A 72089-nucleotide genomic window follows, 5' to 3' on the forward strand; every position below is an offset into this window, starting at 1 on the left:
ATTATACAACAAGATGCAAATTTATAGAGTACAACCAGGAACGACGATCATTACTTACGGTCAGGATTATCAACGTGCAGTAGGAAAAATGCCATCCCGCAAGAATAACAAGCGCACCCGCGAGACACTGCTCCTGTAGATGGACTCTGCTACATTCCAAGCTGCTGTAACGGAGACAGTAACCGCTGCTATGGAACAAATCTTTGAAAACAACCCCAATAGAAGCGGGAATAGCATTGACAAATCTAGCCAAAGGAACGGGCATGGAAACCAACAAGTGACAACCTATCAAGGAACTCCAAACCCCAAGATTAAGAGTAGGAAGCTGAGGTCTGCAAGTAAGAGAAAGGGACAACCCACTCAAGGGTTCACAAGGAAGCAACATGTTGTTGTTGTTCATGCGACCATGACCCCTATTACACCAACAACCAGGAGACCATATGATGGAAGCCTTCCAAAATGCAACCAGTGCAAATTCCATCATAATGGAGCCTACCGGGAGATGCATTGTAACAAATGCAACCGAAAGAATCACACCGCCAAATTCTGTAGAACTTATCCATACCAGAATCGTCAGCGAAATGAGAACGACAACAATCGTAACAACCCTAACAACAACACCAATGATGAGACCAGACACACCTGCTATGGGTATGGAAGAATCGGTCACTTCAGGCGCAGTTGCCCCAAGGATAACAATCAAGGTGTAGAAGGATCAAAAAGGGTCCTAACCTTGGGTCAAGGCGAAACAGTCCAAGACTCAATGGTTGTTACTGGTACGTTCCCACTTAATAACTCTTTCGCTTACCCCTTATTCAATAGTGAAGCTTAGTTAAGCTTCGTTAGTAATAAATTCGAGCACTTACTAAGAAAACAACCCCAGAGGGTAACTAATCCTTAACAGTAGAGATAGCTAATGGGAAAAACTGAATCAACCTAAGATCTTTATGTAGAGTACACCTTAACACTAAACAACCATTCATTTCAAATAAAATTTAATGCCAGTAAAAATTAGGAGTTTTGATGTGATAATTGGCATGGTAAGGTTAAGCCCCCACCGTGCTGATACTATGTGTCGCGAGAAGGCCGTTTTCCTTCACCTTCCCAATCACGAAATCCTAAAAATCTATGGTGATAAACTCGGCGCCAATCCTTGTCTTATCTCGTGCATCAAGGCACAGAAGTGCTTGCACCAGATGAACTACGTTTTCCTCACCCACGTTGTGGACTTGACCATGGAAGAAGTAAGCATACAAGGTATTACAATAGCATGCGATTTTTCTGTGTGTAATTCCCAAAGAACTTCCGGGAATACCCTAGAGAGACAGGTCAAATTTTGAATCGACTTCATACTAGGAACAACATCAATGGCCAATTCACCCTATAGGTTAGCTCCTACCGAAATTGAGAAGTCATCCAGTCAATTAAGAAATTTTTTGAGCAAAGGATCCATTCGACCAAGCTTCTCACCCTGGAGAGCTCCAGACTTGTTCTTTAAAAAGACAAATCCTTCAGAAGGTACGTCGATCTTAGGAAATTGAATAAGCTCCCTATCAAAAATCGATACCCAGTCCCTCGGATTAACAATCTATTTGACCAGCTCCAAGGAGCTAGTTACTTCTCTAAAATACATCTAAGAACTGGTTATCATCAACTTCTAGTCCAAGAAGATGGCATTCCAAAAACTGCCTTCCGAACTCGTTGCGACCATTTCAAATTCACTGTGATACCCTTCGGTCTAGCGAATACTCCCACGATATTCATGGACCCCATAAACCGATTCTTCCTAACCATTCCTAGTCATCCTTTTCATTTTTTTTCATCAATAACATACTCATCCGCTCCCGAAGCAAGAACAAAACACTGTCAACACTTACGACCAGCCTTGAAAGCATCATAGTCGGAGAATATCGCGGAGTAAGCACTGCATGGATGGATAAAACTGTCGAAGTCGAAAAACAAAGCTTACTGTTATAAGAGTTGAGTTAGGCGTTATCTGAGTGAATGTCGATAGGTTAACCCAATCTGCCCATTTCCAGGTAGTACAGAAATCAAACAAGACAAAAAGATTAGCTTGGATCTATATCGAGGAGATCGTGAAACTCCATGATTTATATCAGTATCTACTATCTCGGATCGAGATAACAGAATTTCTTCAAGACTTTGGAAACCATTTCAGAAGGCTATAGGAACATAGCTACATATAAGCGTTGCTTACCACCCTCAAACCAATAGCCAAGCGAATGAACCTTTCAACCACTCGAATACATGCTCCGAGCCTGAGTGTTTGAATTCAACAAGTCATGGGATAACCTGTTGCCTTTGATTAAATTCTCATGCAATGATAGGTATCACACGAGCATCAAGCATGTTCTTTTCGAAGCTCTTTATAGTCGTAAATGCAGATCATTCGCTAGTAGTTACATGGGAACAGAAAACTATTCGCGAGACAACAAAGAAGATAATCCAAATCAGAACTCGACTTCAAGCATCACGAGATCCACAAAGGAGCTATGCTGGCAAGCAACGTCAGCCATTAGGATGTCAAGTCAGGGATCACGTGTTATTAAAGGAATCTCCTTGGAAAGGAATGATTCGCTTTAGGAATCGAGAAAACTAAACCCACGATACATCAGACTATTCGAGATTCTTGCTCGAATTGGTCCAAAGACTTATAGGTTGCAGCTGCCTCTAGAGCTCAGCAACGTACACCCTGTGTTAAGCGTATCAAATCTGAAAAAGTGCCCATCGGGCAAAACTCTTATAATTCCTTTAGAAAGAGGTCGAAATAAACAAGAATCTCTTATTCGTCGAAGAATGTAACACCCGCGTGTCCAGGCTAGGCATTATCATTGATGTAATAGTCTAGGTTAACCCATGTAACTCTTTTTGAAGTATTAATGATAAAATATTTGAGTATTATGTGAATTATGTGTTTATTTTCTTAATTATTATAATTTAATGAATTATGAATAAAATAAGCATCAAATTTGAAGTGTGGGATAATCCCAGTATCTTCGCATAAAGATGTAGTGGTCGAAACAAGGATTCCGAAGATATAAATAATGTCGAAATCCGAGTTATAACGAAGAAGTTATGACCTATCGAAGTTTCGCGACAGAACCGACAACGCTGAATGGTGTAAGAAGTGAAGTTTACGTTAGAGCGATATTTAGACTTAGTGATCTAAATGAAAGTTGCAGAGTTCGTTAAACCGAGAGCGTGCATAAAAAGAACGCCAAAATCTGACTTCGTATGAGGAAGTTATGATTTATTGAAGTTTCGACTTAGCGATATGCTGCTCGAAATACTCAATTTGAGATCGAGCAATTTTTAGCCGAAGTAATCTAAATGAGAATCGAAGATCTCATTGTTGGTAATGAAGCGATGAAAAGTTAGGCGAGAACGGACGTCAAATGAAGAAGTTATGAATTTATAACGAAGTTTTCCTGTCCGGGCCTATTAAAAATAATTAAAAACAATATATCCAAATTAGCCGACGGAGTCTAAACAAAAGTTGTAGAGCGTAGTCTCACCTACGCGTGGATATAAAGAACGTCAAAAACGGAGTTGGTATGAAGAAGATATGAATTTTCAAAATTTATTAAATAATCAATATTAAAATTTAATTTTGAAATCCGGTATTATCCGAAAGGGTGTCACCGAGCCTACCCAATGTACGCCCAGCGTTCTGCTGTACGCCCAGTGTACAACAAAGCGTGACATCCTTCGCACTCGAGTTCTTTGGATGACACATGCAGTGACGATTTCAGAGGCTTACGCCCTGCGTACAGGCGTACGCCCAACATACGTGCGAGGCTCCGCCTCCTATAAATAGGATGCGAGGGCAGCCGACTCATTTTCTCTTTTTCTCTCTTCTTTCTCCCGTTTTACCTCGATTTGCATGCTAGAAGTACCCCGAAGCCCCGGTAATATTCCCGAGTCCCGAAGCAAGTTTCGAAGCCCCGAAGATCCTGAGAAGTGGGATTCCCGAGCCGAAGCTCTGCCCGTGAGGAGTCTGGTTTTTGTGAAGATCTTCCAGATCTGCTGAGGATTACTACTTTTGCAAGCCGTAGTGCTGTCCGATCATCTTCTGATCAAGTGAGTGTGTAGTTACTTTTTTCTAACGCACAATTATGAAGTATTTTATACGAAATACGTGTTATGTGTATATTTTGTTGTTATGTGTGTGAATGTATATTCACTTTCTTCTATCTTATAGATCTGATTATTTCTCTATGAACTACGTGTTATGTGTGTGTGCCTCATGTTTTATGTGGAAAATGTATTGATTCAGCATGCTATACGAGTTTTGAAACTATGTATAAAAAAGTATGTTTTATCTACTAATACGTTGGGTAGAACATGGGTAGATAGTTGGTGTGTAATAAACGGATGAGAGGCCTCGATGTTGTTTTCATCCAGTCATCTAGCGGAATTTAGATGACCACCAAGGGCTTTTCTAGACAGTCCAGTGGAACGCAAGCAGGCTCATAACCTGTAGGTGTTAATGAACTTGGATGTTGATTCACTGTATTCCATCCCCCTCATGGTTGCCTTATTTGACATACATTGCCGGGAAACCCCAGAATGCATGGGTTGTCGCCCCGATGAAATATTCTAAGACTAGGTCCCTTGTGTTAGTTGTTTTAGGGACATAAAGTGAGAATAACGGGAATGGGTAATTGGGTTATTGTTGATTGGTGGAATTAAATATAATTATTTATTGTGGGTTGAAAACCCTATATGCTTACCAGGCTCTGAAGCCTGAGTCACTCAGTTTTATTTGTATTACAGGAAGTGGCGCAAGGGCATTAGATGGATGAACCATCAAGTTGTTTTGTTTACGAGTCTTTATATGTATATATTTGTGAATGACTTGTAATGTTATCGTTTATGCTTTATGGTCTGTATCGGAACATGACATCCCGAGTTTTGATTATATAATGAAAATACATTTCTTTTATGAAATGCTTTGGTAAATATTATTTTATCACATTTTGTTTTTGGGAACAAATTACACAACTGTTTCAAATCAAAAGGATTTAGTCTGAAATTATTTTAGAAGCATAAAGGAAAATCGGTCTTTTCTGGCCGAGATTTTGGGGATGTCACAATTGGTATCAGAGCATTAGATTAAGCGAACTAGGAATTTGTAGGATTTCTAGACTTAAACTTAGAATGCTAAGTGGAATTTTGAGATGTGTGTCTGTTATATTTTAGATATGAGCACTAGTTTATTTTAGGAAAGTTGCCTAAAATGCTTTATGTGCTAAATGTTATATGTTGCCATATATGATATTATTTATTCGGATCTATGGTATGTTGCCGACCGGATCTAGAAACTTTATGTGTGTAGGATTCTAAGCGTACGTCTACGATATTAGAACTAGCATGTAAATGTTTCGGAGTGATAAGGATGATTTGAATATCTATCATGAATGAGGATCTAATTTCACCTTATTCGGTGTGTAGATCAACAATGGTGAGAACAAGAAGTGGAGTTGGGAATGCTGATGAAAACAGGAATCACCCACCAGTGATTGAACAAATACCTATCGTAACAGCAACACCTGAGCCAATAACTATGGCTGGTGTGCAAATGATGATTCAAACAATGTTGGATCGTCAGATGGATGAAACTAGGCGGTTGCTTCAACAGAATCATGAAGAACTGTTAATTCGTGTGGAAGAGCCCGAATTAAATGAAGGGCACTCGGAAGGTGGAAACATCAGTGGGTCTGTTGGTCAAGCCAACCCACCGATAGTTAGGCAAGACAACCATGATGAAAGTGTTGGATAAGATGTCTAAGTCCATAACTTATTTGGTATATACTTGACCCGACCGACATGGTCCATTTGGGTTGCATCTCATCCAAACTATTATGGATAATTTTATGAGAGTTATACATATATGTTTATTAATATATTATGAGTTATAATATATTAATATGAAGTTACGTTATTTAATTAGTTTTAGTCTTAAATTAATTATGAATTAATTTAGAGATTAAAAGGAAGACTAATTAAATTATGGGCTATTTGTTTTATATAGTGTGGGCTAATACTCATTTGTTAATGGGCTAGGCTTATGTGGAAGTCCATGGATGATCCATGGAGCTTTTAACCCATGGATCCTTGGAAATGGAAAAGACATGGGTTATTAGGGTTTCACCCTAACCATGCACACTATATAAGCATGCTTATGGAGCATGAAATGGAGCCTAAGAGAAAACTAGTGAACTAGTGTGTGTGTGCATGTGTGTGGCCGATTTTATACAAGGTGTATACTCTCTCAAAGTTTTTCCAAGAGTTTGTGGTGTTTGTGATTCCATTTGAGGCATTCACACTATTGGTGCTTGGCCCTCAAACTCCTTAGAACCAAACTCACCAAAAGGTATGTAATCTCTTCTAACTCTTTTATGTTGAAATGTTCCCCATGCCATGTTAGATAGGTTATAAACCTTGGAAAATTATTATTTTGCATGTATTTAGACAAACATAGATCCAAGGTTTATTAGGGTTGCATGCACACTTAGGAAGTGTTAGATTGCTCAAAACCCAACAGTGGTATCAGAGCCTAGGCTTGGTTGTTTGATACTTGATGCAAAATAGTGAAAAAGGTCGAAATCGTTGCTGTCTGCATGGTGGACTCGACGAGTCCAAGGCAAACTTCAACCTACTCGATGAGTCAGTTCATGCACTCGACGAGTAGGATCGAAAAAGTGCAGATTCTCGACTTTTGCTGCTGGAAATGGACTAGAAACATTACCCTAAATTGTTTTGGTGTTATAAAACTTATTTTAGTTGGTGTAATGGTTGTTTTAATCCATTTACAATAGCATATATCAAAATTCCATGATTTTATGTGTTCATATAATTCTTGAATTTTTGATGATCATGTTCATGTTCTTATGAATTTAGAAATGATAGGAATTATTTGTTGAATTGTTTAGGATTAATTCTTTATCATTTATGTGTTTTAATGGAGTCCATAATTTATCCTCAAGTTATGGATTACCAAAGGTCACTTTCATTTAACACACACTTAAAACACATAAGTTACATGAAAATGAAGAGTCTTCATTTTTTATGAACCTTTAATTCATAAGTTATGAAATGAAGAGTTTTGCAAAGTTACAAAACTTGCCCTCAAGTTTTGGAATTTGTAAAGTTTCACACACTTTAATAAACTTTAATTCCAAACCTTAGAGTTTTAGTAGTATAAAAATTCAACCCTTATACTATTTATAACATTAATGCTTAATTATTATATATATGTATAAGAATAAGTCGTTTTACCGTTAGTAGGCCTCATTCATGAAGCCGGTCTATAAGGTGGGTATAAGGTTGTTTCCTATAAAATGGCGACTTAATGGGTGTATACTCTCACCCACCGCTTGCTTGATCGGTGGTGGGTCGTTAGCCAAACGGGTATAACAATGACTTTAAATCCTTATTAAAAGTATAATGAATATTATAAAATAACTAAACTCTTTTAATTCCCAATCTTAGTTATTTTAGGAAAATGTGAACATTGTGCTAGTCCATGGAATTCACACTTTGTACCTTACCAAGTCGTTGGTGGAGCGTGTGTGGTTAACCGGCACACTAACTAGGACTAGTAAGGATCACGAAGGGTGACTTAATGTCTGTCATAGATCAATGGAGCGTGTGTGGTTAACCGGCACTTTGATTAGGTGATAATATTAAGAGTACCAAGTGAATTAGCATGGTTATTCACACCTTGTTTTGTGATCCTCGGCATCCCAGTCACAAAACTTGAAGGGCACAATCGAGATTGAAACATGCCATTGAAAAGTTCAATGAATCTCAAAAGAATCTAGGAATTTCAAATCCAATTAAACCTAATAAATCATTTCGTTTTCATGGTGGAAATTGGTGAATCGTTATTCACCTACCTTTCAAATATATTATTACCTAGATTACGGCATCCCTCTTCTAAGTGTAATATATTGTGATTGGATCCTAGCCTTAATATTACATTTGGGTGTCTTATTAAGGATCCTAAATATCTAATCTAAACTTACTTTCTTCTTTCAGATGTATTCCAACACTAATGCTTCAGGCTCTAACCCAACTGGTTCTTTCTCTCTCATGAATCTTTGTGGGAGGGTCATCTTTGATGGTTCCAACTTCATGGATTGGATTAGGAACATCAGGATGGTTACTCGTTACGAGGACAAGGAATATGTCCTCGATAAGTAGTTAAAAGAACTTGATGAGTCTACTGCTACTCCTGAGGAGATTGCTGAATTCAGGACTCATGAGAGAGATGCTACTAAGGTGGCATGTATCATGATGGCCACGATGACAGCCGAGCTCCAAAAGTCATATGAAGATTTCTACCCTTTTGAGATGCACCAAGACCTGATGGAAAGGTACCATCAGAGTGCTCGTCAGGAACGGTATGAAATAATCTCCTCCATAATAACTACCCGCATGAAGGATGGTGAATCCGTCACGGGCCACATGCAAAATATGCAAAGGTATGTGGACCGTTTGCTGAAGCTGAATGTTAACATCCCCGAGGAGTTGGCAATTGACATCATTTTGCACTCTTTTCCTTCTTGTTATGATCATTTTCGAATGACATATCATATGAACAAGGAGGAAGTTACCCTCAGCAAGCTTCAAGGACTCTTGAAGACCGCGGAATCCAGTCTTAAGGGTAAAGCGGTTCTTACCTTTACTACTCCTACTCCAACTTCTACCCCTGTTTTAGCTATTGGGCAAGGCAAAGGGATAAAGAGGAAGCACCCTTCGAAGGGTACCAAGGAAAAGTCTCTTGAAGGCTCCTCATCAAAGACCAAGAACTGTTCTGCCACTCCTTCTGCCATTCCCAAGGATGCTGAATGCTTTTATTGCCATGAAAAGGCACACTGGAAGCGAAACTGCCCTAAGTACTTGCAGGATCTAAAGGATGGGAAAGTGAAACCCACCTATGCAGGTATTTACACTATATTGTCTAATTACTCAACATACTCTAACTCTTGGGTGCTTGATACAGGATGTGGTATTCACATATGTTCTGATTTGCAGGGCCTAAGAAGAAGTGAGGATGTGGAGCACGGGAAGATAAACTTAATCATGGGGAATAGGAAGGCTTCACCTGTTTCCAAGATTGTAGTTTATACTTTGTTGCTTAATAATGGGTTAAAATTAGATTTGAATAAATGTGTGTACTCGTCTGAAATGGCGAGGAATATTATTTCTTTTCATGCTTTGTACAAACAAGGTTTTACCTTTTCGTTTGATAATGAATGTGGTGGTATTAATGCTTTCTTTAATAATGTGTTTTATTTTAAAGCATTACCTTGTGATGGTGTGTATGAAACTGTGTCGATTGTAGACAACTTAGGAAATAATGTGTTGTATATTGATTCTTCTACTAGCCTAGATAAAGAATCATTATGGCATTGTCGTCTTGGACATGTAAACAAGAAACGCATAGGCCAGCTCCAAAAGAGTGGAGTCTTGGAATCATTTGACCTTAAATCAGATGATAGTTGTGAATCTTGTCTACTTGGAAAAATGACAAAATCACCCTTCACTGGAACTTGTGAGAGGGGCGAAGGTTTGTTGGACCTAATACATATTGATGTATGTGGGCCATTCAAAACCGCCACAAGGGATGCTAATCGGTATTATGTGACTTTTATTGATGATTTTAGTAGATATGGGTATGTCTACTTAATCAAACATAAGTCCGAAACCTTTGAAAGGTTTAAGGAATTCAAACAGGAAGTAGAAAGTCAATTGGTCAGGAACATTAAGATGCTTCGATCCGATCGAGGTGGTGAGTATCTTAGTACCGAGTTCCTTGACTATCTTAAGGAGTGTGGGATTGTCTCACAGTTGACTCCTCCCAGGACACCACAGCTGAATGGTGTAGCTGAGAGGTGTAATCGAACCTTGTTGGACATGGTTCACTCTATGATGAGTCGAGTTTCGTTACCAATCTCTTTTTGGGGGTATGCCTTAGAGACTGCCGCCCATATCCTTAATCTAGTCCCTACAAAGAAGGTTACCAAAACACCTCATGAGATGTGGACTGGAAAGGTTCCCAATTTGGACCACATCAAAATTTGGGGTTGCGAAGCTTTCGTGAGGCGTGAAACTCATGATAAGCTTGAACCCCAAAGTGAAAGGTGTATTTTCATCGGCTACCCACAGAAATCCTTTGGTTACCTCTTGTACAGACCCAGTGAGAATGTGGTCTTTGTAGCACGAAGAGGGATCTTTCGCGAGAAAGAATTTATAAGCCAAGGAGACAGAGGGAGGCAGATTGATCTTGAAGAAATTCAAGAATCAATTGGTGAAGGAACCTCAGACACTAGCAATCAACCTGAGGAGGAAACTCCTGTTGATCCAGCTGACGAGTCTGTACCTCCGAGGCGTTCCACACGGGTTAGGAACACACCTTCGTTTTATTATGGTTTTCATATTACTACGGAAGGTGATACGTTGAATAGTGATAGTACACTAGTAAATTTGGATGAACCTAGCAGTGTTAAGGAAGCCATGGCAGGCCCGGAGTCTGCTGAATGGAAGGAGGCTATGGACAGCGAGATACAGTCCATGTATGACAATCAAGTTTGGAACTTAGTTGACAATGTACAAGGCCGTAAAACAGTCGGGTGCAAATGGATCTTCAAGAAGAAGACAGACATGGAAGGAAAAGTGCATACTTATAAGGCTCGACTGGTTGCGAAGGGTTTTACTCAAACTCAAGGTGTTGATTATGATGAAACCTTTTCGCTGGTAGCAAAGATTAAGTCTATTAGGGTTATGTTAGCCATTGCAGCATTTCATGATTATGAAATATTGCAAATGGATGTCAAAACGGTTTTCCTTAATGGAAAGTTGGCTGAGGATGTGTACATAAATCAGCCAGTGGGTTTTGTCAATGCAGAGTACCCTAATAGAGTATGCAAGCTTGAGAAATCCATTTATGGATTAAAACAAGCATCTCGTAGCTGGAATCTTTGTTTTGATGAGAAGGTAAAAGAGTTTGGCTTCTTGAGAAGCGAAGATGAGTCTTGCGTGTATGTCAGAGCTAGTGGGAGTATAGTTAGCTTCTTGGTACTGTATGTGGATGACATACTACTCATAGGAAATGACATCCCAACCTTGCAGGAGGTTAAGTCCTGCTTGGGAAGTGCTTTGCTATGAAGGACCTAGGGGAGGCTACCTATATCCTAGGGATAAGGATATTAAGAGAAAAGAGTAGAAGACTAATTGGACTTAGTCAGAGTATCTACTTGGATAAGGTGTTGAAAAGGTTCAACATGGAGAAGTCCAAGAAAGGAGATTTACCGATCCAAAGCAATACCAAACTGAGTAAGACTCAGAGTCCGAGTACAGAGACAGAGATAGCTGAGATGAGCCAATTACCATATGCTTCCGCAGTTGGCTCGATCATGTATGCCATGACTTGTACCCGTCCTGATGTGGCATTTGCTTTGAGCATGGTCAGCAGGTATCAGGGGAACCCTGGCAAGGCTCATTGGACCGTGGTAAAGAACATTCTCAAGTACCTACGGAGGACTAAGGATTGGATCCATACCCTTGGTGGCTGTGATGACTTGAGAATATTAGGGTATAGTGATGCTGGTTTTCAGACTGATAGGGATAATTTCCGCTCTGAGTCGGGCTAGATCTTTACCTTAAATGGAGGGGCAATTTCTTGGAAGAGTTCCAAGCAGGAGACGGTGGCTGATTCGACTTGTGAATCAGAGTATATAGCAGCGAGTGAAGCAGCGAAGGAGGCGATATGGCTAAAGAACTTCATCGGAGACCTTGGAGTTGTACCAACTATTAAGGAACCTATAGAGATTTTCTGTGACAACAATAGTGCGGTTACCTTAGCCAAGGAACCAAGAGATCATGGCAGCAACCGACACATTGACAGAAAATATCACTTCATAAGACACAAGATTGAAGAAGGACTCCTTGTGACAAGGAGGATATCGTCGGATGAGAATCCTGCAGATCCCCTTACGAAGGGACTGACGAGGGTTAAGCATTTTCAGCATGCGAGACGCATCGGGCTGAGGCACGATATTAGTTTTACAGATTAGATAGTTTTCCTGAAACTTGTAAAATGTAATCGACGTTTGATGATGAATAAAATTTGTGATTAATTTATGAGTAAAGTGTTACTATCATTGTCAATTATTTACTATTGTTTCAGTTTTGCATGTTTTGACTTCCAGAATAATTAATTTATTCAAACCTCCACAATCGATCTTACGTCGGAAGTAGGTATGAATCAAGATTGTCATGAATTGGGTTTGTAGATACCTTAAAGGTGTTTAGACATGGCAATGGTTACTGCAACATTCATGAGTACTCATAAGTTATGAGTATTGGTATAAACCCACGCTCACTTGTATCACTTCATGGAATTTATCTCGAGTGATCGTGAGACGATAACATCATATAAATCTTTAAACCTAGAGATATGAGTTGTTACCTATGAGTTGGTTGTGCATTGATTGCACGTAAACGCATCAGTAACTTGATGTTATAAAACGTGCCTTTGTGTACAATTCAATAAGTAGTAGAACAATCATATCAGTCGAAGTTTATCTATTCCTTCTAGAAATAGAAGCGATATCTGGGCCCCTCGATGATTTTGTGTTGACCCATGTACCAGGCCTGGTCAGAACTAAACCGATGTGTTCAGTGAAGTTCTTCGTCAAACAAATCGGAAAATCGAGAAACAACTGCTAGACAATAAGCAGGACATAGTTCCGTGTGTTTGTCCGGCTGATATCATGAGAACAGAGGATTATGTGATCACTTATCTAAAATGGCGCTTCATAGTTCGACAGAGTCTTCATTGTTCGAGGGAGTTTTCGAGAGCTACGATTGTTGGTTGGTTCCTGAAGTTATAGGCAAATATAGTTATTAGACTTATCCAAGTGGGAGTCTGTTGGATAAGGTGTCTAAGTCCATAACTTATTTGGTATATACCTGACCCGACCGGCATGGTCCATTTGGGTTGCATCTCATCCAAACTATTATGGATAATTTTATGAGAGTTATACACATATGTTTATTAATATATTATGAGTTATAATATATTAATATGAAGTCACGTTATTTAATTAGTTTTAGTCTTAAATTAATTATGAATTAATTTAGAGATTAAAAGGAAGACTAATTAAATTATGGGCTATTTGTTTTATATAGTGTGGGCTAATACTCATTTGTTAATGGGCTAGGCTTATGTGGAAGTCCATGGATGATCCATGGAGCTTTTAACCCATGGATCCTTGGAAAAGGAAAAGACATGGGTTATTAGGGTTTCACCCTAACCATGCACACTATATAAGCATGCTTATGGAGCATGAAATGGAGCCTAAGAGAAAACTAGTGAACTAGTGTGTGTGTGCATGTGTGTGGCCGATTTTATACAAGGTGTATACTCTCTCAAAGTTTTCCAAGAGTTTGTGGTGTTTGTGATTCCATTTGAGGCATTCACACTATTGGTGCTTGGCCCTCAAACTCCTTAGAACCAAACTCACCAAAAGGTATGTAATCTCTTCTAACTCTTTTATGTTGAAATGTTCCCCATGCCATGTTAGATAGGTTATAAACCTTGGAAAATTATTATTTTGCATGTATTTAGACAAACATAGATCCATGGTTTATTAGGGTTGCATGCACACTTAGGAAGTGGTAGATCGCTCAAAACCCAACAGAAAGGAATGATGGAATGGGATGCAAGTACAAGGACTTTCTAACTTGCAAACCATCGACCTACAATGGAAAGGAGGATTGGATTGGAGTTATGGATTGGCCCTTAGAAATGGAATTGGCCTTCGTGACTTGTGGCTGCAGAGGCAAGTTGCAGACTATTTATGCAGTGTGTCAATTCTGAGGTGGAGTCGCTCGTTGGTGGAACACTCTAGGGAAGACTTTAAGCCCTAACGAGCCACTACAATTGACATGGGTAGAATTCTTGGTGCAGTTCAAGCACAAGTTCTACTCGGCTCAAAATCTGTTGGAACTAGAGAACAAGTTTCTGACATTAACGAAAGGCAGCATGTCAGTTGATGAATACACTAATAACTTTACCGATAAGATGGAGTTTGCTTTGCGCATTGTTCTAGATGAGTTGACAATGGTTGACCGGCATGCAAAGGGACTCTCATGGGAGTACGCAATGCCAGTTCGTCAGGCACCTACTCTAGAGGCAGCTATTTGGGCTGCCAAGTCTGTTGAGAACATGATTAAGGTCAGAACCACCGAAAAGGTTGAGGTTGGTGAGAAGAGAAATTTTGAGGGAACATCTGGTTCCGGTAAGAAAAGCAAATTTTCGAAATCTGATTCAAAAAATTTTGGTGGAGGAAAAGGAGGCGAAGCGAAGTGGTGTGATAAGTGTAATAAAAAGCACTTTGGGAAATTTAGCAAGGATGTAACCTGCTACAAGTGTGGAAAGGTTGCGCATTTTGCCAATGAGTGTCCGAACAACAAAAGGATGTGTTTTGGTTGTAATGAAGAGGGGCATATTTTGAAAGACTGTCTGAAGAGGAAGGAGGCATCTAAGCCCAACATTCCACCAAGGCCGAAGGCGAAAGCCTTCCAAATGACACTTGAGGCTGCTAAAGATGAAGCTGATGTCGCTTCAGGTACCTTTCTCGTAAACGAATTACCTGCTCAAATTTTGTTTGATTCTGGAGCCAACTATTCCTTTATTTCACATGACTTTGGTAGAAAACTAGCTTTGCCTATTGATAGACTAGATAATGCTTTATTAGTCGAAGTTGCTAGTGGAAAGTTTATACCTGTTAGTCATCGTATGAAAAACATCTTAATCGACCTTAATGGGAATAAGTTTCACGAGGAATTATTGCCTATCGAACTTAATGGTTTCGACGTCGTTCTGGGAATGGATTGGCTTAGCGCCAATGACGCTGAGATATTGTGCAAGAAGAAGATAGTTAAAGTAAACCTGCCTGGGAAAGACTCGTTTATGGTGTATGGGGACAAACGCCGAGTAAATTCTAGAATCATTTCCTTAATGAAAGCCAGAAAGTGTTTGACCAAGGGATGTACATCATACTTAGCATTCGTGATTGATGCTAAGAAGGAAAAGAAGGTGATGCAGAGCATTCTAGTGGTGTGTGATTATCCGGAAGTATTTCCTGAAGATCTTCTTGGATTACCACCTGATAGAGAAGTGGAGTTCAGAATAAACTTGTTACCAGGGACCACGCCAATAGCAAAAGCACCTTATCGATTAGCACCAACAAAGTTGAAGGAGCTAATGATGCAACTTCAGGAGTTATTGGACAAAGGTTTCATTAGACCTAGTTCATCACCATGGGGAGCTCCGGTGTTATTCGTAAAGAGAAAAGATGGAAGTATGAGGATGTGCATCGATTACAGAGAGTTGAACAAGGCAACAATAAAGAATAGATACCTGTTGCCAAGGATTAATGACCTGTTTGATCAATTGCAAGGTTCGAGCTATTTCTCGAAGATCGATCTTAGGTCAGGATATCATCAGCTAAGAGTAAAAGAGCAAGATATCAAGAAGATTGCATTCAGAACTAGATATGGACACTACGAGTTCTTGGTTATGTCGTTTGGACTAACCAATGCTCCAGCAACATTCATGGATCTGATGAATAGGGTTTGTATTCCGTTCCTTGATAAATCTGTGATAGTGTTCATAGATGACATTCTGATTTATTCGAAAAGCCAAGAGAAGCATGGCAGACACTTGCGAGAAGTGTTAGAAGTCTTGAAGAAGGAGAAGTTGTATGCAAAGTTCTCCAAATGTGATTTTTGGATTCGAGAAGTCCAATTATTGGGTCACGTGGTCAACCAAGAAGGGATAATGGTTGATCCAGAAAAGATTGAAGCGGTGATGAAGTGGGAACAACCGAAAAGTCCCACGGAGATCCGAAGCTTCATAGGATTAGCCGGATATTACCGAAGGTTTATCCAACGCTTTTCTTCGATTGCTACTCCATTAACAACTTTGACCCACAAAGGAGCTACTTATGCTTGGAATGATAAGCGTAAAGAAGCATTCGAGAAGCTGAAGAAGAAGCTATGTGAGGCACCGATACTTTGTCTACCCGATGGAGTTGAAGACTTCGTTATTTATAGCGATGCGTCTGGTGTTGGATTGGGTTGTGTTTTGACCCAAAGAGAAAAGGTGATAGCATATACGTCTCGATAGCTGAAGGAGCATGAAAAGAATTACCCGACTCATGATTTGGAGTTGGCAGTGGTAGTTATCGCTCTGAAAATATGGAGGCATTACCTCTATGGCATGAAGTGCAAACTTTTTACTGATCATAAGTGTCTCCAATATCTCTTTAATCAGAAGGAATTGAATATGAGGCAACGATGCTGGCTAGAATTACTTAAAGATTACGACTGCGAGATACTTTACCACCCCGGTAAAGCTAATGTTGTTGCTGATGCTCTTAGTCGGAAAGTCAATCTTGAAAGGAAAAGGCCAAGAGCATTGAGAATTGAAGTTGTCTCGACCATTGTGGAAAGTATAAAGAAGGCACAAGAGGAAGCTTCTGAGAAGAATGACCAAAAGGTGGAAGGTTTGGGCAAAATGTTGGTGTTCGGTGTAAACAGTCGTGGACTGAAGGTGTTCCAAGATCGGATTTGGATACCTAAGACAGGAGGAGTCAGAGATCTTCTGATGGAAGAAGCTCACAAGACCATGTAGTCAATTCATCCCGGTAGTACTAAAATGTATAGGGACCTGAAACCCTACTACTGGTGGCCGACGATGAAGCTTGATGTTGCAAAGTATGTGGCTGAGTGTGTGACTTGTGCAAGAGTAAAGACACAACATCAGAAACCATGTGGGAGTTTAGAACCATTGCCTGTGCCAATGGGTAAGTGGGAAGACATTGCTATGGATTTTGTCACTAAACTGCCCAGAACAAAGAATGGTCACGACATGATTTGGGTGGTCGTTGATCGATTCACTAAGAGTGCGCATTTCATAGCAGCCAAGGAGAAATGGTCTATGGGAAAGCTTGCGAATTCTTACGTGAAGGAAATTGTGAGGCTTTACGGTGTTCTGTTAACGATTGTATCGGATCATGTCAGCCGTTTCACCTCAAGATTTTGGAAAAGTCTACAAGAGGAATTGGGTACCAAGTTGTGTTTAAGTACAACTTACCATCCACAAACTGATGGTCAGAGTGAAAGAACAATACAAAGACTTGAAGATATGCTGAGGGCATGTACCCTGGAATTCCTAGGTAACTAGGATCAAGATTACCTATGGTAGAATTTTCCTACAGTAATAGTTTTCACTCGAGCATTAGGATAGCACCTTATCAAGCTTTGTACGGGCAGAAGTGTCGTACGCCGTCTTGTTGGCTTGAGGCTGGGGAAAAGCAGTTTATGGGCCCCGAGATGGTCCATCAAACTGCTGAAAAATTGAAAATAATTAGAGAAAGAATGTTAGCAGCTCAAGATCATAAAAAGAGCTATGCTGACAAAAAGCGAATACCGATGACTTTTGAGGTTCGAGATTCGATTTTGCTTAAAGTCTCGCCGTGGAAGGGACTTATAAGATTTGGTAAAAGGGGAAAATTAAGTCCAAGGTTTATTGGACCGTTTAAAGTTCTTCAGAGGATTGGGAGACAAGCTTACAAGCTCGAACTACCAGAAGAGCTGAATGGGATTCATAACACTTTTCATGTGTGTTATTTGAGGAAGTTCACGGGGGAAGTTGCTAACATGATTCCACTATCGGAGTTGAGAATCGATGAGAACAAAAGGTTGATTGAAGAACCTGAGGCAATTGTTGCCCGAAAGACTAAGAAGCTTCGACGCAAGATGGTTGAATTAATGCTTGTTCGTTGGAAACATTCGAATGGGCCAAATCTCACCTGGGAAACGGAGAGTGACATGTTGAGTCGCTATCCGCATTTGTTTGATGATGTGTGATTCCGGGGACGGAATCATCCTAAGGGGGAGAGAATTTTAACGCCCACGTTTCCAGGCTACGCATTATCATTGATGTAATAGTCTAGGTTAACCCTTGTAACTCTTTTTGAAGTATTAATGATGAAATATTTGAGTAATATGTGAATTATGTGTTAATTTTCTTAATTATTATAATTTAATGAATTAAAAATAAAATAAGCATCAAATTTGAAGTGTGAGATAATCCCAATATCTTTGCATAAAGATGTAGTTGTCGAAACAAGGATTCTGAAGATATAAAGAATGCTGAAATCCGAGTTATAACGAGGAAGTTACGACCTGTCGAAGTTTCGGGACACAAGCAACAACGCTGAATGATGTAAAAAGTGAAATTTACGTTAAAGCGATATTTAGCCTTAGTGATCTAAATGAAACTCATAGAGTTCCTTAAATCGAGAGCGTGCATAAAAAGAACGCCAAAATCTGACTTTGTATGAGGAAGTTATGATTTATTGAAGTTTCGACTTACCAGTATGCAGCCCGCAATACTCGATTTGAGATCGAGCAGTTTATAGCCGAAGCAATCTAAACGAGAATTGAAGATCTTGTTGTTGGCAACGAAGCGATGAAAAGTTAGGCGAGAACGGATGTAAAACGAAAAAGTTATGAATTTATAACGAAGTTTTCCTGTCCGGGCCTATTAAAAATAAATAAAATAAAAATTTGCCAACGGAGTCTAAACGAAAGTTGTAGAGCGTAGTCTCACCTACGCTTGGATATAAAGAACGTCGAAAACGAAGTTCGTATGAAGAAGATATGAATTTTCAAAGTTTATTAAATAATTAATATTAAAATTTAATTTTAAAATCCGGTATTATCCGAAGGGGTGTCACCGAGCCTATCCGATGTACGCCCAACGTACTGCTGTACGCCCAGCGTACAGCAAAGTATGACGTCCTTTGCACTCGAGTTCTTCGGATGATGCATGCAGTGACGATTTCGGAGGCTTACGCCTCGCGTACGTGAGGCTCAGCCTCCTATAAATAGGATGCGAGGGCAGCCAACTCATTTGCTCTTTTTCTCTCTTCTCTCTCCTGTTTTACCTTGATTTGCGTGCCAGAAGTACCTCGAAGCCCGGGTAATATTCCCGAGTCCCGAAGCAAGTTTCGAAGCCCCGAAGATCCCAAGAAGTGCGATTCCCGAGCCGAAGCTCTGCCTGCGAGGAGTCCGGTTTTTGTGAAGACCTTCCAGATCTGCTGAGGATTACTACTTCTGCAAGCCGTAGTGCTGTCCGATCATCTTCTGATCAAGTGAGTGTCTAGATACTTTCTTCTAACGCATAATGATGATGTATTTTATACGAAATACATGTTATGTGTATATTTTCTTGTTATGTGTGTGAATGTATATTCACTTTCTTCTATCTTATAAATCTGATTATTTCTCTATGAACTACGTGTTATGTGTGTGTGCCTCATCTGTTATGTGGAAAATTTATTCATAGAGCATGCTATACATGTTTTGAAACTATGTATAAAAATGTATGTTTTATCTACTAATATGTTGGGTAGAATATGGGTAGATAGTTGGTGTGTAATAAACGGATGAGAGGCCTCGATGTTGTTTTGATCCAATCATCTAGTGGAATTTAGATGACGACCACGGACTTTTCTAGATAGTCCAGTGGAACGCTAGCTAGCTAAAAACCTGTAGGTGTTAATGAACTTGGGTGTTCATTGTATTCCATCCCCCTCATGGTTGCCTTATTTGAGATATATTGCCTGTAAACCCCTGAATGCATGTGTTGTCGCCCCGATGAAATATTGTAAGACTAGGTCCCTTGTGTTAGTTGTTTTAGGGGTGTAAAGTGAGAATAACGGGAATGGGTAATTTGGCTATTGTTGATTGGTGGAATTAAATATAATTATTTATTGTGGGTTGAAAACCCTATATGATCACCAGGCTACCAAGCCTGACCCACTTAGTTTATTTGTATTACATGAAGTGGCGCAAGGGCATAAGATGGATGAACCATCAAGTTGTTTTGTTTACAAGTCTGTATATGTATATATTTTTTGAATGACTTGTAATATTATCATTTATGCTTTATGGTCTGTATCGGAACATGACATCTCGAGTTTTGATTATATAATGAAAATACATTTCTTTTATGAAATGCTTTGGTAAATATTCTTTTATCACGTTTTGTTTTTGGGAACAAATTCCACAACTCTTTCAAATCAAATGGATTTACTCTGAAATTATTTTAGAAGCATAAATGAAAATCGGTCTTTTCTGACTGAGATTTTGGGGGTGTCACAAAGAACGAGTTGACGTATTGGATAAGGAAGTAAAGCGTACAAAACAATGTTGCATTCCGATTGTGAAGGTTCGATGTAACGCCAAATGTGGATCGGAATTCACATGTGAACGCGAAGACCAGATGAAGCAGAAGTACCCTCACCTATTCTCTCATTCATTAACCTATCTTTCGAAGAATTTCAGGACGAAATTCCTTCTAACGGGTGGATGATGTCACAACTGGCATTTTGCTAGAAAATTCTTTTCCCGTGTAAGCATCATCCATTGTAAAAGGCTATACTCTATTCTCATTCGAATACAATCTCATATGTTAAAATAAGGTTTGGAAACCCTAGAAATCCCGACTCAAGTTGCTTACGCACTAGGATTCTCTTTTTGGGCCTAAGGGACCAATAAATCATCAATTCGTCAATCTATAACATTTTGGGCCATTTGGGCCTAGAATGATTCATTCTACCTCCATTTGGACAATGATGGGCCATAAATGAATTAATCAGCCCAAATGGGCCATAAGCCCATTCCTTTATACCATAATGGGTCGTGAGTTATCTAATGAGCCCAATGGGCCGGAAATTTTATGTTTAGGTTCCAAAAATCATAGCTAGATATTAATGGGCTCACACTATTCCATCCCTTCTCCTCTTGGCCCATTAATCTCGGCCCAACATCAAATAAAAAAAATGAAAAATGAAATGGAAAGGAGAGGGTTGACTTTGGAGGTGCCACCTCCACATTGTCCACCATGTATCCATGTTAGATCCCCCATACTTCCATGCAAGTTACCTCTCTCCCCTCTCTTCTCTAACTCTCATCCATCTCTTTCTCACTCTAATCTATCTCTCTTCTAAAACTTAACCATTATTCTCTCAAGCACACAACACATCTCCACCCATATGTTGGGTTTTGAGCAATCTAACACTTCCTAAGTATGCATGCAACCATAATAAACCTTGGATCTATGTTTGTCTAAATACATGCAAAATAATAATTTTCCAAGGTTTATAACCTATCTAACATGGCATGGGGAACATTTCAACATAAAAGAGTTAGAAGAGATTACATAACTTTTGGTGAGTTTGGTTCTAAGGAGTTTGAGGGCCAAGCACCAATAGTGTGAATGCCTCAAATGGAATCACAAACACCACAAACTCTTGGAAAAACTTTGAGAGAGTATACACCTTGTATAAAATCGGCCACACACATGCACAGACACACTAGTTCACTAGTTTTCTCTTAGGCTCCATTTCATGCTCCATAAGCATGCTTATATAGTGTGCATGGTTAGGGTGAAACCCTAATAACCCATGTCTTTTCCTTTTCCAAGGATCCATGGGTTAAAAGCTCCATGGATCATCCATGGACTTCCACATAAGCCTAGCCCATTAACAAATGAGTATTAGCCCACACTATATAAAACAAATAGCCCATAATTTAATTAGTATTCCTTTTAATCTCTAAATTAATTCATAATTAATTTAAGACTAAAACTAATTAAATAACGTAACTTCATATTAATATATTATAACTCATAATATATTAATAAACATATGTGTATAACTCTCATAAAATTATCCATAATAGTTTGGATGAGATGCAACCCAAATGGACCATGCCGGTCGGGTCAAGTATATACCAAATAAGTTATCGACTTAGACACCTTATCTAACAGACTCCCACTTGGATAAGTCTAATAACTATATTTGCCTATAACTTCAGGAACCAACCAACAATCATAGCTCTCGAAAAATCCCTCGAACAATGAAGACTCTGTCGAACTATGAAGCGCCATTTTAGATAAGTGATCACATAATCCTCTGTTCTCATGATATCAGCCGGACAAACACATGGAACTATGTCTTGCTTATTGTCTAGCAGTTGTTTCTCGATTTTCCGATTTGTTTGACGAAGAACTTCAGTGAAGACATCGGTTTAGTTCTGACCAGGCCTGGTACATGGGTCAACACAAAATCATCGAGGGGCCCAGATATCGCTTCTATTTCTAGAAGTAACAGATAAACTTCGACTGATATGCTTGTTCTACTACTTATTGAATTGTACACAAAGGCACGTTTTATAACATCAAGTTACTGATGTGTTTACGTGCAATCAATGCACAACCAACTCATAGGTAACAACTCATATCTCTAGGTTTAAAGATTTATATGATGTTATCGTCTCACGATCACTCGAGATAAATTCCATGAAGTGATACAAGTGAGCGTGGGTTTATACCAATACTCATAACTTATGAGTACTCATGAATGTTGCAGTAACCATTGCCATGTCTAAACACCTTTAAGGCATCTACAAACCCAATTCATGACAATCTTGATTCATACCTACTTCCGACGTAAGATCGATTGTGGAGGTTTGAATAAATTAATTATTCTGGAAGTCAAAACATGCAAAACTGAAACAATAGTAAATAATTGACAATGATAGTAACACTTTACTCATAAATAAATCACAAATTTTATTCATCATCAAACGTCGATTACATTTTACAAGTTTCAGGAAAACTATATAATCTGTAAAACTAATATCGTCCCTCAGCCCGATGCGTCTCGCATGCTGAAAATGCTTAACCCTCGTCAGTCCCTTCGTAAGGGGATCTGCAGGATTCTCATCCGACGATATCCTCCTTGTCACAAGGAGTCCTTCTTCAATCTTGTGTCTTATGAAGTGATATTTTCTGTCAATGTGTCGGTTGCTGCCATGATCTCTTGGTTCCTTGGCTAAGGTAACCGCACTATTGTTGTCACAGAAAATGTCTATAGGTTCCTTAATAGTTGGTACAACTCCAAGGTCTCCGATGAAGTTCTTTAGCCATATCGCCTCCTTTGCTGCTTCACTCGCTGCTATATACTCTGATTCACAAGTCGAATCAGCCACCGTCTCCTGCTTGGAATTCTTCCAAGAAATTGCCCCTCCATTTAAGGTAAAGATCCAGCCCGACTGAGAGCGGAAATTATCCCTATCAGTCTAAAAACCAGCATCACTATACCCTAATATTCTCAAGTCATCACAGCCACCAAGGGTATGGATCCAATCCTTAGTCCTCCGTAGGTACTTGAGAATGTTCTTTACCGCGGTCCAATGAGCCTTGCCAGGGTTCCCCTGATACCTGCTGACCATGCTCAAAGCAAATGCCACATCAGGACGGGTACAAGTCATGGCATACATGATCGAGCCAACTGCGGAAGCATATGGTAATTGGCTCATCTCAGATATCTTTGTCTCTGTACTCGGACTCTGAGTCTTACTCAGTTTGGTATTGCTTTGGATCGGTAAATCTCCTTTCTTGGACTTCTCCATGTTGAACATTTTCAACACCTTATCCAAGTAGATACTCTGACTAAGTCCAATTAGTCTTCTACTCCTTTCTCTTAATATCCTTATCCCTAGGATATAGGTAGCCTCCCCTAGGTCCTTCATAGCAAAGCACTTCCCAAGCCAGGACTTAACCTCCTGTAAGGTTGGGATGTCATTTCCTATGAGTAGTATGTCATCCACATACAGTATCAAGAAGCTAACTATACTCCAACTAGCTCTAACATACACGCAAGACTCATCTTCGCTTCTCAAGAAGCCAAACTCATTTACCTTCTCATCAAAAGAAAGATTCCAGCTACGAGATGCTTGTTTTAATCCATAAATGGATTTCTCAAGCTTGCATACTCTATTAGGGTACTCTGCATTGACAAAATCCTCTGGCTGATTCATGTACACATCCTCAGCCAACTTTCCATTAAGGAAAGCGGTTTTGACATCCATTTGCCATATTTCATAATCATGAAATGCTGCAATGGCTAACATAACTCTAATAGACTTAATCTTTGCTACCGGTGAAAAGGTTTCATCATAATCAACACCTTGAGTTTGAGTAAAACCCTTCGCAACCAGTCGAGCCTTATAAGTATGCACTTTTCCTTCCATGTCTGTCTTCTTCTTGAAGATCCATTTGCACCCGACTGTTTTATGGCCTGGTACATTGTCAACCAAGTTCCAAACTTGATTGTCATACATGGACTGTATCTCGCTGTCCATAGCCTCCTTCCATTTAGCAGACTCCGAGCCTGCCATGGCTTCCTTAACACTGCTAGGTTCATCCAAATTTACTAGTGTACTATCACTAATAAACGTATCACCTTCCGTAGTAATATGAAAACCATAATAAAACGAAGGTGTCTCCTAACCCGTGTGGAACGCCTCGGAGGTACAGACTCATCAGCTGGATCAACAGGAGTTTCCTCCTCAGGTTGATTGCTAGTGTCTGAGGTTCCTTCACCAAATAATTCTTGAATTTCTTCAAGATCAATCTGCCTCCCACTGTCTCCTTGGCTTATAAATTCTTTCTCGTGAAAGATCCGTCTTCGTGCTACAAAGACCACATTCTCACTGGGTCTGTAGAAGAGGTAACCGAAGGATTTCTGTGGGTAGCCGATGAAAATACACCTTTCACTTCGGGGTTCAAGCTTATCATGAGTTTCGCGCCTCATGAAGACTTCGCAACCCCAAATTTTGATGTGGTCCAAATTGGGAACCTTCGCAGTCCACATCTCATGAGGTGTTTTGGTAACCTTCTTTGTAGGGACTAGATTAAAGATATGGGCGGCAGTCTCTAAGGCATACCCCCAAAAAGAGATTGGTAACGAAACTCAACTCATCATAGAGCGAACCATGTCCAACAAGGTTCGATTACGCCTCTCAGCTACACCATTCAGCTGTGGTGTCCTGGGAGGAGTCAATTGTGAGACAATCCCACACTCCTTAAGGTAGTCAAGGAACTCGGTACTAAGATACTCACCACCTCGATCGGATCGAAGCATCTTAATGTTCCTGCCCAATTGATTTTCTACTTTCTGTTTGAATTCCTTAAACCTTTCAAAGGTTTCAGACTTATTTTTGATTAAGTAGACATACCCATATCTACTAAAATCATCAATAAAAGTCACATAATACCGATTAGCATCCCTTGCGGCGGTTTTGAATGGCCCACATACATCAGTATGTATTAGGTCCAACAAACCTTCACCCCTCTCACAAGTTCCAGTGAAGGGTGATTTTGTCATTTTTCCAAGTAGACAAGATTCACAACTATCATCTGATTTGAGGTCAAATGATTCCAAGACTCCACTCTTTTGGAGTTGGCCTATGCGTTTCTTGTTTACATGTCCAAGACGACAATGCCACAATGATGCTTTATCTAGGCTAGTAGAAGAATCAATATACAACACATTATTTCCTAAGTTGTCCACAATCGACACAGTTTCACACACACCATCACAAGGTAATGCTTTAAAATAAAACACATTATTAAAGAAAGCATTAATACCACCACATTCATTATCAAACGAAAAGGTAAAACCTTGTTTGTACAAAGCATGAAAAGAAATAATATTCCTCGCCATTTCAGACGAGTACACACATTTATTCAAATCTAATTTTAACCCATTATTAAGCAACAAAGTATAAACTCCAATCTTGGAAACAGGTGAAGCCTTCCTATTCCCCATGATTAAGTTTATCTTCCCGTGCTCCACATCCTCACTTCTTCTTAGGCCCTGCAAATCAGAACATATGTGAATACCACATCCTGTATCACGCACCCAAGAGTTAGAATATGTTGAGTAGTTAGACAATATAGTGTAAATACCTGCATAGGTGGGTTTCACTTTCCCATCCTTTAGATCCTTCAAGTACTTAGCGCAGTTTCGCTTCCAGTGTGCCTTTTCAAGGCAATAAAAGCATTCAGCATCCTTGGGAATGGCAGAAGGAGTGACAGAACCGTTCTTAGTCTTTGATGAGGAGCCTTCAAGAGACTTTCCCTTGATACCCTTCGAAGGGGGCTTCCTCTTTTTCCCTTTGCCTTGCCCAATTGCTAAAACAGGGGTAGAAGTTGGAGTAGGAGTAGTAGAGGTAACAACCGCTTTACCCTTAAGACCAGTTTCAGCGGTCTTCAAGAGTCCTTGAAGCTTGCTGAGGGTAACTTCCTCCTTGTTCATATGATATGTCATTCGAAAATGATCATAACAAGAAGGCAAGGAGTGCAAAATGATGTCAATTGCCAACTCCTCGGGGATGTTAACATTCAGCTTCAGCAAACGGTCCACATACCTTTGCATCTTTTGCATGTGGCCCGTGACGGATTCACCATCCTTCATGCGGGTAGTTATTATGGAGGAGATTATTTCATACCGCTCCTGACGAGCACTCTGATGGTACCTTTCCATCAGGTCTTGGTGCATCTCAAAAGGGTAGAAATCTTCATACGACTTTTGGAGCTCGGCTGTCATCGTGGCCATCATGATACATGCCAACTTAGTAGCATCTCTCTCATGAGTCCTGAATTCAGCGATCTCCTCAGGAGTAGCAGTAGACTCATCAAGTTCTTTTAACTCCTTATCGAGGACATATTCCTTGTCCTCGTAACGAGTAACCATCCTGATGTTCCTAATCCAATCCATGAAGTTGGAACCATCAAAGATGACCCTCCCATAAAGATTCATGAGAGAGAAAGAACCAGTTGGGTTAGAGCCTGAAACATTAGTGTTGGAAGACATCTGAAAAGAGAGTAAGTTTAGATTAGATATTTAGGATCCTTAATAAGACACCTAAATGTAATATTAAGGCTAGGATCCAATCACAATATATTACACTTAGAAGAGGGATGCCGTAATCTAAGTAATAATATATTTGAAAGGTAGGTGAATGACGATTCACCAATTTCCACCATGAAAACGAAATGATTTATTAGGTTTAATTGGATTTGAAATTCCTAGATTCTTTTGAGATTCATTGAACTTTTCAATGGCATGTTTCAATCTCGATTGTGCCCTTCAAGTTTTGTGACTGGGATGTCGAGGATCACAAAACAAGGTGTGAATAACCATGCTAATTCACTTGGTACTCTTAATATTATCACCTAATCAATGTGCTGGTTAACCACACACTCTCCATTGATCTATGACAAACATTAAGTCACCCTTCGTGATCCTTACTAGTCCTAGTTAGTGTGCTGGTTAACCACACACGCTCCACCAACGACTTGGTAAGGTACAAAGTATGAATTCCATGGACTAGCACCATGTTCACATTTTTCCTAAAATAACTAAGATTGGGAATTAAAAGAGTTTAGTTACTTTATAATATTCATTATACTTTTAATGAGGATTTAAAGTCATTGTTCTACCCGTTCGGCTAACGACCCTCCACCGATCAAGCAAGCGGTGGGTGAGAGTATACACCCATTAAGTCTCCATTTTATAGGCAACAACCTTATACCCACCTTATAGACCGGCTTCGTAAATGAGGCCTACTAACGGTAAAACAACTTCTTCTTATACATATATATAATAATTAACCATTAATGTTATAAATAGTATAAGGGTTGAATTTTAACTATTAAAACTCTAAGGTTTGGAATTAAAGTTTATTAATGTGTGTGAAACTTTATAAATTCCAAAACTTGAGGGCAAGTTTTGTAACTTTGCAAAACTCTTCATTTCATAACTTATGAATTAAAGGTTCATAAAAATGAAGACTCTTCATTTTCATGTAACTTATGTGTTTTAAGTGTGTGTTAAATGAAAGTGACCTTTGGTAATCCATAACTTGAGGACAAATTATGGACTCCATTAAACACATAAATGATAAAGAATTGATCCTAAACAATTCAGCAAATAATTCCTATCATTTTCTAAATTCATAAGAACATGAACATGATCATCAAAAATTCAAGAATTATATGAACACATAAAATCATGGAATTTTGATATATGTTATTGAAAATGGATTAGAACAACCATTACACCAACTAAAATAAGTTTTATAACACCAAAACAGTTTAGGGTAATGTTTCTAGTCTATTTCCAGCCGCAAAAGTCGACAAACTGCACTCTTTCGATCCTACTCGTCGAGTGCAGGAACTTACTCGCCGAGTAGGTTGAAGTTTGCCTTGGACTCGTCGAGTCCCCCCAATGGACTCGGCGAGTCCACCATGCTGACAGCAACGATTTCGACTTTTTTCACTATTTTGCATCAAGTATCAAACAAGCAAGCCTAGGCTCTGATACCACTGTTGGGTTTTGAGAAATCTAACACTTCCTAAGTGTGCATGCAACCCTAATAAACCTTGGATCTATGTTTGTCTAAATACATGCAAAATAATAATTTTCCAAGGTTTATAACCTATCTAACATGGCATGGGGAACATTTCAACATAAAAGAGTTAGAAGAGGTTACATACCTTTTGGTGAGTTTGGTTCTAAGGAGTTTGAGGGCCAAGCACCAATAGTGTGAATGGCTCAAATGGAATCACAAACACCACAAACTCTTGGAAAAACTTTGAGAGAGTATACACCTTGTATAAAATCGGCCACACACATGCACACACACACACTAGTTCACTAGTTTTCTCTTAGGCTTCATTTCATGCTTCATAAGCATGCTTATATAGTGTGCATGGTTAGGGTGAAACCCTAATAACCCATGTCTTTTCCTTTTCCAAGGATCCATGGGTTAAAAGCTCCATGGATCATCCATGGACTTCCACATAAGCCTAGCCCATTAACAAATGAGTATTAGCCCACACTATATAAAACAAATAGCCCATAATTTAATTAGTATTCCTTTTAATCTCTAAATTAATTCATAATTAATTTAAGACTAAAACTAATTAAATAACGTAACTTCATATTAATATATTATAACTCATAATATATTAATAAACATATGTGTATAACACTCATAAAATTATCCATAATAGTTTGGATGAGATGCAACCCAAATGGATCATGCCGGTCGGGTCAAGTATATACCAAATAAGTTATGGACTTAGACACCTTATCCAACACCATTTCCTCTCAAGAAAAACCATGGATGCAAGGGAAATCATCAAGAACGTCATTTCAAGTTTCACATAGTGGTAAGATCTTACAAACCTAAGTAACATACTTCATCTATAACCTCATTCACTCCTCTTACCACAATGTTTTCGTGAATCATGCATCTTAGAGCCGTATAAGTTCCAATGTTCTTCAAGAAGCTTGCTAGGACCAAGATATCTTCACTTCTTCACCTAGAAACCAAGAACAACAAGAAAAGGTGAGTTCATACCCCCTATTTTCGATTGTTACATGTTTTTGGGGGAGAATACAAGTTTATTTGCGTAGATCTATGTGTATCACTTGGATCTTTATAATAAGTTTGAGAAAATTATGTTTAATCACATATATTACATATAAACTAGTAGATATGAGATTTATACACTTTAAATAGCAAAAATGAGTGTTGTGTTCTAAGATCAATTCAATCTCATAAAACAGCCCTTGATCGAAAAGTTTGGGTCCAATCTCGGACTGTTTTGTCCCTCTTAATTCAAGTATTTTTCAAAACTGTTTTACATGGATAAAGTTCAGATTTATACCTTTAAAATGACTACTCTCACGTTTTCATACGATTTTTCTACAAGTTTTGACGAATTTTACAAAACTGTCTATCATATTTGAAATATTTTCGGACCAACCTTTGAAGGTGAGAAATTTCACACTTTTTAGAAGCCATTAAAAATTATGAGAACAATTGTGAACAAAGTAGACAAAATTTCCAAACTTCCAAAATTTACGAATCCAAATTTATACTTACGATGTTTTTTCTACAAATTTTCCAACAACTAGCTTAGAAAAGCCCAAAACCAGAAAATTGTGTGTTTTCACAAAAATCAAGCCAAAAATGATATTTTTGACAAAAATGGGTTTAAAAGGTTATTTTTACCACAAACTAGTCATTAAGACAAGTTTTGAACAAAATGGAGACTAAAGTATTATTCTTACAAAATTGGGCCTTAATTGTAAACTTTTCGCTTATTGGGCCAAGAACGTCATTTTTATAAAAAGTGGACTTTTATGCTATTTAAGTGAATACCTGAACAAAAACCAACGATAAACTAACAAACAGATTAATTTGATAATTTTCTAGGTTATCGGACCTTAGTTGCCCATTTTTATGTGTGATAGATCCTGTATACTATTTATATGTTTATTGGGCCTCATTGACCCATTAACATGTAAGATGGACCTTGGATACTATTTGCGTGCTATTTGGGCCTGTAAATACCTTACATGTGAAATGGTCCTTAGTTTTCCTTTCACATATATTTCAGGCCCATGTTATATAATCTCATTGGGCCTTGAAGTGATTTCATGTTTAGCGATGCCTTAGTGGTTCACTTACATGGATCATTGTGCCTATAATGAGTTTATACTTTTTCTTCGCGTAAATTCGATTAAGGATCTAGTGAGTTTTTATCGGTTGGCACCTATTAAGTGTATGATCATAGCCTGTAGTTATAACCAGAGTCTCTTGGAGGGAAAGCGGGGATTTGTGTATAGATCTATACGGGGATGACACCCCACACCTGAGCTGTTTGCTACAGTTAGACTAGGACAGTCTAGGGTGACGAAAACCTTATTCTATTTTCCGTCGGCGTCCAACGACGCCAAGACAGGTGAAATTGTCTTTAATTAGTATGGTTATGACGGCTCGCTTAGAGGAATTAACGTTATGAAGTTTATGGAAGACCATTCTCTTTTCTCTTGGATTACTCGGAAATATACTCTTACTAGTACTCAACCTCGGGGGTTGGTATGTCAACTTTCTCTTTTACAAACAACATCAGGTTATATGGGAGTATTCTTCTTACATTCTCTTTACATGCTCTTTACATTCTCTCTACATTCTCTTTCCCCTTTTAGTCAAATAGACCATAACATACATGCATTAATACAAGATCTAACACAAACACACTAAACAGTTTTCCGAAAATATCGGATTTTCTAGTGGTTTTCAAAGTTATGTAAATCATTTTCACAAACATGCTTATGAACTCACCAACAATTTTATGTTGACCGTTTTCAAAATAACTTGTATTCTCAGGAAACCGTTGAAGCAGAATGAACGAAACAAACTAATGGATATTGTGTTATATTTTGTTTCATCATACTCTTACTATTTTGGAATATAATATTCAAATACAAAACTCGATGTAAACAATGAATGTTGTCATATTACATGTGTGATGATGATGATGTTATGTTTCAATTATATTCACTGTAATGATATTTCAAGATGAAGTCACGCGCAAACCCCTGGACGTTTCCGCCGTCTGGTTTGGGGGTGTGACAAAACATGAGGCAACGAAGATGGGTTTAGCTGCTAAACGATTATGAGTGCGAAATCAAGTACCACCCAGGCAAGGCTAATGTGGTAGCTAATGCCTTGAGTTGGAAAGAATACTTAAATCGTCGTGTGAATACTCTTTCAATAACCATTCAATCCCATATCTCCTCGCAAATCAAAGCAACTCAGTTCGAGGCCATGAAGATAGGAAACAGAACAAGCGAAGCATTACATGGAATGAAAAAGAACTTCAAAGTTATGGAGGGTGGAGCATATTATTTCATGAACCAAATTTGGATCCCCAAACTTGGGGGATTCAGAGAAGTAGTCATGAATGAAGCCCATAAGACACGATACTCCATCCATCCGGGTTCAAATAAAATGTACTTGGATATCAAGTAGCAGTATTGGTGGCCTAACATGAAGACAGAAATTGCCACTTACGAGCAAGTGCCTCAGTTGTGCTAAAGTGAAGGTAGAATATCAGAAGCCCTCAGGACTATTAAAACAACCGGTAATACGCGAGTGGAAATGGGAAAGGATTACTATGGACTTTGTGACCAAATTACCTAAGACAACAGATGGATTGGATATCATATGGGTAATAGTACATAGGTTGACAAAATCCACTCATTTCCTGGCAATAAAGGAGTCATACAAGATGGAACGATTCACGAGAATCTACATCAAAGTAATTGGGAGACTCCATGGATTACCAATATCTATCATCTCAGATCAAGATAGTAGATTCACTTCACGCTTTTGGCAATCGCTTCAGAAAGGTATGGGAACACAACTAGACATGAGCACTGCCTACCACCCACAAACCGATGGTCAAAGTTGTAACAGTCGGATTTTATCAGGTATTTTGTTTGTTGTATTTTGTTGTTTTCTGAGGGGGACTCGGCGAGTTGGAGCTCAGACTCGCCGAGTAGGGACGCGGATTTGGATGCAGGATCGCGCCCAGACTCGACGAGTCCAGGATATGGAGTTGGCGAGTCAGCGCTGTGTAATGAAACCCTAATTTCTCGGGTTTGAGACTTATTTAAAGGGCCTAATGGCCGTCAGTTGTGCTCACCAGCCCCTTGAGTGAAACCCTAATCGAGTGTGAGCATTGGAGCTAAGTAGGAGGCCATTATTGACCTTGGAGGTGCCATTGTTGCAAGGAAAGGAGAAGACCTAGCCAAGGGAAAGTAAGAAGGAGCCACTTCTGTGGGTTTGGAGTCCAGAGCATCACTTTTGTGGTAATAAATCCGAGTTACCTTCTTCTTGTTGTTGTTTATCTAGATTTAGGGTTTGTTGAACCCTTTTATGGCAAAATTTGGTGTTCATTTGGTTCCTTATGAGGTTGGAACGATAGATCTGGACCCTTAGAGGTCCAGAGTGTCCCTTTATCCAAGCTTTTTGGGAATCAATGGAGGCTTTGGATTGGAATCCTCATGCCTTGGGTCAAAAACACCATTATTGAGTTATAGGGTGTGTTATGAGCACCAAGATAAGAGCTTTACGTGCTGAATCAGTCGAGGGAGGCCAGATCTATAGTTTTTGGAAGTAGATCTGACCTTAGAAGCAAGTTGGAGTGGTTGTATGGCATGGACTCGCCGAGTCTGTTCATCCGACTCGGCGAGTAGCTTGAAGATTGCCTTGGGACTGCTCAGCGAGTGGTCCAATCGAGTCATGGGTAGACTCAATGAGTCAGGGTGAGTTGGAGAGGGATGACGAGTGGGCTGAGTCAAACCTGGACTCGCCGAGTTGTCCTTGAGACTTGGCGAGTTGAGTCGGGGTGGCACCGCGATTCATTCAGGTGAAACTCGTCGAGTAAAGGGGGGGATACTCGACGTGTAGTAAGAGGATTTCAGATGGTTGGTGAAAACGTCTAGACTCGCCGAGTCGCCATGGTACTCGCCGAGTCCGGTCAGAGTTGACCGTTGACCGTTGACCGTTGACCATAGTTGACCTGTGTTGACTCCTTATAGATAGTCAAACTTAGAGATATAAAGTGTTAATTAGAAACATATAATGTTATAGGAGGATTAGAGGTCGGAGGATCGAGCACGAGGGATTTCCAGGATTTGTGAGATACCGAGATACGCGAGGTGAGTCTTCTCACTATACTATGTTACCTTGAGTAGGTAACCTGAGTTATGTGAGAGAGTATTGTATGCTATGTATGTTATGTGTTGTACTGCATTATTTCTATGTGATTTATGTAGTACATGTTTATCAGAGCTAGAACCTAAGGGTTCACAGAGTTTGGGTGCACGGACCCACAGAGTTATAGCCTCGAGTGGCTAATATGTGTTATATGTAGTATTTTGGGGAACTCACTAAGCCTTGTGCTTACGGTGTTTGATGTTATTGTTTCAGGTACTAGTGACGACCGCGGGAAGGCGCCGACTTGATCCGTACACACACACACACTCGGAGTTTTTACATTGTGATCTTGGGATTTTGTATTAACCTATTTTGGATGATTAATATGGTTGTTTGATGAATATTAATGGAATTATGTTTTATAAGAAAATTGAAAATTTTGTTTTGAAATTTACGGTGTTACAAATTGGTATCAGAGCCTTGGTTTGAGGGATTCGGGTACACCTTCGGGAGTATTTGAACTCAAACTGAGGAATTGGAAAGATATTTTCAAAAGAAAACCTAACTTTTCTAAGAGTAAAAGATTTTCTTGAAAAAGAAACAAATTCCAGGAAGAAACGTGCCTACGATCAATCAGTGCCCGAACGGTGATTTCCCAAAATACCTTTATATTACGTGATATTAATATTGATATGATGTATCTGCATGCTAGAGTAGGCTATGTGTTGCTAATAGGACTAGAGTGGCCTAATTTGTGATGCCTTAGCCTAGGGAGGGGTGAGCTGCTATGAGATGCTGAGAGTGAGTAGGTAGCAGCAAGGGGTTTACGAGAGATCTATTAGAGAGTGGTATACGCATGATAGAGTACTTGGGAATTGGGATCCGAAGAGGAAGGTTTGGGGTGTGTACTGAGACGATGTGGACAGTAGTATTGGGCCCGTACTACTGAAAGCACCGGGGCAGTACACAGTCCAAACAAGAATCTTGGGATACCAAGAATCAAGGAGGGGTGGATTGTCAAGTATGGGAATGTTCGAGTAAATTCTAATTTATCGCATGTTGTATTTCAGAGGTTGATCATGGTGAGGACACATCATATGCTAGAGGATGCCGGAGCTAGTGATGAGGAGATTCGGCAGATCATTCATGAGGAGGTGGTTGCGGTCATCAGAGCTGAGATACCAGAGATGTTCGGGTCTATTAAGATCGTGCAGATTGAGACATTTGACGAGCGTTATGCCGCTCTTTCTGAGGCTGCTGTTGCAGAGGCTACCGCAGCGATCCGTCACTGTTTCGGGAGTTCAGCAACACCAAACCACCAGAGTTTGATGGTACACAGGATCTGATGGCAGCTATGAGGTGGATATCTAATATGGAGGGGTGCTTCTTCACTTGCTAATCCCCTGAGCATTTCAAGGTTCGGTTCGCGCTGAACCAGCTTCGTTTGGGAGCGAAGGACTGGTGGAAGTTTGTGACGGCGCATTTCACGCCTGCTGAGCTTTCGGCAATGACCTGGGAGAGGTTCACTACCATGTTCCGAGATGAGTACGTTCCCCAGGTGGAGAGGGAGCATCTGGCACAGGAGTTTCTGACCCTCAAGCAGGGTACTGAGTCAGTTACAGCGATCACGAGGGTGTTTCATGAGAGGGCGATGTTCTGCCCTGAGCATGTGTCCACTGAGCAGGCACGTATGAGCCGCTACCTGAGCATTTTGAGACGGGATATTCGGGAGTTCGCTGCGAACTCCTCGTATTGGACATTTGCTGAGCTTTAGGAAAATGCCCGGAAGAGGGAGATTGAGCTTGAGACTCAGGCCAGGGAGGAGGCGGAGTCTCTTGGGAGGGATCGGCGGCCGGCACAGCTTCAGCCGGCAGCCAAGCGGGCCAAGCCCGCTGATCCCAAACCCGGGAGCCAGAAGGGCCGCACTTGCGGGAAGTGCGGCAAGGGTCACGATGGAGTCTGTTGAGCAGGGTTTTGCTACAAATGTGGCAAGGAGGGGTATATGGCCAAGGACTGCCCCAAGGGGTTTGCAGTGTGTTTTCACTGCAACCAGACCGGACACCAGAAGGCGGAGTGTCCGCTGCTGCACGGAGCGTCTCAAGGATCTGCTCCCACCGCCATCAGAGCTACAGAGAGTCGGCTCGTGAAGGCCGAGGCACCGAGAGCTCGAGGGAGAGCCTTTCAGCTGACTGCGGAAGAGGTCCGCGCTGCACCCGACATTGTGGCTGGTACGTTTCCTTTTATATATTTATTTTTTGGTGTTGAGATATTATGCTTATATTATGCTATGCATAGGTACCTTCCTTGTGAACTCTGTGACTGCTTTAGTGTTATTTGACTCAGGTGCGAGTCGGTCTTTTGTATCTTTGGCCTTTAGTCAGCATATCAGTGTTAGTCGTGAGGTATTGAGTCGGCCTCTGCGGGTTTCCATAGCCGCCGACCGAGAAATTTTTGCCACAGAGGTCCTCCGGGGATGTGTGTTAGAGATTTTTGGGGTTGAGTTTCCGATCGATCTGGTTCCTATTGCGATGGGTGATGTCTGTGTCATAGTGGGCATGGACTGGTTGAGCCAATTCGGCGTGGTTATCGACTGCGAGCGTCAGCTGGTGACCATACGAGATCCTAGTGGGGGTGTTCTTTCGGTTTACGGCGAGGGTACACATTCTGGATCAGCCTTTTGTTCGGTCGCTAGGGCGAGGCAGTGTTTACAGCAGGGCCGTAAGGGTTTTGTGGCGTATGTGATGGATACACGAGTGATCTCCGAGAGACCGAGTTCAGTGGATGAAGTTCCGGTGGTGCGTGAGTTTCCAGATGTTTTTCCCCAAAGAGTTACCAGGTGTGCCTCCCATGAGGCAAGTGGAGTTCGGTATCAATTTGGTTCCGGGAGCCACGCCTATCGCTAAGGTGCCTTATCGCCTTGCACCTCCAGAGATGCAAGAGTTATCCTTGCAGCTTCAGGAGCTGCTGGGGAAGGGGTTTATTCGGCCGAGTAGCTCGCCATGGGGAGCACCCATTCTGTTTGTGAAGAAGAAGGACGGCTCGCATCGAATGTGTATCGATTACCGAGAATTGAATAAGTTGACGGTCAAGAACCGTTACCCGGTGCCGAGGATCGACGATTTATTCGATCAGTTGCAGGGAGCATCTTGGTTCTCCAAGATCCATTTGAGGTCGGGCTATCATCAGGTGAGAGTGCAGGATGAGGACGTCCAGAAGACAGCATTCAGGACGCGTTATGGGCATTATGAGTTTGTGGTGATGCCTTTTGGGCTCACCAATGCCCCGGCTGTGTTCGTGGACCTCATGAACAGGGTATGCAGGCCGATGTTGGATCGGTCGGTGATTGTGTTTTTCGATGATATTCTGGTATATTCGAGATCTAGAGAGCAACATGAGGAGCATTTGAGGGAGGTTCTTGGAGTTTTGAGATCGGAGAAACTTTATGCAATGTTTTCCAAGTGCGATTTCTGGTTGCGGGAGGACCAGTTTCTGGGGCACCTCGTTAATCAGAAAGGGATATTGGTCGATCCGGCCAAGGTTGACGCGGTGATGAGGTGGGAGGTGCCAAAGTCACCTTCTGAGATCAGGAGCTTCCTTGGATTGGCAGGGTACTATCGGAGGTTTATCAAGGATTTCTCCAAGATTGCAGTGCCACTCACCAGATTGACCCGGAAGGGTGTTACATTTGTATGGGATCCCGAGCAGCAGACCTCCTTTGAGATGCTTCGCCAAAGGTTGTGTGAAGCTCCGGTATTAGCTCTTCCGAAAGGGATGGAAGATTCTGTGGTATTCTGTGATGCATCGATTTTAGGGCTAGGAGCGGTGCTGATGCAGAAGGGACATGTGATAGCATATGCATCAAGGCAGTTGAAGCCTCATGAGACGAGATATCCCACACATGATTTGGAGTTGGGGGCAGTGGTGTTCGCTCTCAAGATTTGGCGGCACTACTTGTATGGGGTTCGTTGTACGATATACATGGACCATAAGAGCTTGAAGTACTTGATGGATCAGCCTAACCTAAATATGCGGCAGAGGAGGTGGTTAGATGTAGTCAAGGATTATGATTGCGAGATCTTGTATCACCCGAGTAAGGCTAATGTGGTAGTCGACGCATTGAGTCGTAGGGCGGAGAGTACTCCACTGCGAAATGTATGTTTGAGATTGACCGTGATAGCTCCAGTTCTGGACGCCATTCGTGGGGCACAGGTCGAGGCTGTGCATCCGGAAATGCAGAAGAGAGAACGGGTCGTTGGGTTGGTTTCTGAGTTTGTGTCAGATAGTCGAGGGCTTATGACTTTTCAGGGCCGGATTTGGGTACCGTTTGTGGGCGGTACGCGTACTACATTGATGGAGGAAGCTCATAGAACGAAATTTTCAATCCATCCTGGGGCTACGAAAATGTATTTGGATTTGAGGAAAGAGTATTGGTGGCCTTGTATGAAGAGGGACGTCACATGGTTTGTCGAGAGGTGTTTGACCTGTTGAAGGGTGAAGGTCGATCACCAGAGACCGCATGGTAAGTTGCAGCCATTGGAGGTTCCCGAGTGGAAGTGGGAACAGATCACTACGGACTTCATCACCAAATTGCCGAGGACTGCCAGAGGGGTTGATGCAATTTGGGTGATTGTGGATAGGTTGACGAAGAGCGCTCACTTTCTTGCCATCAGTGAGAGTTCTTCGGCGGAGAAGTTGGCGGAGGTTATGTGAGAGAAGTAGTATCTCGGCATGGGGTGCCGATCTCGATTGTTTCGGACCGTGATGTGCATTTCACTTCCCGATTCTGGAAGAAATTTCATGAGGAGTTGGGTACTAAGCTGCATTTTAGTACCACATATCACCCCCAGACAGACGGACAGAGTGAGCAGACGATTCAGACGCTTGAGGACATGCTTCGAGCATGTGTATTGGATTTTGGGGGTAGTTGGGATACGTATTTACCCTTGGCAGAGTTTTCCTACAATAACAACCGTCATTCGAGCATCGGTATGCCGCCCTTTGAGCTGTTGTATGGTAGGAGGTGTCGGACTCCCATTTGTTGGGGTGAGGTTGGGCAGAGAGTGATGGGCAGTACAGAGATCGTGATTCAGAGGACAGAGGAGATACAGCAGGTCAGACAGAGGTTATTGACCGCCCAGAGCCGACAAAAGAGTTATGCGGACAGACGCCGGTCCGAGCTTGAATTTCAGGTCGGCGACTTCGTTCTCCTGAAGGTTTCTCCTTGGAAAGGGGTGATCCAGTTCAGGAAGAGGGGCAAGTTGGGGCCCCGGTTTATAGGTCCATTTCGTGTGATTGCAAGGGTAGGCCGGGTAGGCTATCGGTTGGAGTTGCCAGCAGAGTTGGGACAGATTCACGACACTTTTCATGTGTCGGAGTTGAGGAAGTGTATAGCCGATGAATCGGCAGTGGTTCCGTTAAAGGATATTCAGGTAGATGCAAGCCTGAATTATGCCGAGAGACCAGTGGCCACCAGGGATTGGAAGATCAAGGTTCTGAGAAACAAGGAGGTACCTCTGGTGTTGGTTCAGTGGCAACACCGGAGGGGATCAGAGATGACCTGGGAGCCAGAGCGTATGATGCAAGAGCAGCACCCGGAGCTCTTTTTAGAGCAAGACTTCGAGGGCGAAGTCTAGTCCAAGTGGGGGAGAGTAGTAACAGCTGGATTTTATCAAGTATTTTGTTTGTTGTATTTTGTTGTTTTCTGAGGGGGACTCGGCGAGTTGGAGCTCAGACTCGCCGAGTAGGGACGCGGATTTGGACACAGGATCGCGCCCGGACTCGACGAGTCTAGGATATGGAGTCGGCGAGTCAGCGCTGTGTAATGAAACCCTAATTTCTCGGGTTTGAGACTTATTTAAAGGGCCTAATGGCCATCATTTGTGCTCACCAGCCCCTTGAGTGAAACCCTGATCGAGTGTGAGCATTGGAGCTTAGTAGGAGGCCATTATTGACCTTGGAGGTGCCATTGTTGCAAGGAAAGGAGAAGAGCTAGCCAAGGGAAAGCAAGAAGGAGCCACTTCTGTGGGTTTGGAGTCCAGAGCATCACTTTTGTGGTAATAAATCCGAGTTACCTTCTTGTTGTTGTTGTTTATCTAGATTTAGGGTTTGTTGAACCCTTTTATGGCAAGATTTGGTGTTCTTTTGGTCCCTTATGAGGTTGGAACGATAGATCTGGACCTTTAGAGGTCCAGAGTGTCCCTTTACCCAAGCTTTTTGGGAATCAATGGAGGCTTTGGATTGGAATCCTCATGCCTTGCGGTAAAAACGCCATTATTGAGTTATAGGGTGTGTTATGAGCACCAAGATAAGAGCTTTACGTGGTGAATCAGTCGAGGGAGGCCAGATCTATAGTTTTTGGAAGCAGATCTGACCTTAGAAGTGAGTTGGAGTGGTTGCATGGCATGGACTCGCCGAGTCTATTCATCCGACTCGGCGAGTAGCTTAAAGATTGCCTTGGGACTACTCAGCGAGTGGTCCAATCGAGTCATGGGTAGAATCAATGAGTCAGGGTGAGTTGGAGAGGGATGACGAGTGGACTGAGTCAAACCTGGACTCGCCGAGTTGTGCTTGAGACTCGGCGAGTTGAGTCGGGGTGGCCCCGCGATTCATTCAGGTGAAACTCGTCGAGTAAAGGGGGGGATACTCGACGTGTAGTAAGAGGATTTCAGAGGGTTGGTGAAAACATCTAGACTCGCTGAGTCACCATGGTACTCGCCGAGTCCGGTCAGAGATGACCGTTGACCAGAGTTGACCTGTGTTGACTCCTTATAGATAGTCAACCTTAGAGATATAATGTGTTAATTACAAACATATAATGTTATAAAAGGATTAGAGCTCGGAGGATCGAGCACGAGGGATTTCCAGGATTTGTGAGATACCGAGATACGCGAGGTGAGTCTTCTCACTATACTATATTACCTTGAGTAGGTAACCTGAGTTATGTGATAGAGTATTGTATGCTATGTATGTTATGTGTTGTACTGCATTATTTCTATGTGATTTATGTAGTACATGTTTATCAGAGCTAGAACCTGAGGGTTCACAGAGTTTGGGTGCACGGACCCACAGAGTTATAGCCTCGAGTGGCTAATATGTGTTATATGTAGTATTTTGGGGAACTCACTAAGCCTTGTGCTTACGGTGTTTGATGTTATTGTTTCAGGTACTAGTGATGACCGCGAGAAGGCGCTAGCTTGATCCGTACACACACACACACTCGGAGTTTTTACATTGTGATCTTGGGATTTTGTATTGACCTATTTTGGATGATTAATATGGTTGTTTGATGAATATTAATGGAATTATCTTTTATAAGAAAATTGAAAATTTTGTTTTGAAATTTACGGTGTTACAAAAGTGAGCGAACCATTCAAACAGTTAAAGATATGATTCGTGCATGCATGATAGACTTTGGAAGGTCTTGGGATACCCACTTACCTTTAATTGAGTTTTCGTACAACAACAATTATCACTCAAGCATCAAAGTTGCCTATTTTGAAGCCTTATATGGGCGTAAATGTAGATCACCGTTCTGTTGGGTTGAGGTAGGTGACAGTTAGCTAGCAAGAGAATAAACACCAAGCGATGCATTAACAGGACCAGAAATCATACGCAAAACGACAGACAAAATAGTTCAAATGAAAGCTCAACTTCAAGCATCACGAGACCAACAGAAGAGCTACGCTGATAAACGACGAAAGCCCTTGGAATTCCGAGTCATGGATTGGGTGTTGTTAAAGTCTCTCCCTGGAAAGGGGTGATTCATTTTGGTAAACGGGTAAAACTAAACCCACGGTACATTGGACCATTCGACATTCTTTCCCGAATCGGTCCAATGGCTTATACACTAAAACTACCTGTTGAACTCAACATTGTACACCCCGCGTTCCATGTTTCCAATGTAAATAAGTGCTTATTTAATGAAACTCTCGCCATTCCATTGGAAGAAATTGAAATCAACGAAAATCTCCTATTCATCAAGGAACCAGTTGAAATCATGGACAGGGAATGGAAGCGTACTAAGGAAAGTTGCATTCCGATTGTGAAAGTTCGGTGGAACATGAAGCATGGACTGAAATTTACATGGGAACGCGCAGAGAAAATGAAGAAAAAGTACCGTCACCTATTCTCTCATTCTCAAATCTAGCTTCAAAAATAATTTCGGGACGGCATTCCCTCTAACGGGGGATGATGTCATAACTAGGAATTCTGATACGTTGTAAACAATTAACAAGGATAATATTGTAACTAAAACTTGAAAGCATGTATGATGCTTATTCAATGACAACAAAATTCCATCAAACACTCAAATAGTCAACAAAAGGCTGGAAACCCTAGAAATCCCGGTTTAAGTCCAATATGGACTAGGATTTCCTTATTGGGCGTAACGGGCCAGTAAACTTCTGATTTGACTATTTTCGGCTTAGAACTCTTAAATGGGATCTCATTGGACTCACTCTCATGAGACTTAGCCTTTTTGGGCCTTATAAGCCTAAAATGGACTAGTTTATCTTTAATGGGCGTTATTGGGCTATAACAAATCCAAATAGCTTTAATGGACTCAAATCTATTCCTTTATGCTAAATTGGGCTGAGAACTACTCTAAAGGCCCAATGGGCCAAAAATCATCAAATTGGGCCTCATATTATGGACTCAAGCACAAAAGGCCCAAACCATTCTTTTCCTTTACCCCCTGTTGACCCAAATACAAAACAAAAAAGGGAAAAGAAATAAATAAATGGCCATTACACCTCATTGTTGTTTAGGGGTTAATTATGGGATTATCCTACATACATCTAAGACATCTCATGTCCCCATGCAACTTATCTCTTCTCTCCCCTCCCTTCCTTCTTCTTCTCGGCCGAGAGCACCCAACACCCACACCAAAGTCATTTTTCAAACACTCACTATTCTCTCAAGAACACCTCTCATTTCTTCATCAAAATTTCTAAGATCTTCAGCATTTCAAGTAGGATCTTCCACAAGAATCATCATCCTAGTTAAGTTGATGCTTGGATCCATAGGCTACTCTCTTTATTTCATCAAGAATCTCTTCTAAACTTACATAAACTCATGATCATCATCCTAGAAAACTCTAAGTTCGAGATCCACCCAAGAAGGATTGCGAGGATCAAACTCTTCCATTTCTTTCTTTAAAACCGTGAACATCAAAGCAAGGTGAGTTCATACCCATCTATTTTAGGTTTTTAAATTATTTATGGGGGAAAATACAAGTAAAATGTGTAGATCTATTCGTATTTGTATGTTATGTGTGATTTCTTGTATTTATGTGGTGAATATGTGCTAAAAATGAAAGATATTTCGAGATCTATAGTTCAAGAAGGAAGAATATGAGATTTAGGATACACTTCACTTAACATGTCAGGATAAACTACCATACAAGGTTTATAATAAGCATACTACAACATATAATTTGTTATTGGACTATTTTTTTTTTGATAAATAAACAAAAGATGGGGAAAAAGATGTCATTCACGGTTTTTAAAAGGACCAAAAGGTCAAAACAGATAAAATAAGATTTTTTTTATACATATTATGCTTTTTAAAGGACTAACAATGTAAATTTTAGCATAATGGGCTAAAATTTGGGCCTTTCGGCTATTTCTGCCCAAATATGCAAAAAATCAAATTTAAGGGGGCTGAAATGGAAAGTTTTCTCAAAACAGGGGCTATAAATGTAAATGAACCTATTTCAGGGGTTAAAATGGCCTTATTTATCAAAAGGGTCTAAAAATGCAAAGATTTTGGATTTTTGGTCAAAATTGTAAAAATTGCATAAAGTGTGGATTTAAATGCAAATCTTTTAACTAAGGGGCTGAAACTGTCCAAAATTAAATTTTGGGCTTCAAACATTATTTAAATAAGTGTTTGGGTTAAAAATGTCAAGAAAAATAGTTCAAGGACATAATATGTCATTTTTCATAAAAGGACTAAAATTGCCAACTTTACCAAAATAAAGTGCTGAATTGGTCAAACTAATGTTTTTGGTCAATTATGTTAAGATTAAAATAATTGGGTCAACATATACAAAATTTTATAAATTATGCGTTTAAGTAGAAAAATATATATGTTTATAAATCTATGAATCGTTATAAAACAATTTGGTGATTTTGACGATATTTCGATTAAACAACTTCGCAATAATAATACTATACAAAACAAGTATACATTCTAATTGTTGGGCTTGAATAATTCTAATCATGCTTTTTTCGGGCCTTTGTGACCTATTAACATGACTTTTGGGCCTAACATAAGTAATACATGTTTATTGGGCCTCCTGTGACCCAAATACATGCCTAAGGGACCCTCAATGGCATTTACATACTATTCGGCCTTAGTGTCCCATTAGCATTGATAGTAAGGGCCAAATAAATCATATGCTAAATGGGCGAACGTGTGACAACCGTTAATTTTTGGTCAAGTCAAATTCAAATAAAGTGAACAAGTCAAACCGGTCAACTCAATTAACCTTTGTATATTAGGGTTTACTTTATGTTTAGTACTGTACAACGTACCATCTTAATACAAAGCATCACTTAGAAGTTTCACGTGTTGAGAAAATCTACACCCAAATTAGGGTAAGTGATGAAACTACTTACTAAAACACTATCCCATAACCCTGGGGGCGTATAACATTCATAACAAGGCTTAACGGGGTTTACACACCTTGCATAGCGAAGCTAAACATCCAAAAAGGTCTCAAATGAAGTCTCTCTCATATCTCTCTCGCCCTATCTCTCGCTACCACAAATCTCCCACAAATCGCCCTAAGTATGTGAATTCTCTCCCAAATCTCTCTCAGAATATGTCTCAACTTTTTATAATCACACGGCGAATCCTGACCCTTAACTTAGTCAAAAACCACGGAAAACGGGAAGATTTTGTGAAAAACAGCCTCTTAGAACCGAAGCCTCTTAGGAACCGGGCCCTCTTAAGGGCACCCTTAGGAACCGAAACTACCCTTCTGAACCGAACCTAGCTTCTGAGCCGAGACCGAAGTCTGCAGGACCGAGACCAGCCTTCAGGCCTGAGCCTCACCTTCTGTTCCTTCTCTCAACCTTCGGTCTACCTTTGGTTGTCATCTCATAAGACCGTTCAGCCCTGACTTCGTAGATTCGTAACTTTTACCCGTTTTTCGACTACTTTCACGTTTTAAGCTTGTTTTTCATGATTTTAACACGGGATTTTCACCCAAACTTATATTTTGACATATAAGACCCCATATTTCCATAATATAAGCACATTTTGATGGTAATCCTTATCTAAGATTAAAAATATTGTGGGTAAGATATTTTGGTGGAGTGTTGACATATCCTTTGGGCAAGGACACAAGTTACCTCCCATACCCACTCCATGACCATTCCCAGTCACTATTCACCCATACCTAGTTAATCATTGTCCTTTTTACACTAATTTCTAACCATAATCATGATCAAAGGCTAGAAAGATCCTTATCTCTCCTCCTATTTCACTCACTTTTCACCATAAAAGAAAAATCCATTCTCTCTCACTTCCTGTCACCAAGAATTCGAGATTCAAGCTGATTTTGAGTTCTTCATCCACCTTTGGTAAGTAAATTTCATCCTTCACTTGATTTTCTTACATCCCTTCATTCAAATCATGGGTTCCTTACACGAATATCATCATAATTATCGCTAGATCTTCGAATTTTCAAGAATCTCCCAAGTGTTCTTGACTTGGAAACTTCTTCTATTCATCATCCATCCTAAGAAATCACTCAATGTGAGTTCATACCCCTATCTTTTCACGTTTTTCTTAAGGTTTAAAGGGGGGGGGGGTGGGGGAATACAAGTTAAAACACCAAGAACACAACTAAACTCCTCCAAAAGATTTCATCAGAAAAGTTAACTCCATTCACGGACTATTTTTGTCAACTTAAACATTTTATTTTTCAAAAATGTTTTAGGTGCAAATAGCTTAGGTTCATACCTTTAAAATGAAAACTTTCACATCTCCATACGATTTTTCTAAAATTTAGGGTGCTTTTTACAAAACTGTCTTTCATTTGAAGAACAAATCCGGACCAGTCTATGAATAAGGACTTTTTCACACAAGTTAGAGGTCACTAAAAATCATAATAACATTTATGAATAAACTAGACACATTTTCTAAACTGTCAGAATTTTCGGATTATGATTTCGACTTTTCATGAGTTTTATATAATTCTTCTAAGAACAGGAACATGAAACCTAAAACTAGAAAAAAAAATAGTTAACAAATTCATTTATGCCTAGTAACTTGCTGAGCAAGGTGTGTACTTTTATGGAACGCAACGATGTTGAACAACCATTTTTATATCTTGTTGTAATCAATCATTTACATATGTAACACTTGAAACCATGTAATTCTTTTCGGATTATATTTATGATTTGTTGTATTTACTTTGAGCACTATTATGCTCGTTGTTGTGATACTATACATGAAGTCCACCACCCCCGGACGTTTCCGCCATCCCAGGTCTGGGGGTGTGACAGATTGGTATCAAAGAATTGTTTATAGTGAACTAAGTATATCGAACCATATAAGATATAAAAACTATAAATGCATTGGGACTAAAGTCTCCGATTTAAACATTTTCAAATAACTATACTTTTAGAAATAAATAGTTTCTTGTTAAGAGTATAAGTACATACATGCATACCGGTTTAGTGTCACGTCTAAGGGAAACACAAAAGTAAAACGAGGAGTTGGACACTACGAGTAGACCTTGGGATGAATATAGCCTGATCAACTACATTTATCCGAGGTGTGACTATTGTATGCCGGGGCATGGTCGTAGTGAGCAACAAGCCTAAAAACTTCATATACAAGAAAGTTACTAAGAACCGAACATAACATTAAAATAATATAGGAGTATTTTGTAATATTATAACTTATGTGAAAACTAAACAAATCCTTAATAATAGGTCTATAGTCACTGAGTGGATACTCTAAAATTATATTTAACTTAGAGATCATAGACTTAGAATTTGTGGTAATTACCTTACTTCCTTTTCCTTGTTTGGATGTGGACATAGGATAGGATCACTTATTCGAAGGTCTATCATATCTTTGTTTTATGTAATTAGTATGCACTATGTCGTTATAGAAGTAACTAATCAGGATCAAACCCCTATAAGTACTTCTAGGAATACGACTAATATATGCTTCCTATCCCTTCCATTCTCGCACGTATAGCATGGCAAGATTCTACTTACCAGGCAACCTCTACTTTCCTAACCAGGGAAATGGTGAATTTTTAGGAGAAGAACCCGTAGAGGAACCGAAGGTGATCAACCATCCGTACATAGCCAGGGTTCCCGTGAACCGTTTCGACTAAATCGGACTTGTGCCCCGTTGAACAACCATGATCGAGGGTTGTAGTCAACATCAACGACATCGATCACCATTTAGAGACCAATGAGGTTTCTATGACCTCAACCACGGGGGACCGTCTGACAGAGCCCTCCCAACGAAGACCTGACATATCGCGAACATCGAGGATCAAAACAGTGAGACTGCGAATCAAGTCTGGGAACTATGTGCAACTACAGATGCTACCATCTCACAAACTCGAGACTTGGAAAGAAACTACTATTTTTGACAGACCAAATCGTTAAGGACCTTGTCGCTACTCGTGTGTAGGAAAGAGAGTTTCAGGATAGAAACTCGACACTCGAAGGAGAGTGGTCGTAGCCGAACGTAGGTTAGCAGAATTACAGGACACGTCGACTTCATTTCAAGCACCACCGGGGATGTGTTATCGTGAGCAGGGTTCATATTAGTCACAAGACCTTGTAGATTAGGTTTATGAGTATGCATTGGTGCTACTCCATTCTATGTGTAAGCTCAACCTTGCGATTTAAGTGGTTATACTAATCGGGGGATTTATTTGCTGTCAAAACTTTTCCTTAAAATGATCTGGTGTAGACCTGCATCGAGGTCAAAGATTTTCTCAGAAACCAAAATTTCTAAAATCATATTAACAAAATGGGCTTATGGTAGGTCCATTAGACTCGAAGGTCTATTAATACTTACTCATGCTACTAAACATACATCAAGTGGTCGTAAGAAGGACCTAGCTTGGATCAAATTACAAAGTTTCACTTGGATACAGAACTATGAAATTCCATGGTTTTTTTTATATATAGACTTTTATTAGCAATTGCTTTCAGAACACCATAAAAATTGAACTACAATACACTTAGAACTAAAATAAACTTAGTTAGATAACTCACGACGCATAGTCCTTTCTAACGACTCATTCTCATCTCACCTTTAAGCATTTTGGTTGAAAGGTGCCTTCTTCGTAGACCTATAGGGTGCGATCATACTAGCACTAATGCTGTTGAATTAATGTCTAAGTCCATAACTATAATTGGTAAAACTTGACCCGACTCGGCATGGTCCATTTGGGTTGCATGGCATCATGCACTTGGATATACTAAAATGAGAGAAATAACACTAAAGGTTTATTAATATATTATAAGTTCTAATATATTAATAAGGTTATTTAATTAGTATTGATCAAGAATTAATTTGGAATTAATTAAGTGATCAAAAGGAGACTAATTAAATATATGGGTTGATTGTGTAAATCATTCATTCTTATATATGTGGGCTTGTGATCCAAGATTCCTTATGTTGGACTAAGTCCATGGGGTGACCCATGGATACTCCATGGAGGTTAAAATCCATGGAGCATAAGGAATGGGTAAAGTCATGAGTTACATGGTGTAACCCTAATAGCCACCATATAAAAGAAACCCATGGCTCAAGAAATCGATACTATGTGTGAGTATGAGGACTAGACGATTTCATGGACTGTTCAAGTTTCTCTCAAGTTATTCCAAGTGTACTTGATGTTGTGTGAACCATTTGAGGTGTCGCACTTAGGGCACTAGGCACTCAAGCTTCATGAAGACAAGCACCAACAAAAGGTATGTTATTCTAACTTGTGTTATTCAAAGTTTTGTACGCTAGAATAGAACAATACCTTGGAAAGTTGATATTTGCATGTATAATAGAGAAATCATAGACCCAAGGTATTTAGGGTTGCATGTCCACTTAGGAGTGTTAGATTGCTCAAAACCCAACAGTGGTATCAGAGTTTGTTCGTGCACTCGACGAGTTGGACCCCCAGACAACATATTTTCGAGTTTTGGTGCTGGAATTGGTCTAGAATCATTACCTTTGACTGTTTTGGGCTTATAAAACTTGTTTTGAATGTGGTAATGATTATGTTAAACCAATTTTAATGCTATAATAAAAATTTCAAGTTTATATGTGTTCATGTTATTCTTGAAAATTGTTGATTATGAATAATCATGCTTATGAGTTTTGTTAGATAATAGGAATTGTGTGCAAATAGTTTGTTGATATAATTCATGATCTTGTTGAAAATTGTATGGATTTCATAACTTGTCCTCAAGTTATGAATTTTCAAGAATTTTATGTTTCCTTGATTTATGAATTAGTTTAGATTGATAATGAAAAAATTATGTTTTAGTTGTTTTCAATCCATATTAGTCTAAAAGAAGTTCATAAAATATGTTTTTGTAACTTGTCTTCAAGTTATGTGAAAAGTCATATTTATAAATCTTAAAAACTCACAAAAGTTTTGTAGGTTACATAAAATGTAAGAGTTTTTTCCATTAAATAATCTAATGACTCCATAACTTGTCCTCAAGTTATGGATATTGAAGAGACACTTCTTTAAAGTGTTTTTAAAGAATAAGGGGTTACATTAAAATGAAGAGTCTTCATTTTAATGAACCATTAAACTCATAAGTTATGATTTAAAGAGTCTTGAAATAGTTTCAAAACTTGCCCTCAAGTTTTGGAATTTGAAAAGTTACTCCTCATGTATAGTTTAATTCCAAATTGAACATTGAATTTTTAAAAGATTTAAAATTCAACCCTTATACTATTATTATAATTTTAATTATATAGATATGTATAAGAGGAAGTCAATCTTACCGTTAGTAGGCCTCATTCACGAAGCCGGTCTATAAGGGGGGTATAAGGTTGTTGCCTATAAAATGGTGACTTAATGGGTGTCCACTCTCACCCACCGCTTCCTTGATCGGTGGAGGGTCGTTAGCCGAACGGGTAGGATACGACTTTAAATATTCATTAAAAGTATAATGAACGATACTAAGTAACTAAACACTTATAAATTCCTAATCTTAGTTACTTAGGAAAATGTGAAAAGGTGCTAGCCCATAAAATTACACTTTGTACCTTACCAAGTCGTAAGTGGAGCGTGCGTGGTTAACCGGCACACTAACATGGACTAGTAAGAGTGGCTAAGGGTAACTTGACTTTATTATAGATCGGTGGAGTGCGTGTGGTTAACCGACACATCGATTAGGTAATATTGTTAAGGGTACCAAGTCAATTTGTATGGTTATTCACACCTTGTTTGTGATCCTCGGCATCCCAGTCACAAATTTGAAAGGGCACAATCGAGATTGGAACATGCCATTGAAAAGTTCGATGTATCTCAAAAGATCTAGGAGTTTTAAAACCAATAAAACCTAATAATAAAATATTTCGGTTTCATGGTGGAAATTGGTAAATCGTCATTTGTCTACCTTTAACTATTTTATAACTTGGATTACGGCATCCCTCTTCCAGTTATAAATAGGTTATTGGGTCCTAGCCTTAATACTTCAATTAGGTGTTGTATTAAGGACATTAAATCAACTAACTTGAATTTCTCCCATTATAGATGTTTAGTTTAGACAGCTATGGTCTTCCCAAATCTTTAGCAACAAGCTTCCTAATGAAGATGATATCCCAAATGGTAATGAAGGTGAAAGATTAATCCCTTTGTTGGGCATTAGTGGGACCAGAAGTCATACTTCACTTAATCCACCTCCTCCAATAAATCTCCCTATCCCACAAGTTTTAAGACTTGATAAATTCTAAGTCACTCAATCCCTATTGGCAAGAAAAGTTTATATGTGCTTAGATCTTAGGGATTAAGCCACATATTGACAAGTCGGGAGAGTCGGGTGTCGAAGTCTCGAGGTAGCTGGCTGCTGACTTGGTTCTTCAGTCACTCCCTGATGAAAGGTCGCGATAGGATCCTTAATGATCTTACCTATTTGACTGATGATGCTAAATCAGCAATGATTTGGAGCATTAGTAAAGCAAATTGGATTGGAAGATCTACTTTCCAAACCTACTTGGACATTGAAAATGGTGACATTGGAGGTCCAGGAAAAACTTTCTCTTCCCAATGGAAAGGGATCGGCCATAGTCAACTCGGTTGACCAAATGGTAAAGAGAAAGGTTAAGTCTGTGATAGTTCCATGTACGTTTCCAAAGAGTCCATATGATTCTGTTGCCAAAGGAAAGATTTTGGTCGCGAAGCTGCTAAATTTACCTGAAACATCTTAAGGATGGTAAAGTCAATTGGTTTGATTCTACTTCAGGTAAAGTCCATTGTCTAACTCTATTAAGTTTCTATTCTGAGATTCTTATTGCATAATGTGACGAGGTCACATCTTGATGTTTTAAGAACCAAAGAAAAGGTGAAGAAACTTAAAAGAAGTATATGCTGATTCTGATTGCGAAGATGGATTTCGATCGCATGGTTCGGTGATCAGAAGTTTGAGTTATTACTTAAGAGTTATGATATATTGCTTAGGAATAGATAACAAGTTTTCCATATGGATTGTAAGGATAAATGTTTCCGCAAAGTTTTAAAATAAATGAAAATGGTTTTGATTTTATTTATTTTAAGTATCCTTACAATGGCATTTGTGAAAATTGTTGGTTATATGTTTCCATTGATAAGCAATATGGGTAAATGGATTTGATTCTTTCATTAGTGGAAGTGTCATAATTCACCAAATAAGGAAAGATTCTCATCACCCAAGTTTCAGTTGGATAGAAACTTGGAATCATGCAAGTTGTATTGTGTGATGAATGAGAATTTTCATCTTTGGTAAATTAAGACTAATTCCTTGTTCTCATTCGCATGTGATTCAAGTGAAGGACTAAAGGATTGGGTACACTTGGTTGTGTGCTGGTCAGGTCCACCACAAAGGTTGATAAGAATATTCATTATGATTTACTAAATTTTAGTAAATATGGTTATACTTACAAGTTGAAGTATAGTTATGGATCATTGAAAAGTTTCAATGATAAACATAATAAGTAACAAGAATCAAATAAGGTAGAAAGATAAAAGTTTCTCTAATATGAAGAGATGGGAGAGTACTTGAGTATCTTGTTTTATAATTATCTTAGTGATTATGAAACCATGTCACAATTGATCCTCTGAGGACACTTTAGTTCATTTTGTTTGACAAAGGAGAGGAATCGTGAATTGTTGAAATGGTTAGATCAAAAGATAAATTATACTTCGTTCCAAAATTAAATCTTAGAGTCATACTCCAAGATTAAGCCTTGAGTGACATAATCTTAAGAAAGGTTTATAACACTTGTTAAATGTAGAGTAAAATGTGTTCTTACTCTTGTACATTTGAAATTGGTAAGTTGTGATGTTTTGGATAAAACAAAGACCAACTAAGACCAACTGTGAGAAGTGTTTAACTTGATAAGAATCTGCACTAACTCTTGAATATTCGTTTTTGTCAAGGAATGGTTCTTGACAAAGAGAATCTTATATGTCAAGAGGTCAGTGGGAGCCTTAAAAGGATCTTAAGATAGATTCAAGAACTAATCAAGAGTTTTGTTAATCACTAGACCACGACTTGAGGTTTGTAACCTATCGTGTTGACATATTCTGTGCCCATTCCAGTTAAATTTGGTTTTGCATTGGAGTTCTAAGAGTTCTCAACTGGTTGCATAACAACTTGGAAGCAATGACAGGCCCTTGAGCTGCCAGGTGGCAAGAAATTAGATTGAGTTCAGTCCATATGTGTTTGGATTTGTCATTATCCTTGTCTTGTGACTCTGGTTTTGACAATTCACATGGATAAGAACACATACACCATTAAATCTAAGTGTCATAAAGTTTCTCTCCGATTCATGAAAATGATAGTGAGGAAACTCTTTCACTAAGTAGATTTAAGTGGATAACATGTGTGAAGTTCTCATTCTCATGTCGTTAGTGGAGCGTGTGTGGTTAACCGGCACACTAACTAATGAGAATGGAAAAGGTTTAGACTCACATGTGAGCTATCTAAGGAAGTGATTAGACTCCAGGTGTATGGTTTGATAAAGTGTTATCAAGGCAATCTGGTATCAGAAATCTGATTGATTTCTAGGTACATGTCAAAGCTAGTGGGAGCATAAAGTGTCATGCTAGTTAGATAATAATCATTATGCTAGTGGGAGCATGATGAATATGTTGCAAGTTAGCAATGTTAGTTATAGAAAACAAAAGTTTCAACTCGCTTTGAAAAAGTTGTTGTACTATAATTAAGGGAGAAAAATTTATACTTCATTTCAATTCTGCAAGCTTAGATTGAGATTTTAATCAACTTTAGTCAAGAATATATATGAATGTTATGTTGAAATGGTTCAACATAAGGAATTTCTATATATGTTGCTTTCTCAAAATTTGATTATGATTACGGCATCCCTCTTCATAGTTCGAATTATGAGAACATGGCAAATAAAAATATTATAGCATGAATCGTATCCCATATGCTTCGGATATAGGATCGATTGCATGAGTTATAATATTCATCCATTCTAAATTTTCCTAATGCTTAGGGCGTTAAGAAGGGAAAAGGGATTAGAACTGGATATGACTAAGATGATTAAGCAATTGTCGAGAACAATTTGGGGTTTTCCATAGTTTGGTTACTCATGGACAATTGGAAGTATAGAGTAAGGATCTTATTGACATATTTTGGAAAGAGGAAACTCTTGTTCAAAAGTGATGGTCAAGATGGGAATATGGAATTGTTTCCATAGGTGGAAGTTATTCTTTGAATCTATGCAAAGAAGGATGTTCAAAGGAATGTACTTTGAATTTGAGACTTCATCTCCATGGAATTGCTTTCCATTGGAATACTTTGTAATGTTTGTTTCTACGTCTTTTTAACTTGTTTGAATATCATTACAAGAGGATCATTGCATAGATTACGGTAAATGACAAGAACTTGGTATTCTTACATTTACAATAAGGATTGGGATTGTGAAATGAGAATCATAGAAGTCATGTTCAATTGATATACATTTCACAAAGAGATGACCATCTGTAAACATAGTGTGCATACTTGGAGTATGGCATAGCTATTGTTTAGAGAAACATAGTATGCATGCTCGGAGCATGGCATCACTACTATTTCAATTCAAGTATTAAGTTGATTAATCGAAACATGAATAATGAGTGATCAATATGGTGCTTAGATAAAAGGTGTTTTATTTACGCTCAAAGTGTTGAGGCCATATAGGACTAGTATTATTTTGTGTTTCACTTTGCATGTTTTGACTTCCAGAATAACTAGGTCATTCTCCCGAATGAACAGGTTATTCAAACCATTGACAGTCGGTCATATGTTGGAAGTCGATATGAATCAAGACTGCTGTGAATTTGGCTTGTATGATTTCTCTAAAGTGCTTTAGACAATGCAATAGTTACTACAACATTCATGAGTACTCATAAGGGCTGAGTATTGGATTCAACCCACGCTCATTTGGATTCACTTCATGGATTTTATCACGAGTGAATCATGAGACGATAATATCTTATATTCTTCAAACCTAGAGATATGAGTTGTTGAGTATGAGTTGGTTATACATTGTTTGCACGTAAACACAGTGGTAACTCGATGTTATAAAACGTGCCTTTGTGTATGATTCAATAAATAGTTAGTACAAGCATATGAGTCGAATTTTATCCATTCCTTTTACCTTCGGGATAAAAGCGATATCTGTGGGCCCCTCGATGATTTGATGATGACAAATGGAAGTGCTCGACCGGGCCAGGACTAATTTGATTTGTTCAATTAGTCAGTCGTCATAAATCAGAAATCGGGAAACAACAAATGGACAGAGAGAATGATTATAATCCATGTCTCAGTCCACATGATATCTAGAATGGAGGAATATATGATCCCTTATCTAATGGACAAGTCGTTGACAAAGGTCAGAGTTCATCTACAAGGTCAGAGTTTGATAGAAGCTTTTGAGAGATACGATTGCTAGTCGGGTTTTGAAGTTATATTTGCAATAATAGTTTTAGACTTATCCAAGTGGGAGACTGTTGGATTAATGTCTAAGTCCATAACTATAATTGGTAAACTTGACCCGACCCGGCATGGTCCATTTGGGTTGCATGGCATCATGCACTTGGATAGACTAAAATGAGAGAAATAACACTTAAGGTTTATTAATATATTATAAGTTCTAATATATTAATAAGGTTATTTAATTACTATTGATCAAGAATTAATTTGGAATTAATTAAGTGATCAAAAGGAGACTAATTAAATATATGGGTTGATTGTGTAAATCATTCATTCTTATATATGCGGGCTTGTGATCCAAGATTCCTTATGTTGGACTAAGTCCATCGGGTGACCCATGGATACTCCATGGAGGTTAAAATCCATGGAGCATAAGGAATGGGTAAAGTCATGAGTTACATGGTGTAACCCTAATAGCCACCATATAAAAGAAACCCATGGCTCAAGAAATTGATACTATGTGTGAGTATGAGGGCTAGACGATTTCATGGATTGTTCAAGTTTCTCTCAAGTTATTCCAAGTGTACTTGATGTTGTGTGAACCATTTGAGGTGTCGCACTTGGGGCACTAGGCACTCAAGCTTCATGAAGACAAGCACCAACAAAAGGTATGTTATTCTAACTTGTTTTATTCAATGTTTTGTACGCTAGAATAGAACAATACCTTGGAAAGTTGATATTTGCATGTATAATAGAGAAAAAATAGATCCAAGGTATTTAGGGTTGCATGTACACTTAGGAGTGTTAGATTGCTCAAAACCCAACAAATGCATCGGATACCATCAGAGCTCCTCAGCTAAGAACGTTTGGGCAGAATTAGTAACTTGGATGGGTAAATTTAACATTAGTACAAAACCTACTTCTACCCATTTCCATAAATCCATCTCAGGAGTGTTTAGCAGAAACACTAAGAATAGTACAGCCATGTGCGAAATTTATATATGTGAATATAAATGTAAGAATGCACTTGAGATAATCATCCCTGCTTACGAAGTCGTTTTTCATCATGAAACAAAATTATGTCTTCACCAAGAGGTGACCAGCCAACTAGCAAGGCACCACCCCTACAAATAGACTCAGCTACTTTCCAAGCTATAGTCATGACAGCCATGGCAGGCATTATGAACAACTTAATGCTAACAATGCTGACGGGCGCAGAGATTTGTGCCGGAAATACTAACCGCAATAACAATCAAGAACACCCGCGGGCTTCTACAAATGAAAATACCTCAGACCACAAACCTAAGAGCAAGAAATGGAAGTTTTGGGACAGAAAGAAGTGCAACCCATCTCAAAGAATTTGCTAAGAGACAACAATCTGTGGCTGCCCCTACAATTACGACAGTAGTCACAACACATGCCTCAACATCAGCCACCATATCTGTCACTGAAGCACCAGACATGTAACATATGGAAACACTTCCAAAGTGTAACAAGTGTAACTACCATCACACATGAGCTTGCTAGATTCCACACTAAATTAATTGCAACAGCAAAGGACATACCGTCTACTTCTGCAAGACCCCGACCCAACACATAGCTTCAACCACCAATACTGGTGTAAGTCTAATATGCTACTTATGCGGTGAAACGGGATACTTCAAGAGGGAGTGTCTAATCAAGAGAAATGGCGGACGAATAGGAGGAGTGTGACAATCGAACCATCAGAAGTAACAAGGAACCTTATAAGGACTTTTGGAACGTTTCAAAACAAGAACATTTAAGTACCATATGCTTGTAATATGTGTGGTGTGTTGCCAAGATTAACGTCTTTTAAAATTAGTTAAAATACTCTGTCGTTCAATTAAATCAAAACACTTATGTGCATCGAGCGATCATCGAGAGACCTGTTAGGGACCCTAATATGAAACATCATCGCTAACTATCAGAACCCATATACTACCAGCACTAGGTATGTACTGTGGTATAAATTATTTGCAGTAACAATAACATCCATCAAAACGGAAAACAATAAAAGGAAACATAGGATGCACTATAACTCTAAAAAATACCTCTTACGAATACGACTTAGTACATGTGTCATCGAGAAAAATCCGGTGTCGTCAGTCGTTATAAATTGGTTTAGATCACCACCTTATCAATATCACAAGTTACGAGAAGACCTTCCACCTAACCAGCTGAACATCAAATCCTCGCCTCTCATAACTCTGAATCTGACCCTGACTCTCTGGTCATCCCTCATTGCGAAACCCCAAAGCACTATATGGAGGTGTGTCATACCTTCTGTAACCTTTTCAAATTATTCCTAGTAAACCCTTCAAGAATATCATTGGTATAGCAGAAAAAGAACAAGCATGGAGACCTGGGACGAAGGCGGTTAACCTATCACTACCATGAGTATATGCGAAGTGTGGTGTATAATTAGGATTCTACGGACATTGGACGTGTGTTTCCGCCCTATTTCCTGTTCCTCGTTTGGTTGTTGATTTGGGGCAGAGTCACCCATCCAACTATCTTACCAACCCTAATTACATACGACCTATATGCATGAGTGAATGATAGATGGACTAGGTATGAGCCCTACCAGGAGCTCCGGGGCAAGGCTGTCTAGAAGTACGAGTGGATGTTCTACCATTCGAATTAATCTAGTTGTGTAAATTGAACCCATATGCTTCCCACCAATCTAATAAAATGAGAAGCACTACAACAGGCCCTACGTAACGCTCCAAGGAGTAGGTATTACTTATGACTTAAGACAGCTAAAGACGTACGGAGTCAGCTAGGTCACGCATGACCTCGAACTAGGAGTGGTAGTATTCTCCCTAGAGATCAAGAGGCACTATCTCTACGACAGGAAATGTACAATCTTCACCGATCATAAGAACCTAGAAGGCAAGAGCGGCATAACATGTTATCCCATGAACCAGATCTGGATGCCGAAGTTGATGGAAGCAGAAATGACGTTGTGAATGAAGCACATGAAAACTCACTACTCCATACATCCTGGCTCAGACAAGAGGTATATAGACTTCAAAAAGTAACATCAGTGGCCGAATAGGAAAGATGACATCGCTACACATGTGGGCAGTATCAGACTTGTGCCAACTAATGATAACTGAAAGGAAAGTGGAAGCGCATAGCCATGAACTTCACAACTAAGTCACCCAAGCCAAAGTGTGGTCCCTATACCATTTGGGTAATTGTTGATAGGTTGACCAAATCCGCGCACTTCCTACTAATCAAAGAAACTGACCAGATAGAGGAATTGACTAGAACATACATCAAAGAGATTATACGAGCACAAGGTCTGCCAATATCCATTATCTCTGATAGAGATAGTAGATTCACTCGCAATTCTGGCAAACCCTTATAGGGACTAGACTAGGCTTAAGTATGGCCTACCAGCAACAAACCAACGGGCATAGCAAAAGAAACGGTTCAAACCTTGGGAGACATGCTAATAGCTTGGATGATTGAGGTTGATAAAACATGGGAATGACCCCTTACCACTCATTGAATTTTCACACAATGACAACTATCACCCTAACACGAAGGTTGCTCCATTCGAAGTTGTTTATAGCCGCAAGGGCAGATCACCACTGCACTGGATGAAGAGGGAGATACGCAACTAGCGAAGGAGCAAGTCCCTAATAACACCCTCAACGTCCCTGAAATTATAAGAGTGACAATGGAAAGGACCATGCAGATTCGAGAAAGACTGAAAGCGTCTCGAAATCGACAAAAGAGCTACGCAGATAAGCAACACAAGCCCTTGGAATTCCAGGTTGGTGACCATGTACTACTGAATGTCTCACCATGGAAAAGAATGATACGTTTTGGGTAAACATGGAAGAACTAAATCAAGAATACGTCATTCCATTCACAATCCTTGTCAGGATTGGCCTAGTGGCTTACAAGCTTTGGCTACCACAAAAACTTAATAATGTATGTCCCACAACCCACACATCAAATTTAAAGCAGCGTATGTCTGACGAGACTCTTGTGATACCACTCGGCGAAATCAAAATCAATGAAAGTCGCCACTTCGTAGAAGAGCCAATTGAAATCATGGATCGGGAAGTCAAGAGAATGGAACAAAGTCGCATTCCTATAGTGAAGGTCCGTTGGGACGTAAAATGTGGACCCGAGTTCACCTGGGAACGCAAAGACCAAATGAAACGCAAACACCCACATCTTTTCCCCCACTCTTGAAGTCCCAGTAGAAACGCTAGCTTTGGGATGAAATTCCTTCTAACGGGGGGATGATGTGACAACCATCAATTTATGGTCAAGTAAAAGTCAAATAAAGTCAACAAGTCAAACCGATCAACTCAATTAACCCTTTTATATTTGGGTTTACTTTATGTTTACTATTGTACAACACACCATATTAATACAAAGCATCGCTTAGAAGTTTAACGTGTTCAGAAAATCAACACCCAAATTAGGGTAAGTGATGAAACTATTTAGTAAAACACTATCCCATACCCCTTGGTGGCGTATAACATTCATAACAAGGATTAACGGGGTTTATAGATCTTGCATAGCGAAGCTAAACATCCAAAAAGTTATCAAACGAAGTCTCTCTCAAATCTCTCTCGCCCTATCTCTCACTACCACAAATCTCTCCCAAATCTGCCTAAGTATGTGAAATCTCTTTCAAATCTCTCTAAGTATGAGAAATCTCTCCAAGTATGTGAAATCTCTCCTAAATCTCTCTTAGAGTCTCTCTCAACTTCTTATAATCACTCGGGGCATCCCCACCCTTAGCTTAGTCAAAAACCATGCAAAACGGGAAGATTTTGTGAAAAACAGCCTCTTAGAATCGAAGCCTCTTAGGAACCGAACCCTCTTAAGAGTCGCACCTCCCTTAGGAAACGAAACTACCCTTCTGAGTCGAGACCGAAGTCAGCAGGACCGAGACCAGCCTTCGACCCCAAGCCTCCCTTTGGTTCTCTCAACCTTCAGTTCTCATGTCCTAAGACCGAACCTTCAGCCCTGACTTTGCATATTCGTAACTTTTACCCGGTTTTCGACTACTTTCGCGTTTTAAGCTCGTTTTTCATGATTTTGACATGGGATTTTCACCTGAACTTATATTTTGACATATAAGACCCCATATTTCCATAATCTAATCACATTTTGAGGGTAATCTTTATCTAAGATAAAAAATATAGTGGGAAATCATATTCATTCATTGCGACGATACAATAATACAAAACGACCATACTATTTTATCGGAAAACATCGGGTTTTCTAGGGAAGCCAACATTATTCACTTGTATTTTCAATAACTACAATGCAAAACTTCTCAATTATACACGTTTTGAAATCATTCATGCATATACTTATGGATCATCACACCTTTTGTATATATAATTGCAGTTTTAGAAAATATCAGATTTTCTAGGTTTTACAAACTATACAAAACATTTTCATATCAAACCTGCTTATGAACTCACCAACATTATATATGTTGATGTTTTTAAAATAACTTGTAATCTCAGGTAACAGATAAGCTGAAGAACAATACCAAGTGTGTTAGGATGTTATGTTTTGAAAACTCTCAAACAAATTATGCTATGGATATGTAATATTTAGACAATGTACTTGATGTGAACAAAGTCAGCTGTAATGTATTGATGAATGGTGATGTTTATGTTATGTTTCATGTATATTCATTGTGATGATATTTCAATTTAAGTCACGCGAGCCCTCGGATGTTTCCACCATCTGGTTCGGGGGTGTGATAGATGGGAATGGGGATTAGGTTAGACAATTAGGGATGGGGACAGGGATGGACAACCCCGACCAAACCAACCCCATTTCTATCCCTCGAGGTCACTTAGTTGACTTAGTTGGTTTGACCTATTTGAATTTGACTTTGACCAAGTTTGACCTTAAGGGTATTTTTGGTATTTTTGGATTTTGATTGAGATTTGTCATTTGGTTGGAATAGGTGTTGATTGGACTTGAGATTTAGAGTCAAGACCTCATCAACTTTTATCCAGTTGGTGAGGTGAGCTGTCCTTACTGTAGTTGTGGGTCAAAGGCACCAAGGCCGACCTATCGGATTAGATATCCTCTTGTGTAATAGTATATTATCGTGCTATAGTGGTCTGTTAGATCGGAATCCTAGTATTTGGGATGATGCTATGCTTAGTGATATGTTAGTTATGTTTGGCTGCCTGTTGACTAACTATATGTATGTTATATGTTATGTATATGTCGACATGTTGTGTGTGGTTGGGTTAAGGAAGACTAGTGTAGACTACATGCCAAGAGACCCATGGCGTCCCGGATAGACTACAGGCCTAAGAGGCATACCAGTCAGGCCGAAGGCCCAGAAAACGATCCAGATAGCCTACAAGCCCAATGAGGCGTTCTAGTCATGCATAAGGTTCTATGAGTGTTCCAGATATTCTGTAGGCCGTTTCGGCATTCCGGTCAGGCTGAAGGCTATGTATTCTTGTTGTTTGTTATTATGTTTATGTTTATGTGGTGGTACTTTGGGGGAACTCACGAAGCATTGACTTATAGTTTTGGGTTATGTTTCAGGTACTCTGGATGACCGTGGGAAGGCGAAGGCATGACTGTACACATCCTCTCATTTATGGTTGATGATTTTCGGAGACTTTGATGTTGTAAAATGTTTTGAAAACAATGATCTGTAAACATTTATGAATTTGGGTGCTTTTAAGAGTTTAAATTTATTGTAATTTTTATGGATGTTACAAGTTGGTATCAGAGCCTTGGTTTGAGTGAATACTATGACAACCCGAAATTTCCATTTGTACGAACATTATCTATTCAATAGAAGGTAGTCCAGTTTCAGTGAATTTCATACTTTTCTGAATAAGTTTGTGTACATTAGGGTTTACGTTTAAGGAGATATCAGGAGAGTGGATACTTCTGGGTTTGTGAAATTTGAACATTCCAAGTTTCATAATGTTATAGTCCAACTCCGGAATAAAAGTATTTTCTGTCAAAATATTTCAGGACTATAAATAGATTTCTTAATTTAATTAATTCATTATTCCCAATTCCAACTAGAGAAAAGCCATTTTCTCTCTGACGGATCTTCGGGTTTTCATCCCAGATTGTGAGTCTACTTTCCTAGATGTGTTTTATTACTTGTTTTATGCTTTATAACATAGATTACATGTCTAAAGTACAAGATCCGGGAGCTTACAGCCCAAGAACATTCTTGGGGTGTAAACTCCAAAACAAGGCCTAAAAGCTACCCAGTCTCATTTCCATGTTAGGTACCAAATTAAGGACAATATGTATGAACATTAGAGACTAGAAATCATCGAAGATCATCTAGTTTTAGGAGTTTACGGCCAAGGATAAGCTCTTGGGCCGTAAACCCCTTTTTCAAGGGCTAAGAGTGCCCTAAACACCCCTAAGGCTTTAAGACAATTACCCTTTGATACTTGTAACTTGAATGGGGATTAAATTACATCAAAATCATCCCTAAAAGGGAGTTTATGGCCAAGGAACATCTCTTGGGCCGTAAACTCCAAGTAAAGGCACAAATGTGTGCCTAATGTCCCCTTTAGCCTAAATCAAAAACGTAGAAGCTATCCTACATGTGCAAGTGACTTAAAAGAATTAAAACCAACACCCCATAGGAGTTTACGGCCATAAACTCTAGGGGATATGGTCTTTAGGCCGTAAAATCCTCTATGGAGCATTCTAAGGCCTTAAACTACTTCAAGAATTATTCCACAAGTACTAGGCTTATTCTAGGATTTAGATAACACCTTAAAACACCCAAAACCACCAAGAGTGGAGTTCACGGCGGTAAACTCAAGGAGTTTACGACCGTAAACTCCAAAGGTGGGGTTTTTTGGGTGGTGAACTCTTATACAAGGCCCTGGAAGCTTCAAACCCTTTTGCCTTGTCTCGTATCAACTTAGATGCAACCATTAGGACCTTTAACACTTATGCAAAGTGTATTTCATGTTCCTAAGTGTCCTAACTTATTTTATTAAGTTATAATTTGGCTAATTAGTTATATATATGCTCATTATATGATAACTAGGCTCGTGCGTGTGAACAAGTCTCCGTTTGCCACCTAGCACGGTACCCGATACATCAATCCAATCTACTCACCACAAGTGAGTTCATACCCCTTAAATTAACCTTTGAAATGCTTTTAAATGTTTTAAATACTTTATGGGGGGATACAAGTTAAACACTTACAGTTATTACATCAATCACATGTGATTATATTAATCACATGTGATTAATAAGTAGAAAACCAATGATTTTATCACTGTTCAAACTGTTTATCAAACTGTTTCACTTCAAAATATTTTTCAAACTCTTTTACTTATGAAATGATTTTATGAAACTTTGTTTTAATTCTTATAAATTGCATGCCCATATATGTATAAATATATAAGAAATGTTTAAAGGGCTTAGGAAGGCTATCCACCCTATTTCCTCTTCGCGCATTGAGATGTGGTCTGGTGGGATTTCGGGTAACCATCCGAAGGTTGTTTCAATATTAATTATATATCAACTATACATATATAGACATAAAAGTACTTCCATATTCATACTATTAAGCACATCATTAGTAAGTTACCATCGGGGTAACACAGGATCATACTACTACAATTTCTAGATCAATGAGTCAGTTCATTCGTGAGTCAATACTTATTACTAAGAGAACATATACAATGATACTACAACAAGTAACATTATATTACATATACAAGAATATGTTAACAATTGTGATCTACTGTATGGGAGCATGCCTTAATTGTCATGACCCGAGTTGTAGCCAGAGTCTCTTGGAGGGAGAGCGTGAGTTTGCGTATAGATCTATACTGGATTGACTATCCTACACCTCGCTGCTAGCTACAGCGGGACCGACAGGTCTGCGGGTGCCAAACGTCATACCTTATTTTTCGACTATACGTTGTCGTTGTTACCAGTCGATAGTATGGTGCAATTTATCACATGATACCTTAATATAAATCCGGTTTAAGATAGATAGTACAGCAGTATTTCCTATAATACAACACTACAGTACTACATAATTTACTCTTTACATCATTAGTGATCTTTTCACTTAAACAATTATGTACAAACTATGTTTTGAAAGTGATAGTTACACTTGAGTAAACTACACACTTTTACAACAAACGAGCAAACAAAACAGTTAAGCCTTGGTAGAAGGCTACTTTAATAGAAAATATAGGTTTTTCTGAGAGATTCAAACTTTTACAAACACTTACAAACCTTTACATACATTTTACAAACTTACACTTGATACATGTTCAAACATTTTTGGATGACAAATACCGACACTAAAATACTTATGAACTCACCAGCTTAATGCTGATAAACTCTTTCAAAATAACTTGTATTCTCAGGTCATCAGTAGACAGGTACCGAGGCTAGCTTTAAAGAAGATGGAGCGCATCCAAGACTCCTCTTATAATTTTGATATACATTATTTTTGGTGTCTATACTCTACAGAACACGCTTGTATTAAAATTATATATTTAATGCAATGGATGATGTTGTTTGCTTATTTAAATTTACTGTTTTGTGATACTTTACATGATGTCCTCTGCCCCAGAACATTTCCGTCGTTCATGGTTTTGGGGTGTGACAAATACTCATGTGAATCTGGTCACCAACTAAGGAAAAGGATTTTTAAAAATTATTTTCAAATTGATTCCAAAATAATCAAAGAGGATGCGATGTATTCGATCAACAAGAAATAGTAAGTAGACCTAAAATTACCACACTATTATTTGATATTGTGATATGTTAGAATAACATGCTGGTGATTGGCTAGGGATCTTTAGGAATTGGATGATAGAATTGCCTGATTATATGATGTTGCAAGCCTAGGGTTCTTCTTTATATGGAATTGACATCAACTGTAGTTACTTAGTGTATGCATCGTAGTTGTAAATAACTAAGATTTAATAGCCTGAGAATGTTTGGTTTGGCCTTATTTATTGTTCTTTTTTGATGAAGGGATTAGGGTAGAATCAAGTATTCGACTTTCTATAGGATCCATTGTTATGTATGATTAGAATACACAAGAGCTACAGGCTTAGGGATGTTTCATGGAGGATTTGTGTGGGGTCTGCCGACTAGTAACGTAATGTTTAGCCTTTCTCTACAAAGTGAGGACAGAGTGTATGCATATGATACTATGAATGCTTAGGGCCATTTTGATGATCCTCTGAGACAAATATGGTTAGGTATGGAAGGTAGTATAGGCCCGTACTACTGGAAGCACAGGACCCATAAGCATAACAGGGAAGTCACAGCCCTTAGGGATTTGTTGGGAGTTGGTTCCCATGGTATGATATAAGCTTTATTTGATATCTCATTGGTATATTTTCGGTATGGTGATGACAAGATGATTTGAGGCAGGATCCGGATCGGGATCGGGAGCTGGTAGCCAGGATACGCCAGCTTTAACTGAGGAGCAAGTTAGGATATCATACATGAGGAGTTTGTTTCCCTTTTCTGGGCACAGTTACCAGAGATGTTTGGGACTGTCATGACCACCATGGCAGAGTACTTTGGCGAGCGTTACACTACACTTTCTAAGGCTGCTAATGCTGCAGCCACCACAATCGTTGTTGTTTCCGCGATTGCTACTGGGAGATCCTTCCAATATCGATACTTCGAAAATGCAAAGCCCCCAACATTTGATGAATTTTGGGATCCGATCATAGCCATGAGGTGGTTTTCAGACATCAAGGGGTGCTTTTTCACTTCCTGCCGCCCAGCTAACCAGAAGGTCAAGTGTTTTCTGAACCGTCTGCGGTCCAGAGCGAAGGATTGGTGGAGACTTATTACTAGATCGTATACTTCTGAGTAGAGGGTTTATGTGACTTGGAAGAAGTTCGTAGAGATATTAAGTTGTAGATATGTTCCACTGGTGGAGCATGAGAGGCTGGTCCAACAGTACTTGGATTTGAGACAGGGGACTAACTCGGCGACAAAGATCACCAAGAGGTTCATGGAGATGGCCATTTTTTGTCCTGAGTTAAGAAAGCTCAGATGGCCCATTTCTTGAGCATGCTCAAGATTGACATCAGGCAACTTGTGTTCACTCAGTGTTATGTTTCATTGTTGGAGTTATAGGAGGCCACCATGCGGCGATGATGGAGTAGTGACCGGCCTCAACGTAGTCATAGTCAGTAGTGAAGCGGTTGAAGGCTACGCATACTAGATATGGGAGTCATAGGCTCCGTAATTGTGCGAAGTCTGGCAAGGTTCAGGAGGGAATTTGTTGATCGGGCAATGTATGCAAAAAATGTGGCAAGGAGGAGCATTGTGTGAGGGATTGTCACAGGTCAGCCCCAATTTTGAGTAACAGGATTTGATACCACTGTGATCAGATTGTCCATATAGAAGATCAAGTATCAGTTGCTTGATGCTAACATGGTGTAGGCCCCGATGCTAGCTACTTTGAGGATCATTGATGGGCACTAGGGGCGGGCGAAGCCCCAAAGGCTCACGATAGAGCAGCTCAAGATGTCGTGACTGGTATGTTTCTATTTATTGTTCTGTTGATTATGTTTTATGTTATGCTTATATATATATATATATATATATATATATATATATATATATATATATACTCTTAATATGTACGTTCTTAGTGAACCTCTTTGCCTGCTCTTGTGTCACACCCCGCTAAAGCAGAAACATGGGACGCGACGGTACAACGGATCACATAGCAAAAGTTAAAAGATAACACCAACCATAATATTAAAAAGTATTACAATTTACAATGAATTTGAAAAACTTTTGAAAATAAATTACAATTTATTTGAATGACAACAAATACAAATGCTCCAACAAGTGTTGTGTCTCTATGTGCCTCTTACTAGGTGATTCCTAAAAAAGCATGTAAAACGAGCGTCAACTATAAAAAGAGTTGGTGAGTTCACAACTTGAAAATAATATTGGTTTCATGAATCATAATCAAAGTGTTGATAGAAGTTTCCATAAATAGAAATATATTGCAAAAATTAGTAAATATGTTTGCATAAACAAAGTTCATTGTCATCATGAGAGATAAAGTGTGTTGCCCAAATGAGATGCAACGTTGATACTCTCATGGGAAATAAGGTTCGATAGTAAAACGATTAAACAAGTTTCATTGCTATAATGATTAATCAAGTTCGTTGCTACAAGGAGTAAACAAGGTCGTTGCTACAAGGAGCAAACAATTTTGTTGTTACAAGGAGCAACCAAGTTCGTTGCTAAGACAATAAAATATGTTTTTAGTAATAGAAGTTCATTATTATAATGAGAAACAAAGTTCATTGTTACAAGGAGCAAACAATTTCATTGCTAAAACAACTATATAACTTTCGAGTAATAAAAATTCGTTGCTATAATGAGAAACAATGTAAGTTTCTATAATCAGGAAGCTACTATGTATGTATATGAGGCAAAAATGAGTTCACAACGAAGCCTTTGACTAATACGCTATGAAGCTCTGTGCTTATCGTTCCATAAATGAATATGGTATCATGCACTCAAGTAATCGGGCGGGTGAGGAGTTGTTAATTCCTAATAGTGCTATACATAATGACTATTGGCTCAAAGAGTTAATGGTCGGATTAAGTGTAAGGGAAAGGACACAAGACAATAAGGCCTCATGTTTCAAGTTGCATAAACATAAATAGAAAAATATAGCAATCAAGTTTGATACAAATCAATTTAAATACAACGAATAAATAGTTTTTCGGAAATCCTTTTCCACGCGAAATCAAAAAAGCCGAAAATAGGGGGATGCATGAATACTCACAATGCATTGAGATGATGCAAATTATCCCTTCAACTACGTTCAACTTGTACCACTATTGATTCCTACAATGATGTTACACACTAATGAGTCTCTAATCAAAATCAAATACTAGTATACTTACTACTGCAATAGAATTATGCCAATATTGTGTCAAAGTTAGTTTTTGTATAAGTTGCAAATACTTTTTTGAAATTTAAATTTCGATATACCAACTGACTTATTAACATTTGCAAGTGACAAATCCCATTTTGTGCTATTGTTTGTAATGCATTTTATCACTTTTGGAAGGGCATTACCAACTAAAAATCCAAAACTAAATCAAATTAATTTTGAAACTTTCCAAACTTTACATTTCAGTTCTAACTATAATTTAGAACAATGTTGTAATTTTTCTTGATTTTTAAGTATGTTTAACCATTTTTGCAAAATTTAATTCCTTCAAGACAACATAAAATTATGAAAAATAACAAACAATTAATAAAAGTTTATAATCTTTTTGTAAAACCGTTATACCATGTATATAAACTGGGAAAAATACTCAAAGTGATTTTGAAATAGTTTAAACCGATTTTATGATTTTTATGTATTTATTATAGCAAAATCAAATTAAATAGGAATCAGTTTATAAAATTCTACAAACATTTTGTGCCACTGTTATTTAACATATATAAGTTGGAAAAATATCAAAGCTGGTTTTCAATAGTTTAACTATTTTGCTTTGTTTTATTCATTTAATTAAACATTAATTTGTGAAAAGTTGTAAAACAGTAGGTAAAATTAAGTAAACATTTTATATATCATTTATATTTAATATAAAATATTCTGAAGAAGTTTCATAATTATTGGATAAGCGTAGCTATTTTTTATCAATTTAATCCCTCAAACATTCATTAAATCGGACAAATAATGCCTTAGAAAAATCTGGAAAACTTTTCATTGAGTCTTTATGATGTCTAGAAGATGCAAACATTATGGAATATGGTATTGGATATCCGTAACTGTATTTTACAAATTATTTGTCTTCCAAAAAAAAGAATTTTGAAATCAACAAAAACCAATTATAGAAATGCACGCAACTTCATGAAACGTCTTTAATCAGTTCATAGGCTATATCATAAATTTACCAGAATTTATTGACCTTAAAAAGTATTTTATGTGAATTATTCCTCTATTTTCTTGCAAAAATTACAATAAATTGAGAAAAATGATTTATTTTCTGAAATTTTCAGATCATCTTATTCTGGTTTTTGGATTCTGCAAAAAATCGTATTTGAACAGAAAAGAAGTTTTAACTATTTATTTATGAGTAAATCATTTATAAGCATTCTTAACAATGTACTTTGATATTCAAGCCTTTAAGCTTGATGTTCATCACTTGCATTATGATTTGAAGACCATGTTTGAACCTATTTTGCTCAAAATGATGTTTCTAAATGATAAACTTGAATGCATGTGGTTTTGGATCTTTAAAAGTTGTAAAGCTCAAGTTTTCACCTTCTAACGACATACATGTTGTTTTTGGGTGAAATCCTACTACCATTATCATCAGATATGTCATGCATGAACATGCATGTGAATAATCTCAAAAAAAAAGTGTTTATGGAGAAGAAAAATGCAAGAAAACTTGAAATTTTTGAAAGAAAAGTGAACAAAATGTGAGGAAATTGATTTTACCATGAAGATCAACTTCAAATGATGTATATTCTTGAGTAAAATGAGGGATATTTTTTGGAAAGTTTATGGGTTTTGGAACTAATTGTTAGAGGTAAAGAGTAAGGGTTTTAGAAAGAAGAAAATAGAGAAGTTTTTAGTGAGAGAAAGAGATAGGTGGAGTGAATAAGTGCTCAAAATGATTAGTTTTGGGAAGGAGAAATGAGGGGAGAGAGTGGGATTCCGAATTTGAGCGAGTTAGAGGAGATTTGATCTAATTTTATTTATTTATTTTGTACAGATCCCTCAATTTTTATATAATTTCTTTCAATTTATATAAAATGTGAATTCCATATAAATTTTTGTTCTTAATTCTTGGATATTTATCTTATATAAGTAAAGATAATGTTTATGAATAAATTTATTATTTTTTATTATATTTCCACATTCTAAATATATTAATTTGATATTATAGTTTTTATAAAAAGTTTTATGGGATTTTAATATAAAACTTCACAAATTTAAGTTTTTAGGACTTTTAGGGGTTTGAGGAATTTTATAAATCTTTGGATATCAACATAAATTTAATCTTTGAGACTACAAATTAGTTTTGTGTTTCCTAACTCATATTCAAGTTAGAAATAATATTTGTAATTTATTTTTATCAGTTTATTCAAATTCTATGTAGTGATTCCTAGATTAAAGCGAAATTGAGGAATCAAGTATTCTAGTCCTAGTTTCAACTTTGACATAAGTTTCTATGAGAGTTTGAAACAATTTCTACTTCAAGGTCAAGTACAGGATGTGTCTACATGATTAATGCAATGAGGTTCAATTCAAGGTATGACCCAAATATGGATAGTCATTACAGTTAAGTAGTTGTAGAATTCATATACCAATGTGAAATCTAAGTACACTATTCTTAAATTCTACATGTTTCCAAGTTTCTAGCAGGTTATAACTTAGCTTCTAGTTACCAAGTATAGTATGTTTCATGCCTATACTTGTAACTAAGTTTATTCAAATCTAGAACTGTCGTGAATTTTGACTGTTGTCACAGTCTCCCCCGGTTGAAATAATTTTTTCATGAAATTCAATTCATGATGTATTCTATTAGGAGCCAGCCGAATACAATTGTATAGTTGGAGAGGTGGTGACCTGGAGAACCTTGGATTAACTCATCAAGGGAGAGTCAAATCCTTTAGTTAGGATTTGGTTAGTATTTCCCTAATTTGAGTTCTACCATTTAGATTATGGGGAATTAGAATCATGGAAATTATGATCTAACCATGGCAACGTAGTTGAAGAGGATTACCTAGTTAAATATTATCTAACTTAAAAGAGCGTTATAAGTTTTTCTGAAGTAGCAATTGTATTGAGTTCTAAGCACACATTGATCCTTAAGTCGAATTCTAAATCAACACTAAGTGTAAATTCCCCGTCAATGAAGAAAAGATTAGGAACAATTTTTTTACTTCCAGATTGGCTACTAAATCAAGAAAAGATATATTCCGAAATAAGAAGGGGTAGCACGAATAAAAGAGAAGCAATCGATGGTAAGTTCCTAAAGATATGACTTAAGGGTAAGTAATGAAGTTTTGGTACATTTCGAATGTAAAGGTGATTTAACTCCCATCTACAAAATAAATTACAAAACAATCGAGGATTTCCGAAGTTATAATTTCTACTATGTGTACTCTAACTATAATTGAACAATAATTAAAGAATATAGTTGGAGAGCCATCGTTTCTAATGAAGGCGGTGGAAGTTTATGATATTTGAAATCACATTATCTAGATAGCGTTTTTAGTGTTTAGAAACGAAAAGTAATATCACTATTATAAAAATGTGTGATAACTCCAAGAGAATGAAGATACATGAGTGACGATCAAACAAACTAGTAAAACAATATAAAGATTAATTAAAGTTAAAGGTTTAGGTCGTAATCATTGGAATTTGTATAAAAATATTGGTATTACACTTTTTGAAAAATTGTCCAATTGTTTAAGTCAGTGCAAATTCAAGATTACTAGGAGTCTTAATATTTATGAAAACGAGTTTGAGAGTCTAGGAAATTAATAAAAATTGAAAAGTAGAATGCTCTTTTAAGAAATGAGTAAAAAAATCGTTCATTAAAAGTAGTGTATTCTTAATTTAGTGTTTCTACCAAAAACAGTCATTTGAATGATAGATAATCATAACATTTAAGACATTTTATATTTTTAAAGAAAAGAAGAAACATAAGATAATGTATTCTTTCACGTATATTTTATGGATTTAGAAAAATGAGAAGAACAAGGGTATTAATCTTGTGTATTAATTGTAAGGAAATTTTCTAAATTCAGAATAAAAGAACAAATGTAAATAAGGATTACTCGTTTACAGAAGATTTCACAAGAACAAAAATGTAGATGATAAAATCCGTAATGCAATATATCAAAGTTAACCAAGTCAAAATTATGCTTCGTGACTATACGCGTATTAATCACTCAGAACGAAAGGGTAGAATTCTAGTTTGTATGCGTATGAATATGGTACTAAGGGAACCAAAATAGGCAAAAAAAAATTTAGACCATGTATTGTGTTATTATTAGGAGTGTGCTAGATCTCAAATCAAATAAAGAGCAATAAATAAAGTGTTGGGGAAAGAAATGGAAGGTAGCACCAACAATGATTGCTATTGTTAAAATTTTAAGGACAATATCCATAAGTAGGTTTAAAACTTAGGTTGAGATATATTTCAAAATTCAATCCTTGATGCATGTTGATGGTTACATAGAGATGTGGAGTGTTTAAGATGTTTTCTAATTATTCATGAGCTATCTATTAAGTTAAACTCCATTTGTGAAAAAGAAGAAACACTACCACTAGTAAATGAAAATATGATAGATTTGGCTTTTTAGACCGGAGTCCAAGTATGTTTAAAATGT

Source organism: Lactuca saligna, chromosome 2, assembly GCF_052625555.1.
Source record: "Lactuca saligna cultivar CGN05327 chromosome 2, ASM5262555v1, whole genome shotgun sequence".
In the NCBI taxonomy this organism is placed as follows: domain Eukaryota; kingdom Viridiplantae; phylum Streptophyta; class Magnoliopsida; order Asterales; family Asteraceae; genus Lactuca; species Lactuca saligna.